This window comes from Ammodytes marinus, assembly GCF_949987685.1.
Source record: "Ammodytes marinus genome assembly, chromosome: 19".
In the NCBI taxonomy this organism is placed as follows: domain Eukaryota; kingdom Metazoa; phylum Chordata; class Actinopteri; order Uranoscopiformes; family Ammodytidae; genus Ammodytes; species Ammodytes marinus.
In genome coordinates this window covers 12,438,071-12,510,159 of record NC_137223.1, presented here as the reverse complement: position 1 = coordinate 12,510,159, position 72,089 = coordinate 12,438,071, and the positions used below count along the sequence as shown (strand labels likewise).

The 72,089-nt window shown below is 40.7% G+C and overlaps 2 protein-coding genes across 2 annotated transcripts; both read right to left on the bottom strand.

Moving 5' to 3' along the window:
- Positions 1-27,579: 27,579 nt before the first annotated feature.
- tfap2b (transcription factor AP-2 beta) lies at positions 27,580-39,752 on the bottom strand (the record flags this gene model as incomplete). The annotated part of the gene is made up of 7 exons (XM_080048057.1): positions 27,580-27,850; positions 32,453-32,594; positions 33,694-33,812; positions 34,184-34,406; positions 35,548-35,602; positions 37,158-37,610; positions 39,705-39,752. 7 exons carry the CDS (start codon positions 39,750-39,752, stop codon positions 27,580-27,582), a joined length of 1,311 nt encoding a protein of 436 aa, XP_079904183.1.
- A 9,791-nt stretch (positions 39,753-49,543) lies between these two features.
- On the bottom strand, positions 49,544-64,333 carry tfap2d (transcription factor AP-2 delta (activating enhancer binding protein 2 delta); the record flags this gene model as incomplete). Its single annotated transcript, XM_080048272.1, has 8 exons — positions 49,544-49,751; positions 50,861-50,974; positions 51,764-51,905; positions 52,495-52,613; positions 54,456-54,621; positions 59,503-59,563; positions 62,925-63,461; positions 64,295-64,333. 8 exons carry the CDS (start codon positions 64,331-64,333, stop codon positions 49,544-49,546), a joined length of 1,386 nt encoding a protein of 461 aa, XP_079904398.1.
- Between the last annotated feature and the right edge of the window lie 7,756 nt (positions 64,334-72,089).

The following is a 72,089-nucleotide window of genomic DNA, read 5'->3' as shown; positions in this document are numbered from 1 at the left end:
TTCCCCTTTCATTTGTCGGCTGTGGGTTTTATTGCTGCCGTTTTACCTTTGCTTACTCATATGAAAGGTTTGCCATTCAAGTAGAAATCAAACAAACCAATCAACCCAGTAAAAAGAAAAAAAATCTCTCATATTATAAAGGTGGAGTCAGTGAATATCTCTTGACCATCTGCTACCTGTCCATATTGTGTGTGTGTGCACTGAAATCAATCTGATGTTTTGTAAACTTGTATGTAAACAAAGGGGCCCACCGTAGCTAGCATTCATTTATGTGAAAAAATGATTCACTTTAACTTTAAGACAAAGGATTTGACACAAACAGCCAACGGAACATGCTTGATCTTGTCTTGCTACTATACATCTCTATGTGTTTTAACGTAAAATTCCCTTAATCATTTATTTATAAAATGTTTATATACAGTATTTCCTCTAGGTTTTCTGTTGGTGATCACATCCTTGCTCTTCACTGGAAGCTGAGCTGAGAATGAGCTCTTCGGCAGAGGAGTAAATAAGCAGGGTGATTATGGGGAGTGAAGCGCGAGCCCTCTTTATGTTTACATCGTTTTCCTTTTCTAATCAACATTAGTTCAGACTCATTATTCCTCTGAAGTAATTGAAGCTTCCACACACTCATAACCGAGCCATTACTCTACCGCCAAGCAGCAGGCAAGAGACCAGAGGAGGACATGTGGAGGAGAGGTTATATAAATAACCGTGTTTCTTTTGTTTTGATGTGTTTCATTGACACAAATACATTTTTTATTTTACCACAATTGTTTGATGGATTTCGCAAGAACGTTGTCAACAGGGGCGGCAGTGGCGAAGTGGGTATGGGCGGTCGTCCACTGGAGTGCAGAGTCGGAGGCAGCTACTGCCATCAATGTATGAGTGTGTGTGTGTGTGTGAATGGGTGAATGTGGTAAGAAATGTAAAGCGCTTTGGGGCTGAGAAAATCGAGTGTCGCTGCCTTTTCAAACTGCTTTAGCTATGGGTTGAAGCGGCACAAATCAACATATATTTATCAATATTTTTATATTAACGTGGATCAATCGACCCCATGTAATGTCTCCCTGGAGCATTTCTTGTGTAGGTATTTTTTTTTAAAGTGAAAACTCTCCGATAAACCCGCTGTACACTACCTACTCTGCATTAAACAGCAGGCAGTCAATGTGTAACTAGGCGACTGTTTGCTAACACATTAGCTGTAATAATTTTAGAAGATAATATGTCAGTCTTGTGTTTACAGCTTGTTGTGCTGCCCTCTAGTGGCCAACAAAAATATGTGAATGCAGGTTTAACATTGTGTGGAGGTTAGTCACAGAACATCAGAGAAAGTTTTTTGGCCACATGTTTAAAAAGCCAACATTGACATTTGGTATGAAATGCGAAGCGAAAAGCAGCGTCAAATCCACGCAATTTGTTGATCCGCCGTTTTTACCGCAGGTTAGCCAGAAAAGTGGTTTAGCGTTATGATACGTCTGTGTTTGCTCCAATACACACAACTGATTCTGTTGTTTATCTTGCCTCCTTTATTTTTTGAAATGTTCTATTTGTCTAGAAGTTGTACATAGACACAAACATTATGAAGTGAAAAACAACAATGAATAGTTAAGGCATTGGTCCTACAGTCTGAAGAGGTGATGTCAGATGTTCAAGCTCATCCAGTGTTTGATCCTATGAGAGAAAGAAAAAAATTGAGACCAGGAGGAGAGGGGGATGACAGAGGGATAGAAGCAGGGTGAATAATGGAACAGAGAAAGAGAGAGAAATATGGACAGAGAGCAGCCAGGAGAATGGAGGTGCATAATGAAAACTTTGAGCATTAGACATCCTCCTGTGTGTGTGAAATCTGCAGGTCCGGAACGCCAACATGCATTTCAGTTCAATTCAGGAAAAGACACAGATACTGTAGAACATAAAATGAACCTATCCTATCTAAGAGTTAATCTATCTATATCCATGTGTCAGATTTCCATCTGCTTAACAGTTTCACGATCTGTTCTCAACATCAGTCAATTTGAAATCTGAATATCAAATCAGCGTGCAAAATCACATGGAATCAGCCCTCCAATCAGAGCTGCTGCCGACTCAAGGTTGGCGGTGGCATTGCAGACACAAACGTATAGGCTACATGGGAAGAAAAAAAATGCTGTTGTGAACTGCCACTTTAAGGAAACAGTAACAGTAAAGTAGAAAAAAAACTTTAGCAGCAAAAACTAATAATTGCAAAGCAGCCAATTAAATTGTGCGGGAGAGATGAAAACCGCTTCATATTTCCCCTGGTAATTTCATGCTTCTAAACTCGCTTCCGTGCGCACATAAAAAGAGGAGAGAAAATATCATTTCAGAAGCTGACAGAACTCATTGTTCGTGGAATTTTAAATTCAAAAAAGTTAATAAAGGCGAGTGCTGAGATGAAGGGAATTTGCATTTCTCAGATTAACAGCATGTAGAGCAGCGGTGGCGCGCGCAGCCCCGGGTCATCATTTAAGAAACCTTTGCATATTTTATTTAAGAGTGGCCCGGTTTGGAGCGTAATAAGACAGACAGATAATGATTAGAAGGTCGGGCCTGCAGGGCACAGCCAGGCTGGGCGCTGTAACGCTCTAATACCCAACACACACACACACACACACACACACACACACACACACACACACACACACAAAGCGCAGCACAGCCTGTGCCGGCTCCTCTAATTGGCTGCTGATGGTTTATGAAATGTTTTCCAAAGGTTTTATTATTGTTGTTGTTGTTGTTGCTTTTATTGCTTTCATTATTTTAATGGAGGGTTCTGCTGGTGAGCATTGCTTTAGCTCAAAGCCACCTGCTTCTGCTAACATTCTCCTTTTTAATCAACGCAAAAACAGAAAGTCCCAAAATGATCCAGAGATGTTGGATGGTGGCTACATGAAGGTCCCCGAAATGTTGACTGGTGCGATGGGAAACGCCTCTGACGCAACATTCAAAGCTTTGCAGACGGAGATTCTCCCTTTGAAACAAATGGCGATCAAATGAATTCACACACAGTGAGAACAAGTGCCACTGAAGCTTGTAATGTAATTAAAAGTTTAAATCAAGCCTCATTCATGTATTTATTGATAAAATAAACATTTCTTACATTTTGTACTAGAGCTAAAGACATAAACACACTTGTATTTTGACTGATGTCAGAGATGGATGCCTTTTGCAAATAATTATTATTACTTTATTTTTTTCATTGTCAATAACCAACAATAACTTTGCAAAGCAACACCACATTTCACAAACTCAGTTTTTGCACTAAGGATCAGTTGAGCCCAGAATAAATCGTGTAGCCTACTATAGCACCACATATTTAGATAATATTGAGACAGTGATGTGACTTGGTGTGAAACTCCCATAACTCACTGGTTCTTCTGAATACGAGAGATTTCAGCCATCTTGGTTGCCAATCATTTTCGGAGCAACTTTCTAAAGCCACACAGGTGGAGCCAATATCTGTTATAAGAAGGAGGAAAACATAAACCAAAACCATGATTATCTTGCATGCAAACTTTCTTTAGAAATTCACTACAATTGGGAAAGTATTTAAATAAGGAGAAATCCACAGCACGGGACCAAACTTCTTACAAACCCTTCAATAAGGAGTTAAGTTATGTAGTAAGACATCAAATTTTGAGCTATTGTTTTGAGTTAAATGCCTAAACATTTTACATTTCGCAGCATGTTCCAGTCTCTCTAACTTTCAGAATTACAGCACAATCAAGACACCTTTTGTTTTAGCTGTCGGCGGCTGTAACATCTGGAGGAAAGATGGTAAGGAAGTGGGAGCTCTGTTAATAGCACAAGAACCTCTCCTGTGACTACAAAGCAAAATCCTCAATTAAAAATAATGTCCCTTGAAGACTTGTACTTCATGGGGGCAAAAGAACCACATTTTTTCTTTTGTGCTATTGTACTTTCTACCTATCTGGAGTTGTGAATCGATGCATCTTTTTGATCTCTCTCACTCCCATGTATACAACAGGGATGGGTGTGTGTGTGTGTGTGTGTGTGTGTGTGTGTGTGTCTCCCCCCGGCCCTCGGGGGTTGCCGGTATAATGATAGTATCTCACAGGCCCCTTCATGGGTTTGAGGCCCTAATATCAGAGCAGGTGAAGTAATTTCGCAGTTAGACCAATGTTCCACACTAATTCCTCCTTCTATATATATGTGTACCCATGTGTGTATACTGGTGTACGTGGTGTGTGTGTGTGTGTTTTGTATGTGCACACACATCAAAGAAGTACAGAGAGATGAGCTAGATAGTATTTCTCTGATTAATTTAGTCATTTGGGATACTAACTGGATTACACTCCGATGTGTTGATACGGCCACATAGCCCTGGGTTCTGTGTGTGTGTGTGTGTGTGTGTGTGTGTGTGTGTGTGTGTGTGTGTGTGTGTGTGTGCGTGTGTTCATGTTTTTGTGCACATTTAACAATTATCAAGAAGCTGTGCGTTTCGTTCCACTTGTGAGGTCCAGAAATCCTACAATGACATTATGAAGACCCTCTGACTGATAGGGAGGAGTCAAGAGGTTGCTATAGGATTGGACTCACCTGTTAAGTGATGGGCATACCGTATGTCCTCCATGTGTCCTATAGGTAGCCTCAATCAGTACCACAATATGTCAACTACATTTTTTAGTTAATGTTGGGACAGAGGAGTATTTTACTTTGTAGTAGCAGTAGAATTTTTTAAAGGGCAGTTCATTTAAAGGTGAGGTCAGCCATCTTAATCCAAAACAATGAAATGAAAATTACATTTAAGAAGCTGTTAATTGTTCATTTCATCAATTGTAATAGACTTCAACATGTGTATTTTTTGACTACCTTACCACGCCTATCAAATAAAACCACAATTGACCGTTGATGTGGGCATATCAAAGTTCAGAAGAGTATGTCTGGATTTTTTGCTGGAAAAAAATGAATTCATCTTTCACTGTGGGTCAACAGTTCTGCAATACCATAACTCTCCTCTGCTCCGTATATCGTGCTATATTTGCTAAGCAAGGTCAAGTTCTTCAAAATCCTATTTTATTAATCTGTTTCAAATCCCTCCATAATGTACGTCTCATTACAGAAGCTTAAACTCATCCAACTGCAGACACAGTGTGACTAACATTATTCTTTCAGAATGAAGAATTGGTCTGATTTAAGAAATGTCGTAACTGTGAGCCAACTTTCAACAACCTTTACAGATTCATATCATCCATGGTTGTAGATGTTTTTGTGGCTATATCCCGGGCTACTTTCAAGTATGTAACTAACTAGCTATATGTAGGAAGATAATAGTCAACTGTTTTTCTAAGAAGGGGGAACAAACAAGTGTTAATAATCACAATCACCGGAAAAAATGTATTCAGATGTATTTATACAGTATATATGGGCATGTGAGAGGAATATTGTAATTAGAAAAAAATCATGATGTATAATCTGGATTACGGAGGGATAGAAGTGACACATGTGTGTTGAAGTCCATTTGTCAGTAAATGTGTGAACACGATTGTGGTGCATATTTGAGTGTGTGTGTGCAGCACATAGATAGTATAATAAAGTGCAGCATCAAGATGCATCATGACAGACATGTAAAGAGAGAGAGCGAGAGAGAGAGAGAGAGAGAGAGAGAGCGAGAGAGAGAGAGATGAGGTGACGAGAATATGGTTAGAATAACTGGGAGGAGAGAGACAGACACCAAGAAAGAGAGAGATCGAGCACATATGAGAGAGAGGGAGAGAGTGATAGCTGAGTGGCCAGAGGGCAGTGTGCATTAGAGTAAGAGCCTGATTGGCTCTGACCTTCCTTACAGCCAGCTGTCAGCCTCTTAGACACACACACACACACACACACACACACACACACACACACACACACACACACACACACACACACACACACACACACACACACACACACACACACACACACACACACACACACACACACACACACACACACACACACACAGAGAGAGCGCGGTGCAGCCTGTTACGGCCCTGCAGGCTCTGATTACCATATCAGCACCGTCTCATTTGCATAAATCCCAGCACTCTTAATTAGGCTTCATCTCTCTCTTCCTCTCTTTTACCTCACTCTCATTTTCAGCTCTTTCCCCTCCGCGTTCTCTTCCTCCATTTTCGCTCCCAGATACAGGCTGGGGTTTAGGGTTAGAATTAGCAGATAGGAGGGTCCATGACTCCCAATTAGTTTAGTGCTGATTAGCCTAATGACAATTTCACTTCATCTACATGTATTAGTGCACCATAGTCTTTTTTACCACTTCTGTTCACACAAACATTATCTGAAAGGAATTTTTTCTCTTTCAACTTCTCTCTCTTTTTTCTCCCCTGCTCTTTATTTTACAGGTGTCATGGTCAGAGAGGACAATGAGCTAATTATGGCCAGAAGAGCAACACCCTTGAATGTGCAGTAAATGAATGTGCGGGACTATTAAGCCTCCATACCTTTGCCCTACCCACAGCCATTTTGTGGAGGTAAAAAAACAAACAAGTTGTTTTCCTATATAATTCATTCCTCATGGTTCACACCAAGGCCGATAAAGAGCCATAATCAAAGGTTTGTTTATTTACCGGCTAATCGCCTGTCATAGCACATTATGCTGCAGCTTAATCAGGAGGGAATTAGTTCCTACATGCTGTCAGAAATATGATTAATATGTTGCCCAGTATAACCAAAGCCTGATGAATATGTGAAGGTAAACAGTATTTCTGTAATGCATATACTGTATCCAGATATATGTTTGGATTATGAACAGGTTCTTTTTGTTGTTACATTCTATTGCAATGTGCTAAAAGGAAGTTATTGAAAGTAGCAATTACATGTGAAACAATAAATGAAAGCTAGTAGTTAGCCTAATCAAACGCTCAAATCTGACATGAAGTTCAGGATGTACAAATATGTTTTTCAAAAATGTGTCTTGGATTTATGGGGCTCCATAAGTGTGGAACTGAAATTGTAGTCTAAAGTGACTCGTTAATTCTACATAAAAAGTATATTTACGAACTACACATGATAGCTAATAGACACCAAGGTAACTGATTGGAACTATAGGTCAGCATTTACAATGTAATGTTGTTTATTTGTTTTACTACATGTTTACAAGCTGTTTACTGCACAATCCATTTACGTCACTTAATTAATTTTGCAAATACTTTACACTTGTCAGCCACAATATATTTCAAGATTTTTATAATTAATTTATAGTTTAACCACACCATTTTATGTATTTTTTTTTAGGTTTCACTTGCTTGATTTTCTTTGAATACATATTGATATGAGCATTGTTGCAGGGAGCAAGAGGACAAACAATTTATTTGCCAACAACTGTTGTGCATTTAAACAAATAGACCATGAACTTGAACTCTTCCATTAGTCATAAAACACACGCCTTAAGCGCCTCAAACAAAACATTTCTCCTCTATTTTTTTTTACACAGTGCAGATGAGCTGGCTTTAGCATGTTTCTTTAACACTTTAGGTATACATCTCATGTTGATCCAAGCTTAAAACCTGATCAACTGTATTCAAACAACAACAGTAGCTTTGTGAAGCTGTTAAAGCAGGGACATTTTTAAGGGATAAATCATTATTTTATCATGGTCCACCATACAGGAGAATCTGACGATACAGTATATGATGAGTTTGAAGGTTCATTCTTCATCCTAAATTGAAATGTGGAAATAAGAATTTCTGAAAACATGTAGTTTTTATTTGATTGTTTTCTACTATTTAAACTAAATAAGTAGCGCAGCATTTCTTTAAAAAAAATTGTTTTTAGAAAAGCATTTTACAACTTATTTACACATAGTTTTAAGGACAATTCTGCATTGAACCTGGTTAGTGAATGTGGGCGCACAACAAATGAAATGGATTTGGGGGAACTAAACTAAACCATATTCAGCTTGGGCGCCTAACTCACTTAGCCCGGGGCCCCACCCTGATCCACCGTGGACCTCCAATATGTCTGCCAGAGGGGGACGCCTTACACCACACAGCCCACAAAGACTGGAGTGGACTTCAGTACTGAGCTGTGAGCACGACTAGGGGACCTGGGCAAGGCATCCAGGATACAGAGGACTGGGACTTGAGACTGTGGTGAAGGTTCAACTACATCTACATGATCTCAAACTACGATACACAGGCAAATGTTTTTTTATTTATTTATTTTTGGGGTTGGTTCAGTGCGGGGTGCTATGGGAGGCTGTTGAACCCCCAAAACACTGAGTTCTGTGAGTGTGTGTGTGTGTGTGTGTGTGTGTGTGTGTGTGTGTGTGTGTGTGTGTGTGTGTTGTCAGAGGGAGGTGTGTTGGAGGGGGGTTAAACACAGCTATATTCTGTAGATAACAGGATTAGCTGGGAAGCGGATAATAAGTTAGCATTTCCTCCCCACGGCGCTCTCTCCTCTCTCTAATCCTTCCAGCTTTGATGTCCCTGCTCCCATCAGGTATCTGGGCTGCTGCTCTGGCCCCGGGGCCTCGGGGCCTCCACATGCTCAGACACTGTGTGTGTGTGTGTGTGTGTGTGTGTGTGTGTGTGTGTGTATGGTTGTGGATGTCTGCCTGTTTCTATGCATGTTTGTGTGTTCAGTGTCCTCATTAGTTCTGCCTGTTTACTAAAGTTGGCTTCTTGGGAGTAAAATGTGCTGTGCGGCCGCTATTTGCCAGAGATTTCGGCTCGCTGTTTATAACTCTCTCTCTCTCTCTCTCTCTCTCTCTCTCTATCTCTCTCGCTGCCAGGGTCTGACCCGGCAGAAAGCTGATGAGGCAACTTGTTCTGGCTATGGAACATCTAAACAGCAATGCGTTAAAAAATGAATCAGAGCTCAAGAGCAGATTGAGAGTTTTACAGATAGTATAGTTTACACTGTATTATTGATCATATTCCCCTGATTATAATACATGTAATAATTTACCAGCTGGTTTTCCACTCCGTAAAGATCACTGCACTTGAGCTTTAAAAGCAAGGGCTGCTTTGCTTTTTCAATTTAATATATTTGTATGTGCTGATGAATGCTGGAACCTTGCACCTTGGTGTTTCCCTATGAAACAGGCTGTCCAGAAGAGTCACAACATTAAGGTCTCTTCACGAGTTTGAAAAAACAATATCAGCACATTCAATTATTCAAAGGTTGGGATTAAGTAGTCAGATGTTGGTGTAGTGCCAGAAAAAGTCAGCAGGGGAACAGGTCCCCACTTTCACACTGGAGGAGGCAGTTGTATGTTTCTTTGAATAATGTCCCAGATTATATACAATCATACAAGTTATTTTATTAGAGCAGATGGGAAGTTTAGAGGGCACTGAAAAACATCAAAGGTGCCACTTTTTAATGCAATTTTTTAAATTTCTGTCTGAAAGTGTGCTTGATTTGCTGTAATCAACTCTACCTACTCTAATAGGTTAAAGCTCATTAACAAGCTATTTAAAGGAAAAGCTCTACTTAGAAGACAAATGCTTATTTCAGTTCTTTCCTAAAATAAGTTCGATGTCGGTGCAGTAAAAATTAAGCTAGAGCCGGCAACTTGTGGCATCACTGTGCTTTTTTCTGGACTACTTCTTGTGTGGGAACAGTGACTATAGAGTCTCTGCTGCTCACAGACAAAAAATGATCCGGGACATAACCCTCCGTAACACCACAAGCTGCTGGCTACTGCTTAATATCGATTATCATTTTGGGGTCATCCCTATGTTGGTCCCTTAGCCCGATGTTCCTGAAATTGGAGATTCGATTTAGGCATCACAGCCGGGTTGGTTAGGGTTAGGGACAGTCAGACAGACACACAGAGCGACAGACACAAAGACAGACAGACTTACTATTCAGCATAGACACGCTCCCATCAGTTTTACACCACCAACCGATTTGGTGCAGATTGTTATTTTTTTTTAGAGTTGGGGGACTAGAGTTGGGGGTCAGCGGATGTAACATTCAGACAGCAGCACACCTGCTGTTTCCTGGTTTTAAGTCTTTATGCTAAGCTAACTGGCTTCTGCTGCAGCTTCATGTTAATAATATCAGGAGCAGACATTAAAGTGCCCTCCTCAAGAAAGCGGATACACTTATTTCCCCAAATGGTAAACTTCTTATTTTAAACCTAAAATAAACTCTGCAACACATGGGGGCAAATAATGTCAGTGGCATGAACCTAAACTATCTCCATCCAATAGAACATCCCTACAGTGTAATCTTGAGATAATGATAAAACCTCATCAGCATATCAGTACAACTTCTCGTCTTCCTTTGAAAATTATCAAACTGAGTTATAAATTAATATTATCTTGAACCTATATCTTAAACATCAGCAGACCACATATAGGGTCTCCATACTTTTGTTAGGCTGTTTACAAAGTGCAGGATGCTTGAATGTGTTTGTGTGTGTGTGTGTGTGTGTGTGTGCGTGTGTGTGTGTGTGTGTGTGTGTGTGTGTGTGTGTGTGTGTGTGTGTGTGTGTGTGTGGTTGGTGTGTGTGGTAGGGTGGGAGAAAAATCAAGTCTAGGAGTGTGTGTGAGTCTAATTAAAACGATGAAAATAATTACTGATACAGGCTGACAGACAGCCTCGCCCTCAGACATCCTCAGTAATTAGTTAATTAACCAAACGCAAATTAGCAGCAAGAATTAGTCAGCCAGGCTTAACGGGGAGAAGATGGTGAGCCCTCCTCTTGCTTTCTGCTTTGCTACTCTCTGCTGCTCCGCCTTTGCAATCTGTGTGTGTGTGTGTGTGTGTGTGTGTGTGTGTGTGTTTGGTTGCAGAACTACACTGAACTGTTTTCTAAAAAGTTATAGAAATGGGGCACGTCTGCTTTATTACACTTTATCACTACTTTACATGACACACTGGCAACATAGTATGTATTTTTTTTTCTTTTTACGCCTAAGTCAATTAATTTAAATACAAATAAAAGTGATTTCAGGGTAATGAGGCAGTCATTTTTTCCCCAGCTTTTGCCTGGAAATAACGGATAGACCTAGCGTGTGTTGTTTGTTTCTGTTTCTCCCTTCGAATTCCCTAAACTTGTATATGGTAATAAAGTGCTAATTTACAAAAAAAACATTGAGGCATTTTCTTTTAATAACTTGAAGCTCAAGTTTAACCATAAAGTCATCAAGTACGCAGAGCAGATATTCTTTCCACATGAAAATAAAATAATAAATCATACTTCCTCATGATCCAAACAGGCCACTGTAGTTCCCCCGAAGGCCTGCGGGTCATAAGAACAACCCCTTTGGATCTAATACACAGTCAAGTCAAAATGATTTTAGGGGGCAGCAGGGATGAATATCCGCCCACTAGCTCTAGCGGCCTCAGTGCTGGAAGTGGCTTGCATTCCTCTTGTTAACACTCACTTTGACTCGCCTCTGGCTCCTTTGAGAGGAAGATCTGAGGGAAAACAATGCACTGACTGCACAACAATCCTGACACTGTATTGCCATATATACATACAGTATGTATATCACATATATACAGTATGTATATATGTGAATAAATGATTAGTCTGATATTGTGTCTTTTTCTGAAGCTTAAAACCAACAGTAAACTGGTCACACCCAAGTATTGTGTGTGTCAGAAAAAGCCTGATATCTTTTGTGCCCAAAAACAGTGTTGCCCTGGGTGACAATAATGCCATAAACACTTAGTAAAACGGCGAATGTGTACTAATCCACATCTGCCCCCAATAGTCCCCAATAAATGCAACATTTCCTTCAGTTTGAGTATTGTTTATATAAAACTATACAGTGCATAGCTGTTTCAGGTAACTCCTCCTCACCTTTTGTTAAGTATGTCAGTGGACGTCAAAATGGATATAAATGAAATGTGTAAGTCAGTCATGGTCTGTGTTAGTTTAATAGGCAGTTATTACAAAGCTAATTGTGTCAGAATGGCAGCTAGGGGTTGAATGAGGCAGCACATATGGGACCACATAAAGCACCAAATAGCAGGAACGGGCATATACATTCATCCATATGGACACATTATTCATATTTCTGAAGACATACAATAGGGGAAGGTGGGGTGATTTGTGCATTTTGGAAGTTGCAAAACCCCTTGTTTCTAGAAAACCGTGGAAGAAATTGGAAATGTGACCACATATTTAAGAAGAGCCATCCATTTGACTCATCCTGTAAAGAAGGGAGACACAAGGAATAAGATATAAGTGTCAGGATTGTACCAAAATGGCAGGCCAGAACCCAATAGCACGACAACAAACAGTTCAGGTATTGCAACAAAGTTTAATAAGGAATCAAACCAGGTGGTAGCGAGGCAACAAGTCCAAGAGGGGCAGGCAAAGGGATAATCCGAAATCCAAAAAGGCTGGGTCAAAACACGAATAGGCGGGCAGGTGAACAGGCAGGAATTCAGAATGGCTGGAGAGCAATGTAACACAAAGACAATCTGGCAGGGAACTGAGGGAATGAACCGGTATATATACTGTGGGGCTAATAGCTGATGGGGAGCAGGTGAGTGTGGTTAGACCAGGTGGAAGTAATCAGCAGGGAGTGCAGAGCAGGGGGGAGTGGCCGGGTCTGAAATGACAAGAGAGTTAATATGGGAACAGACAAGTGACAAAAAACTAAATTGTGGCTGAAGTAGTGACAATAAGCACATTTAAGCTAAAAAAACTGTGTTTTGCCTTTCAAAGTAAAATTTCCATGATCAAGGTTTTTTGATTATTGTGTCTGAACAATTATAGACACGTTTGAAAACATTTGACACATGTTTTAGTGCTTTGGTATGCTACACTTTGAGTCTATATAGTTAGCACAATGTCAACCCTAAATTGCTGCATCATGCCTATTATCCAAAATTCTGGGGATGGGGTGATTTGTGCGCAAGGGCCTGGGTGAGTTATAAGTAAGTAAGTAAGTAAGTAAGTAAAATGTATTTATAAAAGCACATTTATGACAGTTTGCACTGTCCAAAGTGCTGTACATAGTGCATTCAGTAGGTAAACAATGAAGGTAAAATAACAATAACCAAAATAAAAGACGTAAAGCCCATACATCCACATAAACACAGATAGTAGTGCAGAGGTAAGTAAGTAGTGCAGAGGTTAATGGGGAGGAAACACCAGGGTGTACAGATGGGTTTTGAGCCTTGATTTAAAGGCAGAAATGTAGGGGGAATCACATTTGTCAGGTGGCAGTTGGTTCCACAAGCACGGAGCAACTAGTGCAAAGTACATTTCTGAGAGTTGTGCCAGTGGCATGGCTGTATACGCTGGTCACCAAAAGAAAGTGATTGTCTACAGTAGCTCAGAAGAGAGTGACATCTCAATTCCACTTAACGACACCACTGATGAGAGTTCAGATGGCCAGAAAGATGATGATGGTGACTTTGTCATTGTGACACAATGACGCACAAATCACCCCACTACGTGGGGTGATTTGTGCGACAAGACAACTTTTTTTCCGAAAGCTATATTTCTTAAACAGTTTATTCCAGATCCAAAGTTTTTATTGCCAGGGATGCACAACATCCTGAAATATATGTACATATTTGAGTTGGAGACATAACTGTCAAGGCCTCACTTTAAAATCACTTTGAGTAAAAAGTTGCACAAATCACCCCACCTTCCCCTACGTGCTTTTAGTATCACATTTTTATATTGTTATGCAAAATGATGAAATCATGATATAAATCAAAAACATTTGGGCATTCAGGTTAAACAGGTTAAAAATGTAGAGTTACTGTATAATTAAATGACTGTACATGTTATTGTGATATGACACAGAACACAGTGCACTGTGCCTATCATCGAAGACCGAAATAATCTGAAGGTTATTGATGTTCATGTTTGTCCTATTTCACAGGCGCAGTAGTTAGCTTCCGCAAGACATAAGAAACAGTTGAATGAATATACATTACATGAATATATGCATAGATACATATGGTACATACATACATTTATATATAAATAAACATAGTATACACACACACATACACACACACACACACACACACACACACACACACACACACACACACACACACACACACACACACACTGAGCAGTTATTGGTCATTGAGCTTATAGATGCACACATGCAAGAATGTGTTACTTTGTGTGTGTGTGTGTGTGTGTGTGTGTGTGTGTGTGTGTGTGTGTGCGCGCATGCTTGAAGCTTGAGGGTAGGAAGCAATGTGCACATTCAGGTCAGGGCTGTCAATCATGCCCAATCTGTTATGAGAGTGTGTGTGTGTGTGTGTGTGTGTGTGTGTGTGTGTGTGTGTGTGTGTGTATAGGCTCATAAGAGTATAACCTAACACCAGATTTAGCAGTAGGCACTATACAATGCATAGTTTCACAGTCTGCATATTGTCTCACTGACAGACCTGCCATTTTTGTTTGCCTAATCGCACTAAAAGAAGTTGAGACATCGGCAATCAAAATGTGGGGAGTGCTTTTAATGCAGAGAAGATGATGTGTTGTAAAGGTAAAGGGAATATTCCATGCAAAAACCTCTCTAACAATTGCACCTTGTAGGCTTGGAGAAAATCACCTCTTAGCTATGTGGCCAAGTTTCAAATCGAGTCAAAGGACGATCCAGAGTCACTTACATTGCTAAAACCAACTTGACTGTAAGTCCATAAAGGCTCAGTGTGTTCCAAATGATGCCAAAAAGTGCCAAATTATAGATAATGCACCTAACTGTTGAGAATGGCTCGTTGTATACCCTTGAACAAGGGGCAGAAAAATACAACAACCCTTAGCCGGCAAAATAGTCATCTAACAACCCCGTGCGCTGGTTAGTACTTGCTATCATGTATTCCTGGTTGAAGACATTGTAGTGTGCACAGTGTAAATTGAGCAGGATAAAATGAGCCCTCACTCACTTACTGAGATGTTACATCTTGTGTAATATTATTTAGTGCAGTACAGTAAAAACAAATCATGATGAGCTGCTCTGGATCATACTTTATAAGTCTCTCCATCACCTGAAGCAACACCCACAGCAACAGAGCCCTGTCTGTGTGATTTCAAACTATTTTATGTCTGAACAACTCTTCAGTGTTTGATTGCAGCGGAGCCTGGGGTTTGTGTCCCGTCTCCTCCTAACAGGCAGTGTTTGTTTCTATTAATGATGAAGGCTTTCTGAAACCTCAACTAAGGCCTAAGCAGTTTGAGTTGCCTAAACTTTATAACTTAACCACAGGTGCTGCATATAAATATGTCACTTTTGGTATTTTCCCATTGTTTGGAATACATTGACAAATGGTATACTTTGTGATTCAGGTATGGGAATGTGTTGGACTGAATAACTGATGTATGTGTATGTCTCTTCTACATGATACTGGTTGTTCACATCCACTTGGGTCTTTTGTTTACGCTGTTTTCGCTTTCTCCCGTATTTTCCCGAGACACTCCTCTGTCTGTGTGGGTGTGTGTGTGTGTGTGCGTATGTGTCGCTTAGTAAAAACTAGAATTGCTTTAAAAAAAAAACCTGTCTGTAAACAGCGCAGTTTCTCTAGTGGGAAACGTCTTACTTGCACTAAGCAGCCAGCAGCCAAAGAGTTTGCTCACTGGGATTCAAACTTTTTCTCCAGGGACCTGCACACACTGGAAGCGCATCTACACAAAACACTCCACCCCAAAAATATATAAAGTAATAATTTTTGACAGTAGCTAAAAATATGACAAACAACCCTAGGGGGAATGTATGTGTGTTGGTGGGTATGTGTCAATATTTTGTCTGAACAAGATGAAAATGGTTTCCTTTTATCCTTAGTTTTAAAATATAATTTTTCTTAACTTTTGAACAAGAGGAGACACACAAGTATTGTCTAAATGAGGAGTTGTATGCAGTACTGCATTGTGAGGGTTACAGTCAGGAACACACAGATTTGCGGATATCTTTGGTACCTCACACTTAAAGGTGAAGTCAGCCATTCTGGAGAATGCTTGTTGTCAAAATCATTTCATGTCAAAATCAGTGATTATATGCTCACAATCAGCTACCTGTCCTGAAAAAAATGTGGTGTTATTATACAGCCTAGACACTGAAAACTGGTGCGTAAACAAAGGGTATGCTAACAAAAGGGGGCCCACAGCTAGCAACATACCTGTTTACAGAGCCTACTAGGCTGTGTATTAACACTGGATTTTTCTCCAGCGCACACATAGTTTGGAAAGGTAGCGAATCGTGAGGAGAAATTCACACACACATTTTTTTTTTGACAACAAGCGTTCTCTAGAGTCACTGACTCCACCTTTGAGGAGCTATCAAAATTCATCACAATATTCCTCGGCTGCTGTGTAGAGTAATGACAAAACTATTTTAACTTTTTATCTCCTGGAGGTGTATTCAGTGCACTTAGTTTCTTCATAGGGCTCTGTATTGTTGAACCCATTTTTTTTGTCAAATTTTCTTGAGACCAAACGGATACATTTGAATATCTAAAGATGGCAAAGACAATTGATTTAATTAACTAAATAAGCAACTTAAGGCTGGATCACATGTTCAGCCAGTCAAAGGAGTATTTAGTTTAATACTTGGGTTGTCCCCTCTTAGCTCTCCCTGAGCCCAAGGGTGACGTTATGTCAAGAAAAAAACAAATTTCTTGGCTCCACCCTTTGAGATTGTGTTTGTACTGGAAAATAACAAACCGCCACCAAATATTGAAAATAGAACCAGAAATACATGGTAATAATGTGGTGTGTTTGGCTTCATCCAGCCTCCAGCCCGGATGCTTGCTTTGCTTACTGGCACCTCCTATGTTTTCATTGGCTTGGGCTGCCATTGACTTTGCCTTAATGTCAGAGATATAGACATGACCTGCAGGCATCTGTTCTCCTTCCCTAGAAGCTCAAACACACACACACACACACACACACACAAACACACACACACACACACACACACACACACACACACACACACACACACACACACACACACACACACACACACACACACACACACACACACACATCATAAGCATCACACACACACTCTTGCAAACGCGCGCTCCCCACACCCTTGTCTTTTGGTATTTTCTCGGTTATATCTGCGCCCTGTGGTGTGTCTCCCTGTAGAAGACTGTATGTTTTGTTTATGGTCAGTGACATGCACAAGCACTGTGGGGCCTAACTGAATGTGAGCACTGTCATAAGAGATTAGAGCCCTGTGTGTGTGTGTATGTGTGTGTGTGTGTGGGTGTGTGTGTGTTGGCTTTAGTTGACTGGTGGGGAGACACCAGTACAGATGGGGGCTTCAGAAGTGATGAGCGTCACAGCATAGGCCTCCTCCTGTCCTGTCTGTTCAGCGTCAGAGGAAAAGCCCTGCTGCATGCTGTCCAAGCTAACACGAGCAGCCCACCGGCCACACCACTGTGTCCCCTTTGTCTCCTTGTCCCTTTCCCAGAAACTCACACACTCACTCACAATGCATGGCTTCAACCAATACGGGGATTCAAATCAGGACTGAAGGTGCATTAATCAATATTTAAAAGTTGCTTTTATTTTTTTTAACCTATTGACAAAAAGTTTTTTAAAAGGTTAACGCTTATTTTCATCCAGAGTTATGTTGAAGACATTTTTAAGCCCCCTGCTAAATAAAGTTATTTTGCAACTATAGCTCAGAAAAAGTGTTCTATTAATAAAAGGTGACGACCAAAGTGGGGAGACAAAGCAAATAAGCTGCTAATAAAAATACCAGACTTGTGCTAAGTAAGGAAGAACACAATAAAGATTTTCATTTTAAAGACATTTTCATCTTGGGAAATATGCACATGTGCTTTTTAGAAGTAACATGAGAAGGTTGATATCACTCATGTATAGTAAATATAATTGTACGGGCAGCAACTTATTAGCTTAGCATAAAGATCAGAAACAAGGGGAAACGGTTAGCCTAGTTCTGCCCAAAAATCAATCTACAAGTACAAGCCTTTCTATAGACACAGAAAACACATGTCTGTTGTTTTCTGGCTTTTCCCCTCAATTTCAAGTGTTTATGCTAAGTAAGCTAACAAGCTGCTGAATCAAGTGTCAGAGATTTTAGGGGCATCACTTTTTTCATCTAACTTATGGCAAAAAAAGTGAATAAGTGTACTTGCCAAAAATGTCAATTTTTTCCTTTCAAGTCTTACTGACTTAGTGGTGGGTGAGCAATAATGATAGCATTTTCTTGGTGTAAACATCACAACACTTTTATAAAGATTTGTCACTAGCTGATATGAAACACATACAATATTATTAGACAGTGCGGAATTACCATTTTCCCCCACCCTGAATCTACTTAAAAGGTAATAAAAGAAGGAGGTTAATATTAAGTGTGTTAAGGGGTTTGAACCATTGGTATTCATTAAATTAGATTTTCCCCTGGGAGTGAGGGAAAAACTAGAGAAAATTGAACAATAAAAAACCGAAGCAATGAGCCATATTCAAATGTACTGTATATTCATTGTAATAATAAAACCGTCTGCACACAGCGTTTGTTAGTATGCTACATTTAATATGTAGTCAAACAAACTGCATTATATATGTCAGATCTGAATTGAACAGTCACAGAAATGACTGCTATATCAATCTGTCTAGCGTGCACGCTCGCGCGCACACACACACACACACACACACACACACACACACACACACACACACACACACACACACACACACACACACACACACACACACACACACAGGTTGGGATGGATGCTGTAGGGGTCGAGGTTGGTTCATGGCCTTGCTCACTCCATCAGAACGGGCATTTTGTTCAGACACTGAACAGAGACCTCCATCGCCCTGAGGCCATCTCTCTCTCTCTCTCTCTCTCTCTCTCTCTCTCTCTCCCTCTGTGTCTCACAGTCTGTAAGCCAAAGCAAAATTCCTATTATATCTGTAACAAACAGACAATGGAGTATTGCTGTTTTATCACTCATCATCCTCTTCAAAAACCCACACATTCTTGCATTTACATTTCGTAGATACACATCAGGGTGACACTGGATAGGTGTTTGTCTGTTTGCCAGATCAAAAAGAATTGAACACAATGTTGATAAGGACTAAAGTTGACATGCAGGCACATACAATATACAGGCATCCAAGAACTGGGAGTGAGCAGGGGACTGAGACCATCACTGTGTGTTTTAACAGGTGATTTAATATGTATTTTTTTCTGTATGTTTGGCCAGGCTCCCATGCCCTCCTGCAGTGCATATTACAGTACAAGGATATGCTGCAGTCTCTGACCTTAAGGGCAGTCGATTCATAGCTTGGCCAAAACCTGCGCACAATCATTTATTAATGACGTATTCAGGTGTCTCCTAGATTAGGTATTGTTATACCTTAAAGGCGTGAATACAAATGCACATAGTAGGTTATAATGACTTGTTATAAAATGTAGGCCTAGTTAAACACATGAATCAACCACAGCATGATGATTATAATCATTGTTACATGTCCTGTGTGTTGTCAAAAAATGACCACATAAACATGTTGAAGAAACGACTATTATTGATTTAGCTAGTGATGCACCTTAAGGTTAATTTTGTTTTAGTCTGATACATAACAGGCCAAACATACACAATGTCACATCACATACGTGAAGCACAACTGGCAGCCTGCTAAACAGAACTCCCTCTCGACCTGAATCAACATCCCAAGTCGGCTACTGCAAACATGGCTGATTCTGGCAGTCACTTTTTGTCAAAGCGCCAAAAACACAGCTGAGTCAGTCAGTTTAGGATTAAACAGACTTCTACAGTCAATCAAGTGCAGCTCTAATAAATTCACTTTGAATGAAAAGTGGAAACATTCTTTGTTTTAATTAGATTAAACATCCCATATTCCCTCTCCCATGCCAATCCTCTTCTTCAGTCTGTAAAGTATCTATGTCAATGATTCGTGGTTGCGTTCAAGTACCAATACATGTTCTCAAATGCAGTATGCTTAAAAATACTTTCGTAATGCACATCCGGTCGCAAATTCTAGTATTAAAACTAGCATGCTCTTTTGGTGTTTCTGAACCACAATATTTCAAATTCCATACTCACACTCTTTCATACTATTTTTTACTACACTACATACTACAACTAATTATAAAAAGTATGTAGTTATCATGCAGTATGCTACAATTGGGAAATCCCGAAACGCATGCTGATTTCCACATCACTAACATCATGTATTGGGACACCCAAATACTTGTTCTAACATACTAAATAGCAAGGAAGTATGGGTATTGGAACGCAGGGACATTTTCAAAATATGATCTTGTGGTGACCCACAATAAGCAGACATTCACCAAACACTGAGGCTCCTTTAAGTCGAAAGGTAGAAAGGTGTATTCTGTGAAGCGAGCTTTAGAAGGTTGCCTCTACTGATGAGTTTTACCTGTGCTGTAAGCTATTGTTTTGAAGTGGGAGTAAATAGACTCAACCTTAAGTTCACCCCTCCATCTCATTCGTTCTGCACACCCACAATAATATATACTAGTGAAATAATTATTTTCCGAACGGTTTTGCAAACATAGATATAAGCCCAGAACGTTGGGAGGCCTGGTCTGACTGGAGACTAAATTGACAACTGCATGAACCAATCAGGGGCTGCCTTCCAGTAAGGAACTAATGTTAGGTCTAAAGATGGTCATTTTTTGACATGACTTGTATATCACAGGTAAATGTTGCAGGCCCATACCTTGACACGGACCAAAACCTATAGACCGATTCTAAAGCCACATAAGAGAACACACAATCCTTTATGACAAAAGTGTATAGGCATGGAAGCATCAGTCTGTTAATAACACTTCAAAACATAACTTGTAAACCCACTTTTAACATCTCAAGACACCAGATTGCAACCTCATAAAATAAGTGTATAAACACATCAAGATCTCTCCATATGGCACTACATCCATATACACTACGTCAGAATTTTTAGTGTTCAAACAAGCATGCTTTTCTGGAGAGATTCTGACCCACAGTCCTCTGCACAGCGGAAGTTACATGACATTTATTGAGTGAGAACAACCAGCAATGCGACCGATTTATAATCAAAAGTTCATGTTCATGCGATGTAATGACAAAGTAAGTAAACAAAAATTCTAAAAGTTATTCCAATACTGCATGCAAACTACATACTGTACTCATTATGATAGGCACAGCGTTGCTTTGTATTCCTGAGTTTGTATTTGTAAGTGAGTGCGAGGTGCTTTATGTGGCAGAAGTGCATTCTCCTCTGGTTAACCTTGACCCATCTGGAGAAGCAGCAGTAGCATCTGTGTCACTTCAACTCAACGTCTTCATTCTCAACCTTAAGGGACCCTGGACTGCCTGTGTCCCTGCCCCACACATCCACAATCCAAGGACCTCCCTAATGGTACAACCAGCCATATCCATCCCCTTCTCTCTCTCTCTCTCTGTCTCTCTCTGTCTCTCTCTCTCTCTCTCTCTCTCTCTCTCTCTCTGTCTCTCTCTCTCTCTCTCTCTCTCTCTCCTGCCCTGAGCTACTACCAACCAACAAACACACATTCATGCCCACTGTCCGTCATGCATACTGATAAAAAAACAACGTGTTCAGTGCTATCAACAGCAGCAGAGAGCGGGGGCCCTGGCTTGGCTGCTGACAAAGCCCAGACTCAGCCTGCCCAACCCCTTTGGACACAAGAAAAAAAACGCGTTGGGGGAGACAAACAGTGGCCTCCAGACACTCCCCAGTCAGCTCTACATATGTCACTTGTTAATGGCATCAAATCTGTGTGTGGGGCCACCCACCAGACATGCAAGCACATCCAGAAATATGAAGTCATTTTTTTATCATTGGAACTCCCAGTCTTCTTCCTCCCATTCGCTGTGGCATTTGGTGCCAGCACTAAAGGGCTTTTACCCTTTCTCTTGACTGTGCAGGTCTGCTTTAGTGTTGAGTCTATCGGGGGTGAGCACCTTTCTCCAGCCCCACCCACCACTGTTTGGGATTTGGTTGATTTGGAATCGAATGTATTTTTTGCACAACACAAATATATCATTATAATATTTATGATACATGTTTTGCCTTTCCTGTGAAATAATGAATATGTCTCACCCCGGAGGGCTTCCTGTTAATTAATTAAGTGAACTAGACTGAAAAAGAGGGGAAAGTAAAAAAAGAAAGTCATTATTAGTGTCTTCAATTCATCCCATTCTGTACATGTTCAACTGTGTCATGTGGGACACTGGAGTTGGATACCCTTTTTGTTTTTGTAGGGAGTTGAGCCAAAAACAAGGATGGATGAGCCAGGAACACATTCATACAGCTTTAATCCTTATCCCATTAGTAGACTCAGTAGTGAAAACAGTACACAACAGCAGCCTCCTTCTAAGTGCACAGAAAGGAAACAGTGCTGCGTCTTTTAGTCCAACATTCACTTTCCGTGTGTGTGTGTGTGTGTGTGTGTGTGTGTGTGTGTGTGTGTGTGTGTGTGAGCTTTTTTGCCTTTCACATCGATCACGGGTTGTGCCAACTGTTTGTTTTTGTCTTTTGATATAATGAACCCTGGGCCCATGGGTGAGGCCCCGGCGGAGGCTCTCCTCCATGCTAAAGGGCTTTTTTTGTGAGACGGTGTCACGCTCCCTTCGTTCCGCTGAGGCATTCGCTCGTTTCTTATTATTCATGGCTCTCTCTCTCCGTTTGGTGAGAAAAGGCTGCGGATCAAACAGGACGATTTGCCACGCCTGACACCCACTGCTGCTCCAAGTGTGTGTTCTGTGTGTGTGTGTGTGTGTGTGTGTGTGTGTGAACTCTTCTCGAGCTCAGTAATGACAGGATTTGTTAAACAGTAAATTAATGAATAATGAAACATCCAGCACGCGCCTGCCTTGCCTTGCCTGGAGCACAGTGCCCCCGAGCAGGAATTACTCCCGACCGACACTCGCTCGGCTGTCTGCATGCTGGATAACCTGTGTGTGTGTGTGTGTGTGTGTGTGTGTGTGTGTGTGTGTGTGTGTGTGTGTGTGTGTGTGTGTGTGTGTGTGTGTGTGTGTGTGTGTGTGTGTGTTGGTGTGTTGGATAAGCATTTTTACAGCCCATTGCGTGACAGAACGCTTAGGGGCTATTGCTGATGGGCGCTTTACTCCCTCACTTCCTGCCAGTCTGACAGAGATGCAGCAGACAACCCCATATAGAAAAATACTGTCAGTGATGCCTTCATATACTTTGTTTATCAAATATTACCCCATGCCTTCATGAGCTCTGAGCTCATGCCATGTTCATAACTGGATTATGCCTTCCACTGGTCCCCCTCATTAAAGTAACAACCTGTGACTTTTTCATATAGATACATTTTGCTTTCCCATTATCAGCAATTCATCAAACACACAGGTAAATCATATTATACCTGGTGCACAAGAAGTGACGTGTTATTTTCTCATCATCAGCAATGTCTTTGGACCTAAAAACTTCCCTAAAAGAATACTTTGGCCGGTGATTGCAGAGCAATGCAGCATAAATACTATTTATTTTATTTTTAAAAGAAGAAATTATGTCACAGCCCTTTTAAAAGCACACCTGTAATAGTCCATAGGTAGATATTGCATCATGGCTCACTGTTATGGTCCATAGAAGGGCATTAGAACTAAAATCATGGGGACCCACCATGCCATTTCTGCACATTCTGCCCTTGACGTTTGGTTTCTTAAAACTTGATTTTGGTCTCTTGAATGCCAAAGCATCAATGCTGATATTTAGATGTGTGTCTTAGCTGGAACATCTACATTGATTTCTCCATGTCCAGAGCTCACAGAGGGCTGTGACTTGTTTTTAACAAATATTGGATAATTGCATTGGATCACTTCACTGATTCTTATGTCAGCCAATTTTTTTTACATTTATGATCCCTCTTACACTATATCCCACGCTGACTACATATGCAGCCAACTACAATATAAAACATGTGACACCGTAAAGTACAAGTTAGTTCAGAAGATGTCATTATGAACTGGTGGTTACATTTGCATTAGGTATTTTATGATTGGTGTATGTGTGGCAAAATATTGAATCATATATGCAAAGACTAGATCGAACATCATATTTAAAGGAATACTTCACCCATACGGTACCAGCGTTCTATCATTATAAAATAACTATTATAATATAATGAATGAGGTTTTTCTTCCCTCAGTCTTCCCTTAGTTTTCCCTTGGCCCAGCTGTCCTGTTAATCCTAACCCTTACTGTGAGGTCACAAGAAGGAAACTGTAGGGTTAGACAGTGAGACCATAAAACACTCTTTCTGCCTTTTCTCAGGCTAAGATGATCCTATTTAAATTTTTTTGCACATTTATACTAAATAGGATCTCCGCGTTCAATACACCTTCATATTCCAACCGGTGAAGTAGGCCTTGTTTATTAAACATTTACTAAGTATTTATTAACAGTTATAATGCTTAGTAAATGCTTATTAAGCCTCAATTAAGCATTAGGAAACCGTTAATTAATGTACCCTTATTGTAAAGTGAATTTGTATTATAAAGGAAAATATATCAAAACAAGATTGCTGTAATTTAGATTTGCGTGGTCTTCTGGACTTAGTTTTGAGCACCAATGCTACTGTATAGATGGAGGCTTGACTGAAGCATGAAGCATTTTCAAGAAGCCCGAGGCTCTATCAACTTGCACCAAGCACTGATGTTAGGCTTTGGAGAGAGATATACGTCCACACATACGGATGGTATCATTTTTTATTTACCTAAAAATTTACTTTTTCATTTTACTATCCAGAAATTTATTTTACCATCATTGTAAAGAGCTGAACTTCACATTAGATTTTTTTTTTTTTTTTTTTGACTGGAATAAATAAAACCTCGACAAAAAACAGCAGAACTTTCTCTTTAGAAACACAACACAAGCTGTATCAGTACACCAGTCATGCTGCAAGTTTGCCTATTTTTTGCCTCAAAATTTGGTTGACACTGCAGATCAATAACAGTCTACTTTGTGAGGTTGCAGGAATAATGGCTTTGTTGGTAAATATTACGTTTTAAATCCCCCCCAAAAAACAGAAAGTAGGCTATTATAATAGCAGAATTATAGGCTATACACACTATCACAATACATTTCAGATTTATAGGAATTATTATCTTTAAGGAATTATTAAAATTCCAGTCATTATGATAGATCCAGGCGAGATAATCTAGCCTGTTTGAAAAAATAAGTCCTATAGTGCTTTTTTGATTGAATGCTTGCTTTCACACCTTTTAATTGACAGCGTCACTTGTCCCCGTGATGAACGAATACCGCTTGATTTAATTTGTTTATTCGTCATGTGAATGTTTTTTTTTCTTTCTTTTTTTCCCTCCGGTTTGTTTGTTTATTGTTTGGAGCCAACCTGTCGACGTTGTTGCAGCAGACACTGACGCTCAGCAGCTTTCCTCCTGTCTTTTTGTTGAGCGCGGAGGAATCGCTCGCGGACATGCGGGTGCTGAACTCTGCACCTGCGTCACGCGGCGTTCCACTCCACGGGTCACAGCGAGCCCGCGGGACACTTTCTCTCTCACTCTCTTGCTGCTTCTCCCAAGCACCATATTTTCTTTCTATCCGTCTCCTTTTCTCATTTCTCATTAGCTCTCTCTCTCTCTCTCTCTCTCTCTCTCTCTCTCTCTCTCTCTCTCTCTCTCTCTCTCTCTCTCTCTCTCTCTCTATACTTTTCTCTGTGTCTCGCGCGCTCTCCCGTCATTAGCACACGGGCGGTAGATCCCAACCGCAAAAACGGGCCCGCGAGGCACGATTCTATTCCCCATGCGCGCGTGAGAGAAGCCTCTCTGAAACGAAATAGGGCCTCACTGGCCGGAAAATACAGCCAATTATCTTCATGGAATAAGACCAGTATCCATCATTTTGTGTGTGTGTGTGTGTGTGTGTGTGTGTGTGTGTGTGTGTGTGTGTGTGTGTGTGTGTGTGTGTGTGTGTGTCTGTGTGTGTGTTCTCTTCAGAGGCTTTGCAATATATAGACTCCAGAGTCCACACCACTGATATTTGAAACCTTACAAAGCTATTAAAGTATAAACATATTATTATTATTATTTGGAATGGGCTATTTAACACATTTGAATAGACCTATATCTTTACTCTCCCCCAAAATATAGTTAAAGCACCATTTAGACTTTTTTTTTAACCGTATAAACTAAAACTATATCACTAAAAACCTTGACTTGAAACATTGAAACATGGAATATTCTTACTGCATATAAGGGCTGTCCAACAAGATTAATGTGTCCGATTGTCCGATTTATCACTGTGGGTGATTTAAAGGCAAATAGTCTTACCATAACAGCACACATACCTTAATGAAGAGCTATGGATTATTTATTTACCATACCTCGTTGCACTACAGCAACAGTATTCTAATGCTGAGTAGCTTTTTTTTAAAGAAATATCTGGAATGATAATTATAATTCTGTTTTGTTATGTGTCCTCTCAATGATCAGGAATGTACTGCCTGCTGCAGCAAATAATTATATTTAATTCAGATTAATAAATAGACAATAGTACAAATTAAATTCAATGTTTTTTTTCCAGTGTTGTCGTTGGCCCATTAATTAGATGGTAATGGTGTTTTTGTTTTACACTGGTACCTGAAGCAGTAGTTTGTTGTGATGGACACATAGAGGTTGTTAAAAAACTGACTCACATTTGACTTAGTTGCAAAGATGCTCACCTTTGAGTAACATAGTCAGTGTTGTATTCAAGTGGAGGATTTTTCCAGGAGAAAAAGGCGCTGGCTGCACACCTCGCATAATAAAACACAAGGTTTATTATCAATGTGATAGAAATGAAATCACTGGACAATTAGAAGCATGTCTACCCATCATCAGCACCATGACAACAGCTCTATAAGAACAGAAAAACACTGGATGACTCCTTTTGCCCCCCCATCACCTCCCCGTTGCTCACACAAAGGTAAATTCACAGATAAATAGGCCTACTCCAAAATAGCTGGTGCACCTATTTACACAACCATCCATTTAAATTAATATAAATAAATATTTACACACATAAATTAACACCCTCCCCGCTCTGTGTACTGTACTTGTGTTAAGGAACCAGACGAATCAGTTTCACAGATAAAATGCTCATCACCCAATCTTCATACCCACAATGCTTTTTGTGTGTGTGAGGACAAACACACACAGATGCGCACGCGCACACACCGGACACACACACACACACACACACACACACACACACACACACATACACACACACACACATACAATGTTGTTTGTTGGCTGCATCTCACAGCATCTCACAGCATCTCAGTCCTCACAGGTTGCACGCAGGCGGGGGGTGGGGGGGCAAAATGGATGTAACACACAGTAACCACCATGTCCTCGGGGGAATGAAAATAACGTAACACAGATGAAAAATCCCTCTGTGCTCTCTTGACACTGGCCAACGGGTGTCTCTTCCTCTGGCCTTTTTCTCTCTCTTCCAAGCCTTCCTCTTGTGTGTGTGTATGGCAGGTCAGTGGCAGTGGTGTAAAGCTAGAATTTTAACGGTGTAGTAACGCCTCTGTCTGTCTGTGTGTCTGCCTCCCATTCGGCTCTCTCTCTTTCCGCAATCGTTCCCCCTTTATCTTCATTTCCTCTGCTTCTCCTCTTTATCTCCGGCCTTGTTGTTGTTTGGGTTGTTGAGGAACATCTTGTCCAGTCCTTTGAGGGCCTCGTTGAGGTAGTTCTGCAGGGTGGTGAGCGCGGCGCAGAGGGCGGGCGAGCCAAAGCCGTGTGTGATGAAGGAGAAGTGAGAGAGGCAGCTCTGGATGCCTGGCTCCAGGATGGGGCTGGGCCGCGAGTTCCCCAAAGGAGTCCTGTCCTGGGCCAGCATGTCTGTGAACTCCTTACACAGCTGTCTGCAAGGGCAGAAGAGAGACAAATATAGGGTGTCAGGAAGAGACTTTGTATTATGATTTAGTTTAGTTTCCCCCCCCCCCCCCCCCCCATAGGTTGATACCACTTGTAGCAGCCAATGATGTTATAAGGTTTAAAGGATGAGTCAGCGATTCTGGAGAAAACTTGTTGTCACGATCCGATGTGCGCGCTGATCTGGTGTTAATACACAGTCTAGGCTCTGTTAACTGGTACGTAAACAAAGTGGGCCCACTGTAGCTAGCAACATGCTTGTTTACAGAGCCCAGGATGTGAATGAACACTGGATTTCTTTTACACACACAGTATGGAAAAGTAGCGGATAGTGAGGAGAAATTTACTTTTCACAAAAATTACTTTGACAACAAGCTTTTCCAGAATCGCTGAATACACCTTTATTGGCCAAAGACATCATGATTTTTTGATTTTTTATGTAATTAGAGCAGATAATGTTGGAACTTGCAAATAATGTAATTACATTTCTGAACGAATAACATAATAATGTTTTGCCCACAATAGAGTAGGGTGTTTGTGTGGTCAGGTCTTTAAGCAGCGATTATTGCACTATCGGCTCCAGTTCAATTTTTAAAGGATTGCTTTAAACCCAGCCAACAATCTAGGCTAGTAACTCATTAAACTTTATCAGCTTTTATGACATTAAAAACTGATCAATATTACGTTATTGCCAGTAATTACGCTATTGGCTGTTGTTACATCACTGGCTGCTTTACACCGTTGCTTATCTCCTACACAATTCCTGTGTGTAATACGATGAAAACATTGCGTTTAATTATCCAGAGGTAATATATAAATGACCAAATTGCAGATTCCGTGGCCAGAAGCCAATTAGTACTAAAATATCTATCAATACTACAGTGTCAGCAAAAAACTTTACAGTATGTGAAGCTCCTGCCTGAACACCTCAGGAAATGCACAGAAATTACCAACCGCCTTTATTTTACTGGGGTGAAACTGTGTCGAGGGATGACACTGAGGGTATTTTGCAGCATAAGAGGAAAGAGGAAGCTAGCTCACACTGTACACAATCAGTGAAACACAATCTCACAATATCACGGATCGTATGGTGCTTAAGCTGGACTCAGGTAGAAGAAGCACTTTCAAACACAAGAACAATTAAAGTAATAATAATGTCGCAGTGAAATATTTTATTAAATAATCGCAAAATAAATGATGTAGTGTGAATGCTAAACCATAAGAAACAAACCAAACTGGACTAACTCTGTTCAAGTCTTTCTGCTATAGTTTAGTGGATCATGTGGTGAAAGCAGTGCTTAACCTATCAGTATTCTTGTTCAAATGGGACCACAATAGGACAAACTCTGAAACCCAGAGCAATGAAATTCTTGCAGGTGGTTCAGTAGCTCATGAAGACAGCGTAACCACACCTACCTACTGAATAACTACAGCAAAAGCTTGGTGCAGATCGTGTCCGATGGTGCAAATACTCCCCCTCCTAGATGTTGTGTGCAATGTCAGGATATTAACATGAGAACAAGGGAAGGATTTTACTAGAGGGCATACAAGTCTGTCGAAAGGAACATTTTACTCTTGCTTCTTCCCTTTTTAACCCCTTTTTCAATCATGTTCAGACACACTTTAAACTTTAAATCTGTTTACGTCTGTTTCATTTTGTGATTCCTTGTGCTTCCCAGAGAAAAAGCATGATCTTGATGCAATCGGCTGCTGGACAGAGTACTAGCATCAATAGAGTAAGAGTTTTCCTATTGAGGATTTCCTAAATAAAACATGGATTTCTGCTAAATTTGTATTCTGGTATTATGAAGTGATTATCTGTGATTCTGTGGATGAGTGTATACCCCTCTATTTATCATCAATGATTTATTTATATATTTAGTAAAAGGTATTTCAAATCTTAAAGGCCTTTCTTTAAATTCTAAAGACCCAACTCTAAAACGTGCTTGATAAGTGAAATTTTCAGACTCCATTGGACACCATCTCAACCCTAAACACCAACTCAATATGATGTCATACCATTTATCAAAAAATTATCTTGAAGAATCAGAATCAGAAATACTTTACGACTATGAATTAACAGCAAAATGCACCCAGAAATAAAAGGCTAATGCCAAGAGCACATAATTGAACGTTGTACCAAACACTAGCCCTTTATGTCATATGGAAAATTAGGTAAAACTAATGTCAGACACAGAAATATGGTTTAAGGCCTTTACCACACTAAGATCAAATCTCTATCTGTAAATGTTTGACAAGTGGCAGTCAAAGGATTATTCCTTCATCACTCAACATTGAATGTGAAACATTCACCTTGTGAATAATGTGGTTTTAGGCCCACATTTATATATTCGAGAGACCTATTTTCCACTCTCTCAGATTTGTACTTGCACCCTCACACACACACACACACACACACACACACACACACACACACACACACACACACACACACACACACACACACACACACACACACACACACACACACACACACACACACACACACACACACACACACACACACACACACACACACACACACACACACACACACAAACACACACACACACACACACACACACACACCCTGCCTGTCAGCGGCCTAGGGGCAGAGCTCCGGCAAATGAGTGACAGGCTGTGCGGGCCGAGCCCAGCTGGGGTTAGGGGAGTAGAGAGGAGAGAAGCCGCCACCCCGGGCTACACTCAAGGCCCTCGCTGTTGTTTTCTGACGACTTGAAACACTTCACTGCTAAATAATGAATTTCTAACAGGCAGCACTGACACACAGTATTGGAACAGGTTTGAATCCGAGCACCAAACATCCACCACTGAAACACACCATACATACTGAGTGTGGTGTAGATACACGCACACATGCACGCACACGCACGCACGCACACACACACACACACACACACACACACACACACACACACACACACACACACACACACACACACACACACACACACACACACACACACACACACACACACACAGGCAGATGGCTAAGTTTATGCAGTACAGGCCAGCAGACACTATTTATGAAAGCTAAAAATACAAGCTTCCTGAAGGGATCTCTCATAGATATAGTTTAAAGCTCTGCTTGCAACCTTTTGGTCTTCCTAACCCACATTTGAGGGTGACAAATGCACATAGAATAGGACCAAACATTCATTTGGAAAAGGCTATTTTGGTTGTTGTAAGAATAGGTGAAATCCAAAGTAATATGCATAAAGTCCATATGTAAGTCGACGTCATCTCTGATACCCTGGTTTCTAAATCATGCTCGCCGGCTGAAAGTAATCAGAGGATCCTTGATTCAATCCCACAGTTAAACAGCCGTAACAAATGGATTAATAGAAGTAACTTTACGAGAAGAACCAGTTAAATGGATTGCCTCTAAGACCAGTGGCAGAGGCCAAACATACACTGGCAACCTAAAGAGCTCGTATTTTATAATATCTATGAGCTGTATAGGCCACATTCAAGTGTACAACATCATATAAATTACACTTGAGCTAAAGGTTATTCTGTGAAATGAAGCGCTTGTAAGGATACTAAGTTACATGCAAAGCGATGAGGTTGCATTGCGTGGCTCTCAAATATTGTCTTGAAATAAATAATTGATATTACAATTTAAAGGTGACGATTATTGCCTTGCTACTTTTCTATTAAACTATAGGATTCTTGGCTTTAATGCGGATTTCTGCTCATTCCTTTAGACGGTTAGATGGAATTGAACTGCCCTAATTCATCAGTGTGGCAATTTTGCAATCAGCCATTACATCACAGGTTAGATCCATACCAAGTTCGATGCGTTTCATTAACAAAACCCTTCTCTCCATTTAAAATGTCAATGCCATGTTCACTGTGACAGAATGGTATGGGATAGAAAGTATAAAGAGCAGAGGACAGGAGAGGTTTGCACCCTCACGGGTTTTGAAGAGGGGCCCCTAGGAAAATGAGAGTTTAATTTCACAATAAACTCATTTATCAGAAATGTACTTACTTTGCAGAAGTAGATTGTCCTATTTTTCACCCTGTATGTCTAACACTTATGTAATTCAAATCACCAACAACAGTAACCTTTCCAAATGGCACCCTGGCACTGTAAATCGTGTCTTATGAGTGACTGTTTTTGATCTTTGGGACATTTCAATAGAAATACACATGCTGTATTATAACAGTTTGAAATATCTGGAGACCAGACTTTTTTAATAGCTTATTATTGCTTATTGAAGAAAAACATTAACTAGGCCTATCATACTTTGCTTGGTTTTATTTTCTAAACACTTTGCTTTTTCATACCTCTGTGTTAGTGGACAGAAAGTATTGTATGTGAATCAAGACCCTGGCCTTTGTAGTCCTTATTTTTTCCCATGTTGCTCTTGTCGAATGCTCCCAAAAACACACATTTCTGATTTAAAATTATTCAAGAACAATAGCTTTTCACTGTAGTCTATATAATCTCATTACCACCGCTATCTCCCTGTATAAAGGCGTATCATATATTCTATGGCAGAAAACATCATATAAAGACTGTGAGGGGACAGAGGGGATGTAATAAAACGCTCCATCGAACTCACTTTGTCGCCAGCAGCATGTTTTTCCGCGTGTGCAGGTCGTTGGGGTCCGCGTGCTGCCGGTTGAGGTACTCGCTCACGGCTTTGGTGGGGAATTCCGTCTCACAGATGTAACCGAAATCCCGGGCCAAGTGCACCGCTTCACCTGCGACGATGGGGGGCCAGAATAACAGAATGTAAATATGTGACGCCGTTACGGATATTTTTGCCGAATATTAAACTCCCCAATTTCCTAATCTCTATTGCACTCACGTGTTTTTGTTCAGTTTTTATTAATCGTTTGGCTACTTAATCTGAGATCACAAATACTGTTTGTCTCAGGATGTGACAATTTGTTAAAAAGGAGACGTTTTCATTTTTACGCACGAATTTCGCTCCGCTGTCGTTCCCTCAGCTGACGCACAAACAATAATAATTCTTACTGTTGTTGAACAGTTAAGATAGGTGCCAATATCTTATTTTCGCGGTTTTCTGAAAAAAAACAAGATATTATTATTATTATTATTATTATTATTATTATTATTATTATTATTATTATTATTATTATTATTATTATTATTATTATTATTATTATTATTATTATTATTATGCTATGCAAGTTCATTTAACTTTAACATTTAGACTACCAATCAGGTAAGAAAGAAAAAGAAGAGAGAGAGACTCCATGATGTCAGATCAGCTGTTCTCTTAGAACAACGTGACTTTCTGATTCGATTCGATTAGCAATCAGAAGTGGATTCCTTAAACTACATTCCCAAGTAAAAGAAACAAAAAATCTCATTATATACCATCTGGTTGCAGGATAATGTTGCCTTAATTCAAATAAGCAGATGACCATGTTTGTGGGGAATAATAAGTACATAGGCTTGTAAGAACGAGGCCTATTGGCTACACAACATATAACCAAATGTTGGTTAGAACTGTAGCCTTAAATGTATTTATTTATTATTTGAGGTAATCCCAAATCTGCTCTCCGTAATAACTCAACATTGAATCTTATTATTCTTGCATCCTAAACCCAGGGGCGTTGTCATTTGTCTAGCCTGTAAGGTCACGACCTTTACAGTCCTATATTTTGGCCGAGAATGATTTTGGGTGGCGTTGAAACTGAAGCACATGATCGCTACACCTTGTTCATTAAATGATTGTCACAGGGAATCTAAGATGCAAATACATTTGTATTTTTATTTTTATTTTTAGAAATACCCTATCCCAAATATCTCAGTTAACGTTCAATAAATCACCTTCTACAAGAGACGTTAGTAATGTGACGTTAGCAGCTTTGCGTCTTCCAGCAGGTAAATTCATCCCAATCTTCTCCAGCTTCTCTCTCAGACATTTGCCTCCATTTTTGGACTTTGCTCTATGGAAACAAAGAAATGTGTTTTAAAAAATAGCACATTAAAATGTCTACATAACGCACATTTAGAAACATTTAAAAGAGTAGTTAAAAACCCTCTCACAGAATGTTATTTAATGCTTGACCAATATTCACTTCGTTGTGTAGACACTTTAATAACAGGCAGCCAGTGCTGCAGTTTGTCCCCAGAGACTTTGCTAATGTTAAGTAGAATCTGGGTGGTAAATGGCTCCGACACAGATAGGCCCTTTTTTCATACAGCCCAGGGTTTAATTAACGAATGGCCCTTCTGCATACTTAACGAGGAGCCACGAGCTTTGTGCACTTCCACACAGTTATTCAAGCGCCTGCGTCTGCGTCAACATGCATTATACCTTCTCAACACGCCCCCCAGTAGTGAGGCGTTGAGGCACTCTGGCGGGGACAGCCTCCTCTGCACCTCCCCTACGGTCACTTTGTACTTGGAGGTGGAGCTGAGCAGCGACAGGCGGCCCGGTACCGAGCAGAACACCTCGTTTATGTTGACGGTCACTCCACCCATCAGGCCGTCCTTCCCCAACATCAACGAGCCGTGCATGTGCTTGTGTGGCATGGGAACTGAGAAGAGGAAGGTTAGACATTATGAGTGTTTCTCATAGGCTACTTAAAAAGATAGCATACAAACGACTGCATCCAGAAGTTTAAAACATATTTTTATATCTCCTCTCTTTATTCCTTCTGTCAAACTTTGTTCGGTGGTGTATGAGAGCTCGTGCGCTCTCAGAGGGCGGCCCCGCGCTTAATGACGCGGCCCACGCGCCGGGCAATTTGCTGTTATTTAATGTCGCGCGACATTCTCATTACAATATTATCGATCGTTGATTGGCTCGCGCTCCCCAAAATCACATTAACCACCTCCCCGTCTCTCCTCCACGGCCGGTTTAACTCCCACCAGCGGCGCTGACTGGATGCTCCTTCTCTATAATGCTCGCGCGCTAATGGCCTTAAAGAAGCAGCCAGCCATTTAGCCACCCAGCCATCCAGCTATCCAGCGAGCCCTCGTGCATGGTGCGTATAGCAGGGGCCAGTCAGTGCGAGTTTTTTTTTTTGATGGCTCCACGGGGGATAATACCGCAGATTAGCTCTAAACGAGCTCACGAGATCTCTTCGTGAGCGGTGCCATTTATTACATCAGCGGCTTAAATGCCCCGCGGGGAGCTCAGTCACTCAATGTCCCGTAACTAAATCAGCGCACATCATAAGATCTGCGGCGGCCTGTCAGCGACACACTGCCTGCCAGTCAATATACCGCCATCGTTAACCCACACTTTAAAAAATACTCGTCCTGGATAGAACCCCGAAAAAAACAAGAAGATCTGGCTGTATGGTCCAGGGATCGACCTTTAACACCATAATACATAATATACGCCTGGTATTTTTTTATGAGCGAGACTGTAGGCTAGCTCTACATGGCATAAATCATCATAATTCATAGCACACCGAAGGAAATACATTATATGACGAAACGGGAGTAAAGAAACACAAATATAAGGTGGCAACTCCATTTATTTACCCCTTTACTAGCATATATTAACAATCTAGAAAACGATATTTATGTATGAAATTATTGCATAGGCCTAGTAGCCTATAATATATTATTCATATTTATTAGTTATTTGTGTTAAATCTAGACATGTTTATCATATAGTGACATTTTTAGGAAGCAGACAGGTGTGTGTGTATGTGTGTGTGTTCTTACCTTTCTTAATTACCGATTGATCCAGGATGTTCATTCCGTTGGTGTCTTCAATGGTCTGTCAGAACCAAGACATGATTAGATTATTATACAGTACATTTTTATAGATTTCAGTCTGCTCTATACGAGGAGATCCGTACCGTAATAACCCACTAAAAGAGAATGTGGAACTTAATTTTAATTAAATCTCACACACACATAATACATGTAGCCTATACCAGGTCTCTGACAGCAGGAGAAAATATACTTACATTTCGTAATTTGTTTCCACAACAACAAATCCAATTTATAGCCTACTATTTCCCGTATTTTATTCATCGCTATCATGGCATGGCCCACTATCGCAAATGTAAATGCTCGTTCATTAATCTCACTCATCATGCTGCGAGATAAATCCATTGTTAAATAGACGTGATGTTGTCAGCACTGCTGCACACTCAGTGTAAGATGAAAAACAAAGAATTTGTCAAAACAAATTAATATGGGGGTTAATAAATGCGTGACACAAATATTGAAAGCCACGAAGAAATTACTCTATTGTGGAGGTGCATTGGCAAACAATTCGTGATGGTTTTGCCCCGAGGGGGAAGATGAAAACCACAGTATTAAGTCTATTTTACCAAGGCCATGGTGGCTTTCTTTGCACCTTGGCAAAACGATGCCTTCAATACAGCTATACACTACAGATTTTTTTTAAACTGTCTATATGAATTAAGTGAAAACAAAAGTATTAGCAAAATATCAAAAATTAAAATAACAAAAAACCCCAATAAGCTTTATATTTTTAGATATTATTTTTGTACACAAAATTGGATATATCAAAACACACAAAAGGGCTATTTTTCTGAATATGAAAGTTTATAAACATTGCAGTATACGAAATTAAATTCACATAAGTAATATTTGAGCTCCATCCACCTAAGCTTGAAGCCCCCCCTTTATTTCACACACACCAGCATCTTCTCATCAAAGGAGATGCCTCCTGTCTTTGCAGACAGTTTGTTTAGCTGTGGGCCATTTGCGTTCAGGCTACAGCTGCCGAGAGAGTCCAGCCCTGAGGGAGCTGCTCCGGGTTCACTGACCTTAACTCTGAAGGCACGGGGAACATGCGGAGACAATGAAGACAACTGTCAACAATTACCAATCCCTTTCTTCCAATACAATTTCATTTATTGAATTATTTTAAAATTGTTTTTATCTAGACAAATATGCCCAATATTTATATTTTGCCATGCAATCAATGGTTTGTAAATGTAAATTTTAGTTAAAAACTGCCTTTTCTGTAACCCATATGAATTAAATTAATTTGTGATTATTAATATTTTTTAATCTGCTATTGAGATCAGATTCAGAAATAATTTATTGATCCCGGGGGGAAATCCAGTTCGTTACAGTTGCTCCAATTAAGAATAGACATAGATAATAGCCTTTAAAAAATTGTGATTGAATTGCACATGCCATATTCCCTATATTGTGTTCAGTGTTACCCTTCCATCATATAGTATCCTTTGACAAACTTTCAAATACCAAAAGACAATCATCATAATGACAACAGGATTATAATGTGACATGCACGTTAATCCTGGGACCCTGAGCCGTGACCTCTGACTCACCTGAACATCCTCCATGCCATGCAGGCCGTGCAGCATTGCGTCCCCCATGCCGGCCTCCAGTCCCGGATGGGCGGAGTGAAGTAGCACGTCGGGCCGCCGCACGCCTCCGTAGTCCCGCCGTGGGTCCAGACCGGATAGCTGAGGCAGCGAGGCCCGAGGCTGCAGCAACCCGGAGCTCTCCATCCGCTCCCCGGACATATCCTGCCGCTGCCGTGACCCCCATGCACCCTGCTGGCTCTGATGCAGGGAGTTCAGGGAGTACGGGTCGCTGACGTGGGAGTACGGGTCCTGGCTCTGGTAGTGAGCAAGCGGCTGGTACGGTGGCGGAAAGTACGGAGGCTGGAAGTCCGACGAAGGCGCATGAGACAGCGGCGGCGCGCTGGAGTAGGGTCCCGCGTGCGAGCCCAGCTGGGACAGGCGAGAGCTGTGGCTCGAGACGCCGTCATGCCGGTCCTTGAACAGGAGAATAGAAGGAAATCAACTCACTGCAGAATTGGAAGCACATTTTAAAACTGAATGAAACCATATGGAGGCCCAGGATCATGATGAATTTATTAGAGTAGTTTGCCTCCGGTGATGTAGCCAAAGTAGCCCAACTGACTGAATCTACTGAGGAAAAAACACATAAAAGCCTGGAGGAACGATATTAAAAGGCTAATATGAAATATCTGAAGGCGAAACATCTATAGTATAACATAAATTCACTATGCGCAAACGAATTCTGAAATACATTGCGAGAGAAGAGAACTCACCGCGGTGGAGTAGGAATGAATTAACATCTGTAAAGCCTCTGTTGGTGTCACGAGCGTGCTCACTGTACAATGAAATGATGGTAACCTAAACACTGTGTTAGGCCAAACTCATCCCAGGTAAAAGAAACGCTTTATGTAGCTATATGTGCAGACACGGCCTATAGGTCTAGAGCCCCACGCAGCACCTTCCTTCGCCCGGAGCTGCCGCCGCTCTGAGTGAGTGTGAGCACCGAGCGCCCGCCTCTACCCACCGGTTAGTCGCTGTAATTGTTATTCATGACTGAGACTTACAGGAATATTAATGTGCGCAAGGCAGGCGACTGGTGACACATGGAGCGTGAAGCCTCTCGCGCAACCGTGAGTGACGTGTTGAAATTCCGTGGAGAGCCGAGACGACGCGCGAACAGCAGGAGATAGAAAAGAGGAGAAAGTGAACAGTGTGGCCAAACCCGTGAGGAATTCACCCATCATAGAAATATGCACTTGAGCGCAATATCTCACTCAAGAAGGCACACTTCCCCTGCCTTTGGGAGACACGTTTGTACAAACAGTTGATGCGCTAAGAAGCGTTGACGTTATTAAAAGCAATATAAGTGAAGTTGGTGGGTGGGTAGCAACATAAATTCAGGGTGCAGTAAGGCGTACTGGGTCAGCCATGATTCTGATAACACAAGGGTCAAGGGTGCTGTTTGAACCCAGCCTCGTGCCAATACAAGGTAATGTAGAAACCACAGTGTCAAGTTCACTTTACTTTTACGCACAGACACAAAATACCTCCACAATTGCGAACACACTCAAAGATTTTTGACTTTAACTTCAGCCTGCCAACATGACTCTTCAAGAGAATAAAATATGGCTCATGTTGTGTAGCAGCTGCCCCTTTTTTATCAGACGTCTGAAAACACACAGGGCGCGAGAGCGGCTCGTGTGAATGGTGTGACGAGCCAAAAGAAGCGATTACACTTTATGTTGCTCACTCATTGCCCTCTTGTGTGAGTTGTTTAACAACATTATCGCCTCCCTCTTGTCTCGCACCGTGGGAGAAAAGCCATGTGCGGCACGAGACAAGGGCTTTCCCAGCGGGCTGAGCCGAGGGGCCATTGAGCTGGAGCCCATTGAGCGAGAGTCGGAGACACATTTCAACCCCCGCGCGCGCGATGGTATTTTTCTCCCCTTTCCCTCTCGCCCGTTTTGTAAAAAATATTGTTCTGGGATCAAAGCCAAATCCTTTACATACTTCATTCTGACACACCATTACATTACCCAGCGTTTCTCCGTTCTTCTTCTTCAGCTGTAATTTAACATCTAATACCAACAATTAACTTGTTGTAGGAAACAACATATTTTCGAAGCATCACTTGCTCATTGCATTTATATTTTGCAAAATTAGAATTTTAAACATGGCTCTAAAAGCGGTTAGTCCCATAATTAAAACATATCTTCAATTCGAAAATTCAATTTCAATTGAAATACAATTATCTTCTTGAATTTTTTTTGCATTTTACCCAAATGTGAATATACTTGAACCATAGCCACAAAGATGTCATAAAAAAGCACTAATGAGCCATATTTCTGTCTGACCGACTGTGTAGTGACATTTCTCCTAATTCATATTCTGTCACCACATCACAAAATAACCTAACAGGCCTGGAAGCCTCCTGCAACAAAAAACAAACAAAAAAAACACTTCAGAATGTCTAACACTTCATCATCCCCCTAAACGCGTGTCTAATAAGCCAGTTTCCTCGAGACACACACAAACACACAAACACACACAGATGGACGGTAACGTTACCTCGTAAATATCTTCATACTTGACATTCTCAACTAGTTTCCACAACATGGTCGCTTTCTCCGGTGTCGGTAAACCGAATGCAGCCAAGTGAGGAAGGGAGGACTCATCTCTCTCTCTCTCTCGCTCTCTCTCTCTCTCTCCCTCTCTCTCTCCGCCCTCTGTAAAGGCAGGCAGGCTTTGTGAATGGGGAACCCCTGTGAAGACTCCACTGTGAAGAAGAGCTGTGGTGGGTTTGTTAGCAGCAGGCAGCATGAGGAAGCGTAAACAAAGAATAAATGTATCATGCATTTCCAATATGAAAGCACAGCCATGCAAAAGAATATAACACGAACAGCTTTGGTGAAGGGTGAATAAGGTGACACTCATTCCAAACAATTCTTTCATACAATGTCTGAATTTTCTTTGGAACAAAGTAAAGAAAAGTAGTGTAAGGCAACATGATTGGATGAAGTTGTTTATCTTTTGACAGTTGCTACCTAGGCAACACTACAACAAATAGATGTGTACATTAAGTGACAAGTTAAAGCTATTGTTTGCTTTAGTTTGTAAAGAGTCCAGTTTTCTTTCTTTATTTTTCTAGTATTTCTTAATGTCAGAGATTGACTGCCTGCCTGTCTCTAACTTGATAAAGGTTACTGGACCGTGGAAACACCAGGGTTAACAATATAAACAAGTCCACAACTTAATCGTTATATTATGATAAAGTCTGATATCTTTCATTTAATTGAACTGTATTAATAAAAACAAAACAATAATAAAGATATTGCCTCCCAAGAGCCTATAGCCTATATAGCTTCTTCAAGTCTTTTCATCTTTAGGGAAGAATGTGAAGCATTCTTCCAAATATTTTCCCTAACTTGGAGAGCACCGTCCAACATTTTGGTCTAAAATCTACCATGGTCAGTAAGATTGAATGACTGTGAAGATTGTAGCATATTTCACATAATTTCTATACTAATGAAACAATTCAGTGACCTCTTTTGCCCTCTGAAAGTAATTTTTCACTCGGATTATTAATTCAAATATTTTGGTTATTTATCAACTGTCTGTAAATTAGCTTGAACTGTAAAAATAAGGCGGCCTTTACAAAGCCAATTAATACTTGGAGTGTACAAAACTGCTACCTAATCAGACTACAAGACTTACTTTGTTTAGTGATAGCAAGTGTGTTAACCTTTCCATTTATTGCCCAAATAATAAAAATAATGGAGCTCGCAGCGCCCTGCAGATGTAAAATTATTTGTGTATGCACCCCCTCACTGAGAGCAAGACAGTCTTGTATCCAGTTGGATTAATAATTTACTGTCATAATAAGCAGAAGACTACAGGCTGGTGGGATCACAATTTATCCAATCAAAACCACTCGACGCAAACACGTGGCAAACTGTGGTAGTAGCAGTGCTAATTGTTGTGTCTCACATTGGTTGTGTTATATAGACCAATACAGATTGCTGTACAATCACAATGCAGTTGCCAATGCTCAGTGGTGACACTGAACTTTAGTTTAGCATCTAAATGTGTTGATTTGTAACCACAGAACATTTCATCATAAGGTTGGTGTGATTTGATACAGATAAATTACTACAATAATCAAATAATAATATGTGACATTTATGAACAAATCAAAAATGATCTAAATCTCTGTTTATCCAAATAGTTCAAAAGTTTTTTTTACTGGAATCAAAACCTATAATCAAAAAGATACATGTTCTTATCTGGATCACACACTTTGAAGTTTGATTCACATTTTTATATATATATATTTGGTAATGATGGTAACTGCACAAGATGATATCTCTTTTAAATGATTGTTAGTGTCCAGTTGTATTTAATGGCTTACTTCCAGTGATGTATTGTTACAAAGCACATTTACTCAAGTACTGAAATACAATTTTGGAAAACTTGTTTTATGCTACATTTTACCTCTATTGTACTTCACTCAACTACATGTATTTCACATATTCTGCTACAAGTGTCTTTGCATATTTAGATGAATACATAATACAAACAGACGTAAGCTGCCGAGCAGTATATAAAGCAGTTAAAATGAGCCCCACCTTTACCAGATAGATTTTCACATTAATAATAATACAGTATCTTACTACCATCAGTGCATCACATTAAATTCATCACAAACAAAATGAGTAGTTGTAGAAACAAAATACACCTTTGAAAAGGGACTGGGGATACAGACTTTATGTAATTTTTTATTCTACTTTAAATCAAATCATAGTTAAATCTATCCGCTGTACTATAAGTATTTAATGGCTAAGGCATTGAGCGTAATCACCCCATTGTTCTTCTCTGTGAGCATTTGTCCAAGTGTTTGTATACTGCTCCCCCTAGTGTTACATAAGCACACATGCAGCCATCCTTCAAATCAGTCAGTTGTGTGAAATAATTCCCACGTCTTTCCTCTATAGTTTCTCATTTAAAAGGCCTCAGTAAAGTTATTGAAAGGGTAAACTCATCTTGTTTTCCTAAATTTATTCCTACAGATATGAAGTGTTGAATTGTTAGCAAATTGTTATTCGGTGGGTTTTGCTTTCAACAAGTAAAAATTGAAAGAGTATGTTATTAACAAAAAGAAAATAGGTCTGTTTTGGATAAAATACATATGCTACTGTGTGTGTGTGTGTGTGTGTGTGTGTGTGTGTGTGTGTGTGTGTGTGTGTGTGTGTGTGTGTGTGTGTGAGCATTCTTTAGGCCAGGAAATAAGGAGATATCTAAGTTTGGTTTTGTAGCCATCTGTAAAATAATTCAAAAACTGTGCCATTAAAATAAGGTTTGGGGGTCTGGATCAAATTCAAATGAATAACACCCAAGTAAAGCTCTCATACACTTATGCATGCTGTCATATTGTCTGCATATGTGTCTATACACTCCTGTATGTGTGTGTTTTTTTCTGTCACGGTTGCCGCAGTTATATGCTTCTTTGATGTTGAAAGCAAAAAATAAAAAAATAAAAAATAAACTGCCGTTGAGGATACCAGACATGAATGTTTAAGAAGCACGGCTGTTCCCACGTTCTCTGGAATGACCCGCTGCCAAAGATTCACCCATCACCCATCACACACAGACACACACAGACACACAGACACAGACACACACACACACACACACACACACACACACACACACACACACACACACACACACACACACACACACACACACACACACACACACACACACACACACACACACACACACACTGGCATATGACTGTCAGCGATGACAGATGTCCTGACAGTCTGGAAGTCTTGAGGCAATGGCTGTGGTTGTTGTCCTGCAGGGCATTGACACACGATGTATCAGCATACATTACACACACATGGCACACTAATAATACCGCTCTATCTGCTCCATGTCTTTTGTTAACAACCATCACAGCACAAGCACTTTTACTGGGATTTTAGTGATAATAGATTGGATTCCCCCTGTTCTGGCGTCCTTTTAGTTGCTCTGCTTGTTGCACGTCTTAAAATAAGATTGGTATGTGTCAGCTTTTACAATTGTTCAAGGTCAAAGGGTGATAAGACATCTCATATTACTTTTGTCATAATGCCTTGGTTGACATTCATGCAATGACATATTTACACGCATCACATCTCTGTTGGATCTTCTTAATTAAGACTATTGTGTTATATGAGGCAGTGGAGGAAAGCTGTCAACCATTAGTCACCTATACTGAAAGCATGAGTCAATGACTCACAAATACACTAAATTGGATTTTTTTTAAATGATAAGTTGATTGCTTGTGGACAACTTAATCCTCCCGTCTTTTAACTCTCTCTCTCTCTCTTAAATGTATTTATACAGAAATATCCAGGCAAAAAAACTGGATTATTGTTGAACATTGGAATTGGATGATTTCTCAAAAGCCTGGAAAATAAATCAGAAAATGTTGTTGTAAAAATGGGTTAATTTTTATTTTTTTCAAATATTTTGAAATTTTTTACTATTTGGATCTGGCTGGCCTTGTGGTGTCCTATAAACTTACTACAGTTCAGTGCAATGCATAAGACTGCATTAATTCACCTTAGAATATTGTTTCACTTCTGGATGTTTATGAGGACTTTATGGGGGCTTTCCCAACCTTATCCACTCTGAAAAGGTGTCACATTATATATTATTATGTGCTGGCATCATGCAGACTAGCTGCAGTTCAGCTTCTGTCCACTAGGTCGCATTATAACACCACAAACAAAGAGATGAACATGACTCATGACTTACTGTGACACTGAGTCAAAGAGAGTTATAGTTAATGTGATTAATACCTGTTTACCTGCTGTGACAGGTCAACATGTCTGCTGTGTAAAAGGCCTATCATTAAACACTTACAGGTTAAACACTTGCACTCATTCACAGATACACTCCGTAAAAAGCCAAAAGATCTCAATAGCCAAAACCCCAATGTTTCCCTTTGGCAGGTCACCAGCAGCCATCTGCACAATTTGGCGTTTTCTTTTTATAGGACAGACAGAAAGACTAAATCTAAGCTTGTAGCATGGAATTGATGAGAAATGCATTCATACTAACATGTCAACCAATCTCTTATTATGCTGCATTATAAAATAAACCCTAGCTTCCATATCCAATTCACTCTCAGAATCTTACAAATGCGTAAGCACTAAGTACAGAACAGGGAGATCCTGTCTTCTTCGTGTGTGTGCATGCGTGCGCGCGTGTTTGTGTGTGTGTGTGTGTGTGTGTGTGTGTGTGTGTGTGTGTGTGTGTGTGTGTGTGTGTGTGTGTGTGTGTGTGTGTGTGCGTGTGTGTGTTTGCGGTGTGTCGGGGGGTCATTGACAGAGTGATGGGGACAGTCGGGACAGCAGCTGAGGAAAGAAAAGGCCTTGTACCTTCCTGGGACTGAATGGGATCAGGACAGAGGATGTAGAGGTTTAAGCAGAGAGTGTGTGTTTGTGTGTGTGTGTGTGTGTGTGTGTGTGTGTGTGTGTGTGTGTGTGTGTGTGTGTGTGTGTGTGTGTGTTTGTTTGTGGAGCTTCAGAGGGGAGACACTGGAGAGATGGGGCTTAGAAGTTAGCACAGTTTGTTATCTGTGACTGTGGGGCTCAGTCAGCAGGAGTTAAAGTCCCTCCGAGACCTCAGATGTGTTTAAGTCACATCTCCTTTGTATAAATGGCAGCATTCATGGCATGCATTGCATTACATTTTGACAGTCAATCACTTCATTTCCTGAATTCCAGTACATTTGTATGCACCAATATATTTATGTGCCTTTTCCTCATCAATTTATGGTGGACATTTCTTTATTTCTCTAAAGGAAAAAACAACCTTCAGGTCCCAAGTGACACAAATAAGATGTAACATAATGCAGCAAGGCTCTCGGGCATTCTGTTTTGCTTTCAAATATTGAGTCTCTTGTTTTGTCCACAATTTTCTGCACATTCAAAACACATTATCATATTGGGGGCGACTGTGGCTCAGTTGGTAGAGCCGTCCTGCCAACTGTGTGCCAGTTGTTGTGTCCTTGGGCAAGACACTTCACCCACATTGCCTTGTGTGAATGACGATAGTTAGCCTGCTATCAGTGTATGAATGTGTGTGTGTGAATGATAACGTGGGAAAGGAAAACAGGTCTCCCTTGCAAAAGAGTCTTCGTCTCAATGGGATATACCTGTATAAATAAAGGTAAAAAAAATGACATGGTTTGGGATGGTCCTTACATCTCACCAACACATCGATTAGAGAATGAGACAGTGTTAAAGCATTAGGCTCCAAAGTTAAGATCTACATAAAAGCCATGATAGTCAAAATCACAAGAATTGACCACTTAATAATATTCAAATCTACACCTATGTTCTAGTTTCAGTCTGTGTATAGTGGATGCTACACCTTACTTTATACGTACAATTGTCTGCACTGCATTGAAATGAATTATGTTGAAGAGCATACATACAATATTGGTGAAGGCTACATGGGAGAATTGTGTTGAATTGAAAGCACGCTCTTATGCTTAATGTAGTGATAACAGATCGCCTGTATTGTAACACAATCAATAGAATGTGTGAATAATGCAAGGGCCGCCCCATCATATTATGCATTGGCTGCTGGTGTCAAACTTGTGATTCATTCTTGTCTGTTTGTCAATTTACAGATAAAAAAAACTCTGGCAAAAAGGCATTGAATGAATCGATTAAAAATCCCAAGCTCATTTTGATTGAGCTGCTTATTATTCTGATCTGGGGTCAGCAGGGATTACGTGTAGTAATAACAACAAACAAAAGTGGGAAAAAGTTGCTTTCTCTGAGTGATTGGTGTGTTTGCATATGTGTGTGTGTGTGTGTGTGTGTGTGTGTGTGTGTGTGTGTGTGAGCGTGTGGGTGTATGCAGTATGTATGTTCACGCTTGTTTGTTGCCGCTCGTATACCCTCCAGTGAGATGCAGCAACCATCAAAGAGCTAATTTAAAAATGAAAAATAAAAAATCTGCTTTGCCTCGTGCACATCACTCCGTTACATCTTGGCACACAGCAGTGGGTTGAAATTACACAAGTTTGATTATAATATATCAGGCTGCTTCTTCCATATTAGCCAATGAGATCATTGAAGTTCCCACTAAGAATACAAAATGGTTCAACCATGTAATTATGAAAAAAAGGAAGCCAAATATTAAATTATAAAATTCTGTTGCCGCGTAACTGCAAGAACGAAATGTGTCAAATGTCATTTTATGATGTCACTGTAGCTGTCACGCAGTCAACATTTGGGCACCTCGATATGTGCACTAGATGTTGAGCTCATGTCATATTGGACTTTCTGTCATTATTATTACAGACAGTTGACTGTAAACATATCAGTCAACCCCCTGTTGTGATGGGGAGGAGTAGGATGTGTGTATATGTTTGGCAGGCGCCATTTTCTTGTTCATATAAAAAATTTGTCTTGGAAAATCCGGGTGCAATAAGTGTTGAATATTGAAATATTAGTGAGTTTTTTGGAATATCATAATCTATTGTACTTTGGGTGAAGCTAAAAACTCAAATTGTTCCAACAAGTACAAACCAAGAAGCAATATAAAAGCAGCTCTTCTGCGTCTTGTGACTTAAGCCTCTGTTGCTGAAGAAAACACCAAGTAGAGCAAGATAAGCATTATCATACATGAAAAATATAATTAGAGGGAAGATAGGGCTATAGGATAATCATCAAGTAAGGTTTGTGATCAATCATATAGTCTATGGAAAAGTAAATAGTTTAAAAAATATATTTTTTAAGAGAAGTGGTATTTTAACAATGAATAAGATGGTCTTGTCCAACCAAGAGTCCAAAATTCCAAAATATTTACTTGGCAGTTATACAAAAGAGGGAAAGCAGTAAATCCTCCCATTTGAGAAGCTTCACACAGAGAACAATTTAACTTTAGCTTGATAAACAAACTTGTTCAAGCAGGAAATGTGTTAAAACTTTATGTCAGTCAGCAAATGAAATAACTGAATTGCAGTAAAAATGTTGGTGATACAGTAGGTTTGGTTGCATTTGCCAGGATGCATTTCAATCTTTTTTGGTTCTAACTATTGCATATTTACACCCTTTATGTTTTCATTGTATAGGATAGAAACAATATTGTTGTTACATTCCAGGTCTTGGTTGCAGAGAGCACTGTGTGGCGCTTGTGCAATAATGCATTGCTTTAAAAAAAATCACTTGAGGGGGAAACTTCTTGTAAACTGCCATTTGTCATCATGCATTCCTTTTGCATCCACTTTGCAATGCATTATCAATGCTTCAGCTTTGTCCCAGCATCATAAAACATTGACTGCATGTGTGTGCCTATTTGGGGGGAATAACACCATCTGTCAAATACCAGACCAGACCCAACAATGAACAGCTAAGACTGGGGAAATAGATTGAAATTCTGCACCCATGTCACTTTGCCAACAATTGTTTTTTTTCTTCCACCTGAGGCTTCACTCTTGTTGATTCAGGGTGACATAAACAGCGCTGTAAATGCATCCTGTCTGATTGTGTGTGTTTGTGTTTGTGCGGTGAACGTGATCTCTTTTTAAATGACTGGAATATTAAAGAGTAAACACAATCTACAGAGCCCGAAACGGAGACGCCAGCAGGCAGTTGCTCCTCTTTCTGTTTTATCATTGCATTTTTTTTCCTTTCTTTTTTTTTGAAAATATAAATAAGCAGGAAAAGGCTGACAGAAGTCGCTCAAGTTGAAAGAAAACACACACGCTCCTGCGCACAAAGGAGGCGTATGAACTTTTCTCTGGGTAAAGCCTTTTCTTTCCACAACATTAGAGAGCAAACTCTGACTTTTAATAATTGTAACACTGTGAACCCATATGGTAAACTCACACTCACATGGCTTTGATCTACACCTCTCTTCAGTTCTCTTTCTCATTTTGCCTCCATCTATGTGTAGGTATGGGTATATATATATATTTATATATGTGTGTGTGTGTGTGTGCGTGTGCGTGTGCATGTGTGTGTGTGTGTGTGTGCAGGTGTGCAGCACACCTTGAAAACCAGAGCAAAGTAGTAGAACACGTAGCAACTGTCTTTATTGAACACCAGCATTTTTAGAAGGTAGAAGGATTTTAACATATATATAGTTGAAAGCCTACAAGAAAAAAAGTAATTTAAATATTTATATATATCTTTACAAATGTTCATGAGCGAGTCGGAGAGCTTTTGTGTCAGCTAAAACAGGCGATTTCCGGGGGTTGTGTACAAAGATAGACATGCACAGGGAAGACGAACCACGGCAACCGCAAAGAAGTCACCTTTTACAAAATGGCTGAGTTGGACCCTTCTCTCTCTCGCTCTGTTTTTTTCATCTCCCTTGCACACTAACAAACATTCACACACACACACACACACACACACACACACACACACACACACACACACACACACACACACACACACACACACACACACACACACACACACACACACACCACAGTGTAGCCTTCCACAGGCAGTGACGTCAGTCTCGCATCCAGTAACAGTCTTTTTTTCTTCTTCTGTCGCCCACATGGTAGAACCACTGGTTGCTATGGCACTGATTGTAAAAATAAAAATAAATATAATTGGAGGGGTTCAAGTGCTCTAAAATGGACTATGTTTTTTTTGAAGGTTTAGGTCTGAGTCATTTTTAAATCAGTTTTACAACTGACTGAGAATGTAAACTATTAGTTTTGGTTGGAAATTACAGATTTATCCTAATAATGTGATACAAAACACAAGAAATGAACCTTCAGATAACAAAATAAGTTGTATTGTGGGACAATATCCACATCTGAATTGAAATGAAAGCATCCCAAAACACCTTAACGGCGTGTTATGTTGTGTTGGCAGTTGAACCCAAAACTGTCACGTCAGCTTGTCCATTTTTACTTCCTGTTTTCAGAATTGAATAAATTAATAATGTCTTGGATGGGTTATAGCCGTCTCCATGGCGATGCTCCTCCTTATCTTGACACACACACAAACACACATGAACACACACACACACGCACAAGCTCACGTGCACAAGCACGCACAAACACACCTAAAAACAGGATGTGTTATTTTTGCTCACACATCATCCGGATGTCTTGTTTGAGACACTTCAGGTTCGTGTTTCACATTTCAAAATAAGATAAATAAATAACAATAAAATAAGAACTGTCCCAAAGAAGACACAGTTATGCATGGGAAGGAACAAATCCTTCACACCCACACCCACACACACACACACACACCCACACACACACACATTCACCCCCTCACCAACACACACACTCACCCAGCCACACACTCACATACACACTCCAAAATGCAGAGCGCTCCAAGGCACGGGGAGCAGGTGGGTTGGGGGCGCTACTCAGTCTTTTCTGTTTTGCCGTCTTTGCTCAGGGGCTCGGCTGTTTTCCGGAGCTTTTCCGAGCTGTTGATCTGTTGTTCGTTGGCTCCGCTGGTCTTCCCGCTGGAGCTCTTGTCCAGGTAGTTGAGCATCTCACTCAGGACCGTCTGGAAGGTGCTGAGGGCCGCGCAGACAGCAGGCGTGCCAAAACCGTGAGTTATAAGACTGTAAGACATGGAGACAGGAGCAACCATTAGAACAAATGACAAAAGCTTTGTTTCATTACAAGAAAAAAGACAAATCAGCCGTACAGTTAGGGTTTGTGAGGTTTAAAGGAATAGTTCAAAATGTTTTAATTTTTTAGATCTTTGCCTCACTCTACCGGCTCAAGAAAAAGGTGACAGAAACCATTTCAGTAACTGTGTGTGTTTTTTTGATATAGAAATGGGCAAAGGTCGCTCATCCAGGTTAGCTTAGCTCAAACGCTGGTATTCAAGGAGAGCGGGTCAAAAGATACAGTTTACAACATCACTAAAGACTCTTGTGTGCTTGTTGGGACTTGTTTGTTTACCACGTTATATTATACCATGTTACGTTAACAAGTCACAAACAACCACTTTTTTATTTGACTTTCCTTTAACAAAATGTTGTCCCAAAACAACATGCAGGTCCGAACCCCTCTACCAGAATTCATAAATGCAATGTATTATGAAACAAAGTTTACCCCACAATCCCATAATAGCACCCACATCTTTTTCAATAGATGATCTATCAGATCCTCAGGCTCAAAACACTTAAGCTGCTATTCAACATGTCATGACTGTGTTTACACATCCAAACATACATCTTACAGTATTTCTCTGCCCTGCGCCTCTACACTGCATCTCCCTTTCAGAGATTTGATTAAACTTTTTATATTCTACAACATGTGACCTCATAGATGTGACATTTCTGTTAACAAGCCACCGTCCCCTCCTCCTCCTGTCACTTGTGCCAAATCAAAAACTCAACAGCTGCATCTTTCCAAAATGGCAAAGCGTTTGGCGCCAAAATAGAGAGCAAGAAGTCTGTCTACACTCAGCGGATTTTGAATCGATTTCAGAAAACACTGTTAAAAAATGGCCACTTATTCTCTATAGAATAGATTGGACAACTTTATTGTTCCCAAGAAGGGCAATTCATTTGCAGTTAGTTCACCACATCCACAATCACACCAACAACATAAAAAAATGTCATATGTAAAAATAAATAGCAATAAAATAGATCATCAATAGACATTGTTACTAGGTGCATTATCATGTAAATGTAGTGTCATAAAGAGCATGCGTTCATACCTGAAGTGTGTGAGGTGTCTCTGTATGTCCAGGTCCAGGATGGGTGTGGGTCTGGAGGAGCCCAGAGGAGAGCGGTCTTGGCTCAGTAGATCCTGGAATTCCTTACAGATTTGCCTGATGGACAGAAGGAGAGGGGGGGGGGGGGTTTACCATCTGTCTCCAACAAAACCCTCGCAATTGATCTATTTTCTTGCACCCCATCCTCATGCTAAATTTCCCCATACACATACTGTGCATCCCTGCCTTGATGCAATCGAAGGATATACAGTAGTCCATTCTGGATAAGTTAAATTCTCAATCCAAAAAAACTTTCACAACATGATACCAGACACTCTGCAAAAGTTAGTTTTCAACATGGGGCCTGGGCTGCTTTTCGTTTGGATTGTACTTTGTGTTTAAGCATTGTTGGAATGACCTTATCGGAAACAGAAAATCAACATAAACGTAAAAGTGTGGGAGCTGTTTCCTCTCAGCACATTCACTACTCAACGTGCAGTAGTGCTTGTAAGAAGTTACTGTATAAGCAACTCATACTGTTAAAGAAACACCACACCTCGTAGCCTTTCATTTGCAAGCACTATATCTAAAATTTCAAATCAAGTAGATGCTACGTGCCTGAAAAGTGTGTGTGGTATATTTTTTCTATATTTCTTTTATCTTTTCAAAGCATTTGTTTTAAAATAATCAATGTTCTTGACCCTGTTGCACATCTAGAATCGAATAGGATTTTTTCACCCACACCTATTGGTCAGACAAAAACATATAAGCCTTTGATATGATGGATCCATAACGATCAAAAAAACTAACTTTTAGAGATTTTTTCTAACATCTTACTGGGAAGTTGCAAAACAATTAAAGCGTTATGAGTGAATGTGTGTGTATAGTGTGTGTTTATATTCTCACTTTGTGGCTAGGACCATTTTCTTGCGTGCGCTGGTTTCTTTCGGTTCGCTGTGCTGCCGCGCCAAATGTTCCCCCACCGCCTTACTGGGAAACTCTGTCTCGCAGGTGTAGCCAAAGTCCCTGGCCAAGTGGAGCGCCTCACCTGGGAAAAAGCAAGGGAAAAATACTGATGAAACTAAAGGCTAAAATGATTTAATATGAAGATCGGAAATATACAATGAATATATCTGAAGGCGTAAAAAAATAAAAAAATTCTCTGGACATTTAAAAGCGGAGTCGGCGTTTCTGGAAAACGCTTGTTGACAAAATCACTTTCTGTCAAAACCAGTGAATATCTCCTCATGATCTGCTATCTGTCTGTATTGTCAATCTGCTGAAAACCAATCTAGTGTTAATACACAGACTAGGCTCCGTTAACAGGCACGTTGCTAGCTACGGTGGGTGTACAAATTCCCTTTGACTGCATACCAGTTTACGGAGCCTAGGCTGTGTATTTACACCAGATTTCCATTCAGCGCACACACATTACGGACAGCGGATCGTGAGGAGATCATTCACTGATTTTGACCAAAAGTGATTTTGGATTTCTCATGAATCACAGACTCCAACTTTTAAATATGAAATCGGAAATGTAAAATGAATACTTCTGAAGGCGTCAAAAAACAAAAAAACAAAAAAAACTCTGTACATTTAAATTGAGTATGTTAGTATCGTCTGCCCGTGTGCTTTACCTTCCACCAGGGAGGTGAGCAGCGTGACGTTGGCAGCTTTCCTGCGTCCTGCCGGCAGGTTCAGGCCTAAACGGTCTAGTTTCTCACGAAGACACCGGCCGCCATTCTTAGACTTGGCTCTGTTAAAAAGTTAAAAGATAAAAAAACTTTTTAAGACCACATTACACAGACAAAGACTGTAACTGGATCACATGTCACCATCACTGATCAACCACATTTTTTTTTATCATAGAAAATCCTTTGAACTCCTCATTCTATAAAAGAATTAATTAAGTCTTGAGAGTAATGATGGAATAATATACTGTAGATTGGCTTTGATTTGACAAAAGACATAAAATCAAAGAGTATAAAATTAAAAACCCATCAACTCATTATATATTAAACACACTTTCTTTATATGGTAACACGTCCCCCTTGAGTTTCTCTGTCATTGTGTGAGTACTTCTGTCTCCTGTTGTACCCAAAGTGAGAAGTTCTATTTTGGAAAAGCTAGAGGACCGATAATGCTCCCCTGTCATTTCTTTAGCTTCTTTTAATTGTGAGTTTTTAAAAGCATACGTACTCTTATGTGCTCACTTCCTAATCTGGTAAACTTCCTTTTGGGATATTTGGATTCAAATGACAAATGAGTAAGAAACCTAACCGAGGCACCATCACTGAAAGGAATAGTTCAATATTTTTACCTCACTCTCTGTCTCAAGAAAAGGCGACAGAAACCGCGTTTTTGATTTAGAAATGGGCAAAGGTTGCTCATCCAGGTTAGCTTAGCTCAAACACTGGTAATCAAGGGGTGCAAGTCAAAATATATACTTTACAACATCACTAAAAGCTCCTGTGTGCCTGTGGGGACTTTATTTAAATAACACATTATGTTGCGTTCTAGAATCAAATACAGTACATACTAGAAGGACCTAGAATATTATAATTAAAGATGTTGAACTATTCCTTTAAATGCGATAAAGTGATTGTTTTTTCTGATACTTTTGCAATGACATACAATACCAACACACAGTAAAAGTTCTCGTCTATTAGAATCATGTCTGTGTTGTAGAGGAGATTGATTTGTCTCCAGATAAGGATCAACTCCAGTATCTGCAGTTTTTTAATTTTTATTATTATTTTCATTTTTGTTGATGGCTGATCTTGTAGGAGCAGCCATATTCTCTCTTTGCTCCCTCCCTCACCTCTCTCTCTCTCTCTCTCTCTCTCCCTCTCTCTATCTCGCTCATCAATAATACAGTGCTGGCAACTCTCTCCTTCCTCTGGTTCCTGTGATCCTGGCATGCTTTGGCCTGGCCTTGCCTCCCTCTGGCATGGCGGGCACGTGCAGCCCCCGGCCCCTCCTTCAGCCTACAATAGCCTTTGTGGGCGCTACATTCTCTGTTTCATCTGAGGGGGCTACACACACTCCAATGTTCGCTAGCCAGATTTACGCCTCAAAAAAAGCTTTGAATATCCCTCTCTATCAAAATGTGCCTATTTGCTCTCAATATCATTTTGTGACAAGATATTTAGGAGTCGGACAAAATAACAGAGACAGTGAATCCAAATCTCTCAATTTTAAAGTGCTGCATTTGTCAGATTGTCCACAAATTGATGATTTTTCAGGCTATATTTTGTGGCGTTTTATTAATGCACACTGCCACGTGTTCCTGTCCTGTCACAACCTAGGCTCTGTAAACTAGCATGTCGCTAACTATGGGGGGCCCCCTTCGTTTACATGCCTGTTGTTTACATACCAGTTTACAGAGTCTTGTCTTTGTATTATTATCACTGAATTTCTTTCCAGCGCGCGCACACACACAGTATGGACAGGTACGGATTGTGAGGGGATTTTCACTGATTTTGACAAAAAGTGGTTTGTTGCATTTAGATCCACTATTGAAGTAATGATGCATTTGTTTCCCCCCTGTTTTTACAGTCAAATTGCCGGAAGAAGCTGTGACTGTGTAAGCACTGACCTGCGCAGTATGCCGCCCAGTAGGGAGGCGTTGAGGCACTCTGGTGGGGACAGTCTTCTCTTCACCTCGGCGATGGTCACTTTGTACTTTGAGGTGGAGCTGAGCAGCGACAGGCGGCCCGGTACCGAGCAGAACAGGTCTGTAGGGTTCACCACACATGTTCCCCCTGTACACACAAACAAACAAACAGCAGATATGTTAGGATGAGGTTCAGCATGCATGGACAAAATGTATCTCCATATATTATATTATACTTTTTTAGAGAACACAAATTTTTTTTTTAAAAAGGAACACAAAAACAAAATACAAAATAAAATAAACAACTAACATGGCGTACTCTACAGGTTTCTACGGACTTCCAATTACATTGTTAAAACTATAGGCAAATGTTAAACAGAAAATAAAAAGTAAATGAGGTGTCATGTAGGTCCCTTCAGTACGTTTATATAGTCAAGGAAAGGCTGCCATATGTGTTTAAACTCCTCTGCTTTCCCGGAAATCTCATATAAAATGTTCTCCATATATAAAATACTGGAGAACTCTATGAGCCAGATGTCAAAGCAGGGGGCTCCAACGAATGGTTCTTGTTGAAACACTGTTTGAGGTTGTATGCCCGCATGCCACTGTGAGTAGGATTTCACAGCTCCACTCATCCTTCTGTTAGACAACTTCAGTGGCCTCATTTGTTTTTTCAAGCAACTTGACTGGCAACAAAAAGTGGCCATCAAACGACTGCAAAGGGCTAGTACTTCCCCTTTACAAAAGTAAATTCATTTTACAAAAGTCTTTTATAATAAAAAAAACAATATGCAAAACAAAATCCAACAGCAATGTTTTTCAGGATTTTTTAGTTCCACTCTGTTTCCATTTAATCAAAGACATTAAACCAAACTTCACCTGCACGTAATAAAAAGCCATAAATAACATACCAGCCGTTATATGAGGATCTTAAGTTATTATATATTTTCATACATTTGAATATACCTCATCGGTTCCATAAAGACAATTGATAATGGTAAAAATGGTTAATAAATAATAATGATTTTGGATTTTACTCCTTCAAAGAGCCACCCAAAATGCAAATGCTTTCTGTGTGAAAACAAAGTTAAAAATAATAAGGGGGAATACCGTAATTTGCAATGAATTCTGCAGCTAATGTGAGGATTCAGGACAGGATACACGCTGTAGACATTGCATGCAAAGTCTGTCTCGTTTCTAGGTGCAATGATGTGATGTGATGAAGCCTTTAGTATACGTATGTCCTCATCTGTATAGGAAAAATGGTTAACTCTGAAGCTTCTCCACTTGTGTTGAAAACATCAAAATAATTTATCAAACCTGATATCTTTAATTACACTGCCCTTCTTTTTTTATATTTTGGTGCTGTGCATACTGTATGAAACATGTATTTATTAATAGCTTATATGTCTTAAAGATGGAGAATTTTCTGAAACCATCAAAGGTTGGTCTGAAAATGTTGAAAATATCAACCAGATTTTGGAAAAACATGAATTTCACTGAACAACAAAGTCTTATTTGCCTTTATCATCCTTGCACACTCTTCACAGTATAGCTGTAGACATGAATGATTTTTGAAGTATATTTTTTAAACAAAAACTTAAGCCAGAAAAAGACTAAATAACTGCACACTCAGTCCATAGAAATACATCACAGATCATCAATCAACACTGGCAAGGTCAATGTGTTCCACTCAACAGACTTCTTTTCATTAGGTAAATATTACTTTAAGCTTGTTTTCTTTATAACATATACATATATTTATATTTCTGCTACAATTCAATATTTGTCTGTGTGTAAGAACAGTCGGCTGTAATCCCAGGAGGGAGGGAAAAAAACAAAAGCTTCCTTTTAATCACCTTCCACCAACCAGCGAGTTGATTTCATTGTGGACTTGAGGCTCTTGAATGTGTGAATAAATGATTGCGGTAGGTTGTGATATAGTGGAGGCTATTTTCACATTATTAATTGCATCTGAATCAGTGTTGCCGAGTGCCCTCGTGAGAATATATCGAACTGCTCTGAGTGAGTGAGTATGGCCTATTATTATTAAACTTTCACTTGAACTATAAAGTCCCAAGCAGCTGAAAAAGGCAAGGTTTCTGTCTGATGATACTGTAGGCTATATTCTATTATTCATCGACCCTCATTATCAAATCTAAGGCTGGGTCGCTTTTGTTATTAGGGGCCTGGATATGAATGAGAGAATGAAGGAGAGGATGCCTTTCAAAGCTTCAGGCGAAGATTGGCTGCACACGCGACAGTTTGGCCACCAGCTAGGGGACCAGCTTTAACCTATATTTATGCTCTGACAATGTGTGATTGACAATTAGCAGAAAACGAGTTGATTTTTATTTGATTTTTCTGGCCGCAGGAAAGACATTGTTTTACCTGTAGCTGTACAGCACCATGGACAGCGGCGTCCGCTTTCATTTCAGCACCTGGACAGCGCCTTCATGCCCACAGCACAATAGTGTCGTCATAACGGTGTGCAAACAAAAGCCTATCCAGCGGGCAGCCCTTTCTAGCAAGGCTATATGGGACTTGCCTTTTACTCAGTCTATCAAAAAGAAGAAAAATAAATAGGCTACTATTGCAGGTCGAGGGCATCGATTGATACGATTGGTTAAGCTTGGTGTGTGTGTGTGTGTGTGTGTGTGTGTGTGTGTGTGTGTGTGTGTGTGCGTGCGTGCGTGTGCGTGCGTGTGTGTGTGTGTGTGTGTGTGTATTTGTGTGTGGGTATGTGGGTCTGTGTGTAAAGTCCGGCTCGTCTGTGTGTGTGTCTGTATCCGTGACACAAACCGGGGCAGACCTGTCTGTCAGACTGACGCGCTCTGACAGCGGCGCGCGTCTGTGCAAAGCCACGGGTTCACATCATATTAATTCCCCTAAAAATGTTTTGATTCAAAGTAGTTTGTATTTTATGTTGCCAAGGGCAATCGAAAAGAGCTATTGCCGGTAGTGCCGGCAGTCAGTCGAGCGCGCGGGGCCCAGAGGCGATAACGGTATTTAAGCAACGGAGAGTAGCCTGGGGCTGCGGCGCGAGCGGCGGGCGGGATCACACGCGGAATCAAGCACCTTTTACGAGTTTGCCACGAAAATTAAAGGAAAAGGAGACACGGGCTAAATGTCATCCCTCTCATATTTTAACAATAATATTTACAGCTGCAAAAGGAAAGGGAAAAAAAGCCCACCAATGTCTTGACAGAAAATAGAGAGATAGAGAGAGGCGCGTGCACGTGCTGTAGTAGCGGCGGGGGCGTGCGGCTGACAGATATCAGCTTGATCCGCCAGGCTGCTGTTTATAGAGCTGAAGTGGAAAAAGGGGGATAGCGGGGGTGATTAAAAACACAGACGACTCCTCCTAAGTAGGATCCGCGTTTTCTTGAGTGATTTTCTTTTGAAAAAGGGTTGTGTGAATATTCATGCCGCCAAAGCCGCAGTCAGAAAGAACAACATTAATATGATCTCGGCTGAATCCGGGGCCCCGCTCGGCATTAGCATATCAAAGCGTCCGCCCGAGGCGAGAGAAGCTATCGATACGGGAGCGGGAGGTAAAGCAAAGATTATTGGTTGTGATGGTTGCAGCGGGCTGAGCTCAGGGCCAAATACGGCGCACCATTAACCGAAAGTGATAGCGAAGGGATTCCCGCGTCAATCCAAAGGAGAAAAGCCCCAACACCTAGGCAGAGCTGATGAAAAATTAAAGCCGAGACACAGCCTTTCCTCTCTAAGCTACACATAGTCTCGACTGGAAACACAACAGGAGCTAGGCTTTGATGGACCAAGAGCAGATCCACACAACGCGTTGGAACCCAAGACTTTGTGTGAGGAAATTGTCCACATCCACAAACCCTGCAGCATATAAAAGCTATTCGTTCCACCGTCGGTCGTTAAACATACAGTACAGGTGCATGCAAGAAACAGCAATGAATGCGCTCGAAAATTACAACGACTCTTGTGATTGTGCTATACATCACAGCCCACGAATAAACACTTCAAATAAATAACACGAAAGGAGCACATCAAATGGTGGTAGGTCATATTCTGAAAAAAGCCAAATGTAATATCCTATCCAAATGACCCCTTTATAGGTGCAAGGAATTCTATATCAACGTTATTTTCTGTTATTAATCGAACTGAAGGGGGTGTTTGAATGTACAAGACATTAAAAACCCCATGCAGGCTTGATGTAATAGCCTATGTAGGAGACGAGTTTGTTAAATCCTTCCCCATAGCCTTTTCAATGTAGATTGCAGTCATGTTGTGACATTATAAATAATTTTAGAGTCTGCAGGAGTGTGCTATTACACATGCAGGCTACAAATAAAGCTGTAGCATAAATAATTGGGAACCTATTCTTATTGTCCGTGTGTTATTTTATTACTATTACAGAAGCAATTTTTGAGTATTGTGTTGAATTTATGATCTTAAAATGAACTTTAACGACACAATAAATAGAAGCAAAAATGTAGGCTACAGGTTTGCCTTAAAAAGAAGAATATATTGTGAAGCCTACATTTAAAAAAATTTAACACGTGGGAACTGAAGGCTATCTCAAATGAGTTCCATATTAATTACACTGTTGACTTTTTAAAGTAATGCAACAAAAACCTCAAAGAAAGGTTTTACAGTAAGTGGTAAAAACACACAAAAAAGAAAAGCCATAAGTGTTGAGTGACAGTCCATTTCACATTGGAAATGGGAATCACCGTCTCTGCGCTTGTGTTAGCGTTTAAAGTAGGCGAGAGAGAGACAGAGAGAGAGAGAGAGAGAGAGAGAGAGAGGGAGAGAGAGAGAGAGAGAGAGAGAGAGAGAGAGGGGGGAGAATAAAACGGGGCCGTTCCCATTGTAACACGTTGACAGCAGACAAGAGAGGAGTGTTCCGCCTGTTTGTCTGTCTGCTCGCTGTCTTGTCGTGTCGTGCGAGTGTTCGTTCATTCACACGGCCTCCGGTAAGACAACAGAGAGAGAGAGAAACAGAGAGAGAGAGAGGGAGAGAGAGAATATAAACGGAGGGGCCTCTTACCTCTCCGGATGACGCCCCCTTGGCCGTTCAGCACGAGCCCACACTGCGCTTCCACGGAGCCCTGCGGAGACACGCACTCATTAGGACGAGCAATGGAGGTGAAATCACTTCACCTACATATTTGTAGTTTTTACCCTGCTGTCAGGCACCAAAAACACCTCAAAATGAATGGACGTTTTATGTTATTTCCCTGGGAACCGTCATGCCTAGTGTTTTCATTTACAATCACACACATACAATATATATATATATATTTTATCTACAAAGGAATGAAACCATGGCCATACAATGCATGTAATGTCAGAATAAAGAAAACTAACTATTGTGGGTGCATTTAATCAGTTATAATATTGGCATTGCTGCCTTTTAGGCAACACCATGTGTAGTCTATAACGAATCCAGTTGTTCCTTTATTTTAAAAGGCAGCCAATTTGACCTATTTAATTCCGTATTGATTGGCTTCTGAGGTTGGGTAGTTTTAATATCATTTTTAGACGCTTTAAGGGTTTTAAACTTAAAAAGTCATAAACATGTATACATTTTATTATTTTCTTGTGGCTTAAAGGGTTTGAAGTCAGTATTACACAAACAACACCTTATAAAAAGTCCAAAACGTGTATATTCCTTCCTTTGCAATAATCCATCTCAAGGGCTCTCAGGTGTATCTTGCAACCCCTTTGGAGGGTCCCTACACACAGGTTGGGAACCACTGCACATATCCTTAAAGATTTCTCTACACAACACAGTCAAGTTTAGCTATACCATACTTCGCCTATAGCTTCTAAACATTGGCACTAGCTGTTGCAACCCTTTTGAACCATTGTTTCCAGTGCATGGTGGAAGCCTTTTTGTTAGAAAGTGCACGTCATTTAAGAGACTGAGTCTAAATACAGGATGCAGCTCACGCCCTCACCCATAAACGAGCTTCATTTAAAAGGCTCCGGGCGATTCGCGAGGACAGCGCAACTCATCCAAAACCAAGAAATGGTGAACACAGGTGTACACACAGTTTGACTCAGCCGCCAACCTGTTGGGGGTTCACTCTGTTGTATAGCGTCTTATGGTCTTGTAGGCTAATGTATGGAAACCTGTTACCGCCGCCATTTTGGTCCGGATAAGACTCGCGTGCTATCAACAATGTCATCAAGAAAGGAGAACACGCGCTTTTTTATTCAGAAAACACTTAATCCCTCGTGCGAGCCTCGAGGCCTAGCCCACGCGGAACAAACCAGCCCCTCCTGATTAAAATAAACCTTAGAAGAAGAAGGGAGCTTGTTGCCAGTTCTTTCTTTAACCAGCTCCTGTTCTGTTTCTTTTCTTCTTTTCCGAAGCTAAAGTGATTATAAAATCAATATACAAAACGCAAGAGGTCTTGCATGAATTAGCTTAGTGACGGGAGAAAGGTGTGGCAGCTGCTTTTTGTTCGCCATGAAAATCTCTTTAACACGCTCAAAGATGCGACCGGGCTGCACGAGACCATAGGCGCATCTGTTCCGTTCATACATCCGCCTCGCGCGAGCGCAGGTTCACGAGCCGTCTTTCTTTTGCTCCATAAAAGGGTCAAACCTGTGCGCTTTTTATGTGCCAGAAAGCTTTGGATAAATATATAGCATTAGCAATGACAATGATCGAATACAGGCATATATATTTATAAACAAAATAAATAAAATAAAATACAAATAACCTAACTTCATCCAATAATTCTATTAATTTGACTATAATTCAATAAATGTAACACAATAAAAAAAATCATATTAGGCTATTAATTATCATGTAATTCAAATTGTATAACAATTTCACGCAGAAATTGCTTTAAAAATAGGCAGACAGAACAGCAATTAAAGTAATCATAAAAGAACATCAATCCACAATTTTAACTCAGTAGGCTACACTCGCTGCGATATTAAGGTACAATTGACGCAATTTTTTTATGTAATACAAGTCATCATTTAGCCTACATCCACACCATTTAATAAAAATAAAATAAATGAATAGTAAAAAAAGGTGTAGAATAAAAAATACGTAAAGCGTATTGCTCTAAATATTTAATGATGTATTGCCATTAAAATAATATAACTTATTATTATTAATGCTGTTTGAACATTGTGTAAACATTCAAATACGTTGAGCGTGTGCAGCGTAGAACTATAGTGACATCTGAACATGCCGATAAGCAACACTCTCTTCTGACTCTGAACTTGAACGGAGTTGGTAAACAGTTAACGTGACTGAAATGACGACGTGTCTAAATGTGTAAAATGTGTTTAACCAGAGACGCGTTTTTTAACCAGCTCAGATGTCGCTGCATAAGTAACAAAGTTGATTGACGTTAAGTCTGTAATTGGATAAACTACGGTGCTTTATAGCGCTCGAGCTGGGCATTGTGCCCTGAACCCCGATCCGTTAATCCGCCCTTTACCGGAGAATAGAGCAACCAGCGGCTTTTCTTTGCCTCGGCAGACAGCCGGACACACACACACACACACACACACACACACACACACACACACACACACACACACACACACACACACACACACACACACACACACACACACACACACACACACACACACACACACACACACACACACACACACACACACAAGCTCAAAAATCGTGCGAATCCCCTTTTCATCTCGCCCATTTCTTTACATCGAAAAGAATTATGTAAAATATGGGTCACGTGTGTTTCTGGAGGAGAGAGAAAAAATAAAGGGCGGATTCACAATAGGGTTGTATAGACTGCCAGTCAATTAACCTTTAGAAAAACAGGCCTGCCGCTCTCAGAGGCGCGGCACCGGGTGGACTTGACATTTACTCAGCCTGTTGTACAGTCACGTTTGGTTTGGCAACCAAATGATCTCAAGATGATCTCCATTATTTACTCCGAGGAGGAAAGGACAGAGTGGTTTGCTATGGAGATAGGCTAACTAACCTATAGGCCAAATGTAATGCAGCCCTTGTCAGAGTCTCAGACAAACACACTCACAGCTGAAGCAGACAGGCAGACATCTGGCGCTGCCCTTTCTGTTCAATATTTTTTGGAATTGCTGTGTTGTTTGATACAATAGAGGGGAGGCGGGTCAATACCAGGCCACTGGGGCAGGAGCTATGAGGGTCTGCTATCCTGAATGATCCTATTGAGCAGTGTTAATAAACCAGTGATAGGAAGGCGATGGAAGAAAATGGAGGTACGTTAAGGTGGATCTTTGAATTACAGGCTTGTGTTATAATTATTAGGCAGGGTTACTGAGCCTTACAAGTGGAAGCTAGTATCCTATGTGGATAAACCAGAGATTAATAAACAATGTAAAGGAAAAGGAGTGGGTCACTTTAACGTGTTGTTGGATCTTCACACCTTGAGGTGATGTGTATGAATTAGCAGTGCTTGAAATGGAGTGTTGGAGACCACCATGTACCTGCAGGTCGTCTGACGTCGGCGGTGCTAGCCCTAGGCCAGCTCCGCCGGTCAGCAGCCTCTGGTCGGCGGCGTGGTGCATACCCACGCCGTAGGCCGCCTGCGAGCCATGTGACGTCATCAGGGACAGGTCATGGCGGCGGTAGGCATCGAGGCAGCCGAGCTCGCGCCGCTGCTGCTCATCTAGGCACGAAGACTTGAGGGCCGAGCGGGCGTGCTGCAGGTTGATGAAGTCGGCCGGTTCGCCGTGGTGCAGCTGCTGGTAGTAGGCGGCCTGGCCCGAGTGGAGCGAGTTGAGTCCGTAGGCCTCGGGCGCCACCGCCGGGTGTGAGTGCTGGAACTCGTAGTGGAAGGACTGGTGGTGGAGGGGCGTGTACTGGTGGTTGGCCGAGAAGTAGGGCGAGGCGAACTCCGTGGCCGCCGACGCCGGGTAGCCGGTGAGCGGCGACGACGAGGAGTAGGCGACCGACGAGTTGGCCACGGACTCCAGGCACCCGAGCTGCATGAGCCGATAGCTGTTGGATCCGTCGTGACGTATCTATAAAAGTACGAGATAATAGGAAAAGGAGAGAGACGGTGTGAAATGATGGTAGATATGAGCAGCCGTGGCATTTAGCATCAGCCGGTGTCTTCTTCTCTCTCTCTCTCTGCCTTTCCAAACACACTCCAAAAAAACACAACTCTCACATGCTGCACTCAAAGCGTTTTTTTGTCTTCTTTTCCTCTCTCTCTCTCCACTTTAAAACCACCTGAAGGAGATGTCATTTTCCCACAGCACGCCCGGGAGGGGAACGAATAGCGCACCCGTGGCAACAGGAGCCATCGGTATTTTTTTTGGTCCCCTCCCTCCCTCCCTTTGGCAATGCCTGGCTGTCACTCTCTTCTCCTCGCAGCGTTTTTTAAAAGACGTGCTGTTATATATTATTATTATTACCGAGCTGCTTGCTGCTGGCAAATTTACGGTCCCAGCTCTCTCTATCTCTAGCTCTCTTCATTCTGGATGGGAGGTAAGCACGAGTGAGACACACAACGGAGTGAACCGCCCTAAAATGTTCTAATCACACACTGTTACCGGCTGACACACACACACACACGAGCCTCGTTTGCTTCCACACACACTGATATTAAAAAAGCCCCGTTTTATCAGCAGTTGCAGTTAGATGCACCACTCATTTGTAGGCTACCCTTCTATTTTTTATTTTTTTGTCAATGTGTAATAGGCTAAAATAGTAGGCTATATTCTATTTGGAGATTTATTTAAGAGCACATGCCGCTTCGAAATGCCTACCGTAAGTCATTTTAAAACAAAGCAATATTAATTCCCATAATTGCACAATTAAAGGGTGTTAAAAGTAAATTAAATTTGCCTACCTCTGCGTCGTGGACAAGTCCGGGGAAGGTCGCTGACATTGTGCTTTCTCCAAAGAATCCCGTATTTTTTTTTCTCACCCCTCCGATCTCTGGCCCCGATCGAATAATAGTATAGAACAAAAAATCAAATGCAGTTAAAATCCTCCAAAAGGCGGGATAAATGAAAAAAAAGTCCTCCCCTCGCGCGCTCGCTCGGTATAACGGGCAGAAAGGCTGGCTGGTGCGCGAGCGTCTCCCCTCTGCACGGACGGGGCTGGCTCACGGATTTTGTACTTGCAGGGTATTTCTCGGCTGATGTCGTAGGTCCCTTGGTAATATAGAAGTTTTGAAAATTAAGCATCAGCACTGAGGAATGGGGAGGACAATAGACGGAGCGGAGCATCCCAGGAGACAAGGAATAAATATTGTATCTTCGCCTTAATAAGGAACCAAGTGCTTCTTGACTTTCAACATTTTTTATAACACATTTTTGTGGACATTTCCCCTTTTTTTGAGCCGTTTGTATTTTCACAAGGTTTTCTGCTCGGCTTCGTCGTGTTTATTTATACTATTATTATGTTATGTCAAAAAATGTAGGATGGATTTTCAACGGAAATGTAAGTTTGCTTTGGAATATTATGAAGTTCATTTTCGACAATTATCCAACGGAATAACAAATGGATTTTCGTTTGTTTCCAGGACAAGCCCTGTAACGAATTTAGTAATCTTCGATGGGGATTTTTATTTTATTTTTTCTAAACGGGTTGGAATTTTGATGCTTTCTGCATGCCTCATGTGTCAAGATGTATTTACGGTATTTAGCCATTTTTCCTCATTTTCGTTCAAATACCGTTGTGTAGCCTACACCATGTCATAGCATATGCACACATTTATCACTCGAGATGTATTCGATGTGTAGCCACAACGTAATCGATCCAATATGATCCATTAGGGAGTTTATGAATTACAAATAGCATAACTGAAAAAAAATCCATCAGTAATAGTAATCATTGTGAGTTCAATTGATTGCTTTTTATGTGCAAATGTACTAAATTAAATCGACATTACTGATTTTATTTCTCTCATGCTTGTTTATTTTCCTCATGCATGGAAAACAGCTTTTGATGGAAATTATTTATTTTTCAATTTTGTAGGGGGGAGGGGTGAGGCGTTACTATGAATGTTGCCTTTGTGAAAGAACCGAATGAATCATAAGACCTTTTTCTCTTTTCAGAATCGCCTATGTGTGTGACCAGGCGCGTGCATGTTTGAATAGAAGAATGAATGATGGCGTGTGCTGCTTTTATTATTAGTAGTATTGTTATTATTATTAGGCTATTATTATTAGGCTGTTATTAATATTATATATTATTTTAAATATAGCATAGGCCTATGTTTATTATATTTGGACTAGCAGGTCAGATCTGGGACTATTTTTCGGTCAGTCGGTCACCCTCGTGACCCCCTCTCTTTATATTTCTCTCTCTCTCTTTCTGCTTTCCTCCCTTTACTGTAACTCACCTGAGCACGCGCCCTCGGGGTGGTCCTGCCCAGCTCAAAGAAGCCGTTGTGCTGTTGTAGAGAAAGATGATGACGGAGTTTTTTAAATATTTATTTAACACTTTAATTGCCTAATATAATCAAGTGACATACATTGTGTGGACGTGTTTATAGGATAATAACAAAGCAAAAGTAGGATATAACACTTGCACATAGCCACACACGAGTTTAGCCTGTATTATCAGAATGAGCATACAGCACAGCGCAGCCTACTACTGCTGCCTTGCCCTTAGGCCAGCAGGTTAAGCAACAGGAATACAAAACGTAAAAAGATGCAGAAGCCCAACGCTCGTGGCCACCGCCTGAAGAGGAGCGGAGGGGAAATGAAGGAGAGGGGAGGAGAGGAGAGACTGTCAGATTCCCTGCCATTCATTACAACTAGACAACACAGACAGACAGAGAGAGAGAGAGAGAGAGAGAGAGAGAGAGAGAGAGAGAGAGAGAGAGAGAGAGAGAGAGAGACCAATAGATGTTATACCCAGAGTAGACATAAGCCCTAATCAGTCTTGTTTTGCTCAGCTGTGGGCTAACTGTTACCAAAGCGACTCCCTGATATTATTAAAGTGCAGACAGTGGCCGTGCTGACGCCGGGACGCCGGGATTGACTCTGCACTTTTAATTAAGACACTATTTCCCCTCCCATCTGTTACTGCATGCGTGTCCCTCTCTCCTAATCGGTTGCAAAATTAATAATGGATAAACAATAATAATAACAACAACACACTTATGGGTAAATTTATATAATTACTAATTTAAGTAGGCCTATGCGTATATATGAGAAAAGTGGACGTATTTGCTCTTTTAATTGTATTTTTTATTGATTTTTCATCGTAATATGGTGCCATTTCTCCATTGGAAATGTATGTTTCCCACTTCATCACTGGCACATAGCCCCCCCCCCCTCCCCCAAAGTTCTCCAAAACAAGCCTAAACATTTACCAAGGTCCTTTTTTTTCTCTTTGATCAATTCTATTTAGCTTATCACATCTGAGAAAGACGAAAAAGTCCTCAAAACTAACATAAACGGTCCAGGCGGCGCAGGGGCCAGACTTAAATCGCCTCCTTCGAAAAAAAAAAAGTTCTCAAGGCCTTTTATATTTTAATTAACCGTTACCGATGGTTTCGCCTCGGGGCTTGACGTGAAACCTCTGCACGACCAGACCGGTGAAGGCCGGTTGTCGCACGCCAGGTATTAGAAAACGAACGAGAGAGACAGAGATACAGAGAGAGAGAGACAGAGAGACAGTGAGAGAGAGAAAGAGAGGATGGGTGGACGGTGAGGGGAGAGGGGAGGAAGAGGAGGAGGAGGAGGGATGAATAGGAAGGCCACCGGGCAAAGAGAGTAAGAGAGAGAGGGAGAGATGGAGAGAGCTTTGGTGTCCATTCAGGTAGCATAGTAGCTCTAAATCTAATCATATGATCGTTCTTTAGTGATACGTTTCTTATTTTTTGGACAAATGTATCAAGATAATTATGTTTTAATGTTTTGGTTTCAACTTCAAGTTTGGGTAGGAAAGAATTAACGCTGACGGGCCCTTGAATAGTTGGCCTATCAGTATTGTTATTGAGACCCTTTTTGCTTGTAGAGTGCATGTGCAAGAATTGGGCTCAACTCTGTTGTTCTTAAATGTGCTTTAAGAATAAAGTTGGATTAGATTGGTTGATTATATTGGTTCATATAAATGAAACCTGTTGAATTTGTTGACTTAAAACACGTTAAAGTTAATTAAAAGGATAGGCCAACGATGCAACTTGAAAGGTTCTGCCCAACATGTGCACGCTGACTCCATTGCGCGGTGTCCTCAGATCACTAATCAAATAAGTTACATTCAGTTTATGTTTATGTCTATGAGTATTGTAGTTTTGTACCCTGAGACGGAGAGAGATTTATAGGCCTACGTATGCCAGTTGTGCAGCCACCAACCCGAGGCACCAGTTGCACGGTAGACGGTCCTAATGGGGCTTAACGCCGCTGTACCGGGGGCTGGGAGCACCGCACCAGATGCGCACTGATCTCCGGACAGGAGCCAGTCCATCTGCCGCCTGACGAGGCAGGGAAAAGGCCCCGAAACCCCGCACAGCTCAGCTCAGCTCAGCCCCACAGGCGAGAATTTAGATTTTACTGGATGGACCGCTGCTCCTATACACAGACCGGGGGCCCTGTCGTTTTTTTTTCTTCTCTCGAGCAAGTGTCAGAAAATAAGACAGCATGGAGAGGCAGACGATTAGGGTTTGAGCTCATGTGAGCATGTGTCGCATCATGTGGCATCAGTTGTGAGAACCTTGCGTAACAAAAGTGACATTTGTAGCCTATTTGTAATTCAGGAGATATTTGTAGAAGTCGGTTTCAAATAAATGCCCCAACAAACGGGAATTAAAGACCACAGTCCCTTTTTAAAATGGAAAATAAGGGATCACCTTACTTAGAAAAGCAGTTCCTTATGTTCTAGTTCAGTTTTGATCATTATGATATTTTCAAAGATTAAAATTCCCCGAACAAACATATCAGGGAGAATTTTAAGTTTATCATACGTTGTTGGCACTTTTGATGGAACAGCATGTTGAATATTGGCTTGAATGCAGCTCAGGTTTTAATCTTAAAGAATAATGTAACATCCAAACAAACATATTATGTTCAAAATCCACCAGTATCACTTTAACTTTAACAAAAGAAAAACAGAACTACATTTCCCATGTCACCCTTCTCTATGCATGCCCCTGGATTTACTTTCAGCCCTGATTGGTTTAAGTGGTTTATTAGGGGGTCACAACATATTTATAATGATCACATATAGCCTGCAGCCATTTAGCCCAGTGCTACCATAGTAATCTCCTTATAGGCTTTAAGGCTTTTATAAAGTATATTATGTCAGATTGTAACACTTAGAGCAGGCGATGATGCTCTGGGTGGTATAGCAGGGATCCATGCTGAGTTATAATGAGCCTATAGCTAAACAGGCTGTTTTTATTTCACGTTTCGTAATTACATAATCCTCATATAAACAGACAGACATGCCTATGTCTACATATTGCGCATCAAGAAGTTTGTCTTTTCATTAGTGTCTGTATTAATCTGTAGTCTGACGTTTAAGCATTACCCCAAAATTCATAATACTGTCTGCTTCCAGTCCATGCGCACATGTGTTGTCCTTGTTTATGAGTCTGTTTAGTTTTTTTAATCAGCCCCGGTCAGACACCGAGCTCATATGGCCATGAGCGTCCGTTAACTCGGCCCTTTAGCCAGTGTGTGTGTGTGTGTGTGTGTGTGTGTGTGTGTGTGTGTGTGTGTGTCTTGTTTAAAACCTGCACCTTTTTCCAGCCAGACCACAAATAACCGACTGGCATAATGTAGTCCACCATAACAAACGGCCCAGCAGAAGATGTTTACGGCAAAGGGGAAAAAAAGCAATTAAGAAAAAAAAATGGTGTCTGACCTACTTAAAGGATGCGCCTCGGACGGAAGCACAGGTTAATATGCTAATATGGATCTGCTAATTGTGGGGATTTACTTGTCGGTTTGCGGGAGGGGAGGGGGGCAGGGGGGTCGGGGGGCGTCACCACCACCGCCTTGTTAAGCCGTCAAGATTGGCAACAAATTAATTTTTCTCCCCATGCAGTGCGTGAGGTGAGGAGAGTATAAGGCTAGGGGAGACATTGAAACAGGTGGTCACTGTTTAAAGGGACAAACAGACAAGTAGTCTAGCCTATAGATGGATAGAAACAAATATGTACAAAATCTGGAGTAGCTGCCACCATTTCCCCCTAGTTTGCCTGACATTTATTTGCCTTCTCCGGGATCTAAACAAATATCATATAAAATGCATCTCCCTTCCTGTCAAGTGCATACATCATATTAATTATTATCGCCCCAGGGTGACCCCCCTCCCCTCCCTTACCCTCACCCCCACCCAGCCACACACACACACACACACACACACACACACACACACACACACACACACACACACACACACACACACACACACACACACACACACACACACAGAGCCGCAGGACGTTAGGTTACTTCAAGGGACCCTACGTCTCTCTCTAGGAAACAATTTTTTCTTTCTTTCTCTTTTTTAACTTTTTTTTAAAGCCCCTAAGATGCAGGAAATAGCATGGCTGCCCGGGCTATACTCCACCCATAAGAGGCAGCCACCGGGTATCATTGCCGGTTTGTGTTGTCAATTAGCGTGTTTAATTGTTGTTCTTTTGTTGCCGTAATTACTCTTGAAGTCAATTGAAAAGTTGAGTCCGGGGCAGACACGTGTCAGCTGCTGCGAAAACACACCAAAGAAAAGGCCAATCTGCTTCCCAACGGACAGCATAGCCACTCACACCAACATATTGGATATAGCCCGTAATCCTTAGGCCAGCGCAATAATAATAATAATTAAAAAAACAACAAGCTGTGCGTTTAAAAAAAAAGTTTATGTTGTGTAGCCTACATTTAAAGTGTCCTATATTTATTTATATATGGGTTAAACATTTTAAAACTGAGTTATAGCAACCAAAATTCCTGCTTAATTTAATCGTTTTAAAATTGAATTTAAATAAAGGTTATAATAATATTTAATAATAATAATTTGTCTTTAAATAGATGTAAGTAAGTTGAAAGAAAAAATAATAATCCTATAAGCAAAGTGAGTGGCTGTTCCTACTTCGTCCGGTCTGTTGAGGGTTTTGTTCTCCACTCAGACAATCAATGAATGGTCTTCTGAAGGGTGAATGATTAACAATATTTTAAATAGAAGATTACATTCATCACTCTGCCCTAACCGATGCTATAAAATTGATCTCCTTAAAACTTAACTCCAGCAGCTGTTGGATCATTAAGCCGTGTGTGTATGTGTGTGTGTGTGTGTGTGTGTGTGTGTGTGTGTGTGTGTGTGTGTGTGTGTGTGTTTCTGTCTGTGCGCGTCGATCGATGTTCATTAACTTCTCTTTCCAAGAGTTTTCTGAAGTGCTCCCGAAGATCACACGGAAGCTAAAAGTCTTTTGACTATTTCTTTGCACAGACGGGAGGAAAGAGCAAAATGTACTCTCAGATTTTCATCATCTCCTTTTCCCTCCTCCTCTTCCTCACTGTGTGTGTGTGTGTGTGTGTGTGTGTGTGTGTGTGTGTGTGTGTGTGTGTGTGTGTGTGTGTTTTCTTTATCCTTAGGAGTTCCTGCAGCGTTTCAATCTAGACGCTACACGTGGTGCAACAGGCAGTAAACTCAAATACATTTTAAACAAATATATTTTATTTAATAACTTATGAATTCAGATTGATCTCCCTCACTGTTTTGGTTCTTTGTCTAGACAGATGATGTATCTCAAGTGTGTATGTGGCATTTACAATACATGCCAGTGTATAAAAGAGAGAGAGAGAGAGAGAGAGAGAGAGAGAGAGAGAGAGAGAGAGAGAGAGAGAGATAATATAATGGTAAACTGCATAGTTACTTTATAGCTCCAGGCATTAAGGGAGTCTTTCTTCTTCGTGGTGTGTTCAATGCCAACAGTCAAGTGGTGTCTGACCTTTTGGCTTTATTCTCACTGCAGCCAGGTTCAATTTATGTCAAACTCGACTCTCTAATGGAAGACCATATATGTACACTGTATAGATGTAGCCTTATAAAAATATTTCTTCAAGGGAAAGATAACATCAGCTTGCGGGAATTGGCAGTGTCGTTTCGCTTGCTGTGGATTCGGTATATAGCTTCTGATTTGAAATTCCTAAAACAGGTGCTCCCAAGATTGTTTTGTAATGTAATATGACATAGGGGGAATATTGGTGAGATACCAAATGCCCAAAACATCCAATAACACATCTAAGTACATGAGTCAACTTGCATGTGGATGTAGCGATTCAGCCCTTGGGACAATGTTAGTTAACGTTGACTCATAATAGTTTTGAAACTATCAAGATTTTTTTTAGGAATCATACTGTATGGCGTTGGTTCAAGATCTTTCTGACTGGTATAACCAAATGAAGTGGTTTACTTGCTACTCCTCATCACTTATTGCATGTATATTTTGTGTAATCTGATCAGCCGAAGTGTGTTTTTCTCAATTCTGTGTTTTATTTAAATGTTTTTTAAAGGCCTGAAGCAGTCCAAAGATCAAATTATTTAACAAGATAAAAACAAAAATGATAAAAAAGCATGACAAGACAAGGTTTAGTGTTGCAGAATAGTTTCCTCTGCTTCCCTAACCCATCAATCATCCTTCCACCAAAGACTCTAAGGGGCTTCTATATAACTAGGTTGCT